A 60,948-nucleotide genomic window follows, 5' to 3' on the forward strand; every position below is an offset into this window, starting at 1 on the left:
ATTTGAGCACCAAGTCCCCCGCCACTTTAAAATGTAAAGACATGTTGGCAAAGATATTTATTTTACAAATTTTAAACTGTATGTCGACTGGAAAAAAGTAGAAATCTGCAAAAAATAAATTAAGTAAGTTTTAAAAATAACATTTACAGAACAGATATGGTACAGTATAACTCCCATCACTATATCATAAGACAGACATTTACATAGTAAGCATCTGCCCCTAAAACAGCCTGCCTGTGCCACCTCTACCCCTGAAACCGCTTGCCTGAGCTACCTCTGCCCCCCCAAACCGCCTACCTGTCCGATTTGTGTCCCTAAACACTCACTCATTCAGCCTCCCGCACCCCTTTTCATCTCCTGCAATTTTTACTGGCCCGAGGGCTGGCCAAGCAGCACTCGGGTAGCACAGAAGTCTATGCGGCCCAACGGCCACCTTACACACAGGCCCATAACTTACAGCTGTGGCGTCCGCACACTATGTGAGGAAATTCTCTTTTCCCTCCCAGGGGAAGCAGGGATCTGGGCGGGAAAAGAGTTTCTTCGCACAGTGTGCGAGCTTCACAGCGGTAAGCTGTGGGCCCATGTTAGGCGGCTTTGATGAGCTCCCTAAGTAGGCTGTCCAACTGACATCAACTAGGTCGACTTGAAAATTGGAAAACAATTACAGGTGAACTGTTGACTTGAGATTTAGGTTCCCACCACTGCATGCAAGGAACATTAAGGCATATTACCCTTGTCAAGTAACAAGACTTCATTTAGTTAAGTAGCCTTCAGAAAGATCTGACCATGGGTATCCGAAGTGTGGTCGCAAGAGGGGGCACTGCCTCCTCCCTGGAAATTCAGAGGCCCATGGGAGCAGCTGCAAGGAAGGGAGAAACAATAGGCTGTTTAGCATTTACTGTAGATTGAAGGCTTGGGGGGCTACACTAAGTCTTCAGTACAAACACTAACATTTGGTGACTACATCCTCAATAATATTTAGCCAGCCATACAACAAAATACAGTAAACACCATCGGGCTTGTAGACTGCGGTAGTTATGGCTAATCTTTACCACGCTAGCTACTGTAAATTAAAGTTCTCACGCTACACAGGTACATGCTGGTCTGTTAGCTACCACTAACGTGATCATATTATTTTTCCTATTAATGGGTTACTAACATTTTCTTCCCTCCAAGAAAACCCCCTCTACCAAGACAACAAATGTAGGCAACTGCTTACCTAACTTCTCCTTGGATGTTTTGGCCAGTACAAAGTCATTATGGTTTGTTATGTAAGCTCCTTTGAGCAGGGCTGTTGTTTCTGTAAGTCAAATTGTTATGTTAAATACTACTTGTTATGTCCTGTCTACCCATTGTACAGTGGTACCAAATTTGATGGCGCTATATAAAACAATAAATAATAATAATAAACACATGATGAAGTGTAATTTTAACAATTTGAATAAACACTTTTTTACTAACCTTTGTCAGGGCTTGTGTAAGAAGGTCGGTTAGGAGCTCAGTTGCAGGGGATAACAGAGGCTCTGTGTGTTCCCCACAATGCATATTGAGAGGTAGGAAGGTACAGAGAGTCAATAAGAAACATTTCTATTATTAATATTAAACAGTCTGTGTGACAGAATGACCTGTCATACAGGGCCCCAAGGTACTCAAAGATGGCTCCAGCTTGGCTGCCAAACAGGATGGCTGCCAGGGGGGATATTCAGTAGCTAAAGTGGATTAAAGGTTGGGTTGTCTACATGTACCTGTTTATCAATGTTGATTTATGTTAATGAAGTTCTGTGGTTATATGAGTCTATGTTTTACAAGAATAAACTGTTCATTCCTGTTGTACTCAGTTCAAGGTAGTTGTGTCTACTTATTGGGTACACATAGCAGGGTTCCAAGGTGCGCATGCTGACTGGTGCTGGAAGTGATTTCGGGGACAACAGGAGGATACATGTGGGTGATCTCTGGGAGTTAATACAGCTCTCTTGGTGAACCCATCTAGTTTGTATTGAAGTCAACTGACAAGACATGTAAATAGAACACAGGGCTGGTCCTGACTGGCAATACGGCTGGAAAGCCCTCAGATGGGGCAAACGGCTGGAAAGCCCTTTGACAGGGCACACGGCTGGAAAGCCCTTTCACAGGGCACATGGCTGGAAAGCCCTCGGACACAGCACACGGCTGGAAAACCCTTGCACACGGCTGGAAAGCCCTCGGACACGGCACAAGGCTGGAAAGCCCTTGGACACGGCACACGGCTGGAAAACCCTCAGACAGGTGTCCCAAATAGGACATGGGCACAGACTGACCACCTCCAAAATGTGGCTTTTCAGTCTCAAGCAACCCGACAAACCCAATGTATGGGTGGTATCACTGTACTATTTCCATGTAAGAACAAGATTTAAGTTGAGGTTAAAATAATGACGTATATATATCCTAAACTAGTGGTACAAACAAAGCTTTTGATACTGGGCACCGTTAAACCAAGAAAGTTGCATTGTACAGCTTTTTCTGATTAATACTTCCTTATGTCAAGTTGTCAATTATAATTGTAATAATTTAAAGTCTGTAAGAGAAAGAGAGAAATTGATTTTTCAAATAACAGAAATAAGAGAGAGGATGTTTTGAATTATGTAATTAAAATAATACCAGGCTGGTTCTAATTACAGCATTAAGTAGATTATCTCTTATGTCTTCTTTCCTACACAAATAAAAATAGAACTGAGTCTGTCTGTATAAATCAGAGTCTGGAAACCCCTATTATTAACTTTATGTTAAATGCAGAAGGGGAGATGACTGTTTTTTGGGGTTTTTTTTACAAAAAAACATGATAAACATTAATTGTATCTCTGTTTCTATGACCCACTGTAACTTTTATATTTTTTTTGTAAAAAAACAAACCCCATAAATAAGATTAAGTTATGGTTGGTACTATAGACGCACCTTAATATCACACATTATAATTTTTTGAGATATTGGCTGCAACAATATTCCTAAGGAATTTGTATGCTTAATAAATGTTATTTTCTACATAAGGATTTTATTTATTTTGTGGACACTAATCATTTTATATAATGCAGACAAAATATTATAATTGTAGTAACTTTTTTGTGTTTTCACAGTTGTGTCTACTTAGAACCTATGTGCATCACCTAATGTGACATTAGCTAGGTAAACTAAAATAGGCAAACACATTTAAAAGGTTGGGTAAATAAACATTTTGTAAGAATCTCTATGTTAGCATGCTTTTGCCTAGCACAATATTTATGCTATACGCTTAATTACAGGGACTTTTTGCTTAAAATGTGCTACAGCACGTTAATGTTAGATGGAACAGCACCTTTAACTAGAAAACTTACCCTGTCCCCTTGATAATGGTATACACATTGTATGTTACCACTGTCCCTATATCAACATGTAATTGAAGGGATTAAGACAGCTGTTTGAAGATGCCCTTGATGTCCAGTTGCTACCTGCCACTCAACTGTACATGAGGTATGAGAAGAGGTTGTAACATGACCTGTATCTCCCCAAGGCAATGGCTCCTAGCCACAAATTCAATGGCACAAAGCCTAGCAATGTGAAAGAGTATGAGATGGATAGGAGTTACTATAACACCCTCAGAATGAAGAATAAAAAAAAACAGCCTATAAGATAAAAACAATTACGAATAACAAATTATAATTATATTAATAATGGGGCTATATTTATGGAATCATTTATCTCATATCGTAGTGTTTCATGAGCAAGTAGTCCAATGACCATACTTGCATTATAGGAAGACAAGGTGATTTATAGAATGGACATTAGAATGGTGCATTGATATTGAGAGGCTCCAATTATAAGATGAGGTAGGACCATTTTAAGAAACCATTAAACCTGATAATTTAGAGAAAGTAATTTAAATACCATTAAAATAGAATTTAAATTAAAACAAATTCTGTTTTTATTTATTTATGTGTTTTGACAAATAATTTTGTCAAATTGGTATTTCTACATGTTTATCTGGATGTTGTCTGGATTATATTGTAGGCAGCAAAAGCTTAAAACTAATTTAGAAGTTTTGGTTCAGCAATAGCCCAGCAGTTAATATTATTTATTAAGAGTTCAGGGGCAATAATGACCCCGCATGCAGGAATTCGGCGGCATCAACAAAAATATTTTTACTTATCTTTCATTTGCTTCATTGACAGCCGGAAGGAAAGCTCCTTTGCTTCTAATCCCATTGTCACACTGACTTGCCCACAGTAATTATGAGCAGTAAGAGAAAGGACGCTCTCCATTTTTTGATAACCAAAATGAAACATTTCCAACTGCTTTTAAATATAGCCCTAAATTTTATTAGAGTGGTTGAAATGTTAATCCCGTTAGAGATAAGTAAGGTTTCTGTAACAAATGTAGAATATTTATTGCAGCAACGTGGATGATCAAAAACAGGTGGATTTGCAAAGGAAATAATCAGAATGTTCGCAGTGAGTGCAGTCATACCTCACTAATATGCAACACAAAAGCAAATAATTGGGCAGCATTTTTAGCTCAAATTACATTTCCTATGCTTTCTCCAAGGGCTTCTTAGTGCAGCCATGCCCTCTGACGTCATGGACTTACAGTGAAGGAAAAACAACTTGATCCCCTGCTGATTTTGTATGTTTGCCCACTGACAAAGACCTGATCAGTCTATAATTTTAATGGCAGGTTTATTTGAACAGTGAGAGAGACTGAATAACAACAAAAAATCCAGAATAACGCATTTCAAATAGTGCTTACACAGAGACATACTGTTTTGTCGGTTTTTATTAATCTTGAAAGAAATGGTAATATTCCATTATCGCTCTGTGATAGATCACCTTATTATCTTTTTATCTTACTGCAGTAAATTCAGCCAACTCAGGGATAAAGAAAATAGTCTTGGGTTTCTCATCTTTTCTTGCATCATTCATGTTAGGCTCCTGTGCACTGTTATTTTGCGCTCTCTTTATTAACAAAGCTGTGAGTTAGTGCAAATATGTACTTATCCTCATGATCGGGTCCAATGACACATGTAAGACAACACAACAATCTGAGTTCAATTTAATAGGTAGGGATAGCTCTTCAGAGTAACTCAAACTTGGAGAAGTTTGCAGTCAACTGAGACTCTTCGAGTATTATGTAGTAGGCAAGAATATTTTTTTCCTTTACCACATGTTATGGGCACTGTCATCTACACAAATTTGGCACTTGTTATAAAGCTGGTAATGGATGATCCACTTTTGGATATATATAATCGAAGAACCTTATTTATATACCGCTGGCATAATACATTATGGTTGTCTATGTTCTTTGAAAACAGGTTAATCCACCACAGCTTCATCGAGAGTTCAACAATGGCACTATATTGTTACCTAGTTGCCTAGAGCTAATGCTTACTGGCCTTTCGTTCATCTTTCTGAGCTATTTAGAAAAAAAAACAGCACTAGACAAGGTTGCCCACTGGTCCCATTGCTATATGCTTTATCGATAGAACTACTTGCTGCACTAATTAGAAATTCCAACAAGAAAAAATGTATAAACAAACTCTCAATCTCACAAAATTATTCTCTCTTGCTACTAGTTGTATTCTCTTTGATAAAATCATATAGCCAAATTTCAAACTACAATCTGTCTAAAACTCATCTTATTTCTGCATATTTTCCTTCTGATCAGATTTTGTAAATGAGTATCACTTGGAAAAATCAAACCCTTAATTATCTGGGTTTTAAAATAATGTTTGATGTTTTAAACATGATGTATCTTACTTAAACTTACTCTCTGATTTTAACATACAGATTGATAGGTGGAAGGGCCTGGAAGTCTCTTGGATTGGAAGAATAAACATTAAATGCATATTTGGTCCTTAAGGTTCTGTTTCTATTCCTGACCATTCACTTAAGGGGCCAAACACAATTTTTAACAAAAATGTCAATTTGCTCCTTAACTAGCATTGGCAAAACAAGAGATCTAGTATAACAATAAATACTCTTAAAAGGAATAGCAAACTACTGCATTTATTAAGATTTCAAAGCCATTTTTATTATACTGGTTGCATCCCTCATTCTTTAAATCTATGAATATACAATCTGTGGTTAGAAACAATCTTTTAAAGTCCATTAATAGAAGTAGGCAGATCATAGGAGCTACTAATTATATTACCATGTCTTCCAATAAGGCACTTCATTTTCATATACAGGATATCAACCTGACTGAAGGGAATTGTGAAATTGGGTGATATTATGTGTAACCAAAATATTGTTCCCTTTCAGGAACTCCAATCAAAGTATCTCCTCTCCACGAAAGAGTTCTTTATAAACTTCTTGAGAACAAAAACCATAAGTAAAAATACCGACTTCTTAGATAAATATCAGGGTTTGAAACTCATTTCAAGATTTATGTCACTACAACATAGTAACAATTCATCTGATTTGTGCCCGTCAATTAAGAAATATCAAACAGATATGGGTAAATCTCTTGCATCCGATGTATGGTATAGAATTGGGCTATATTTTTCCAAAAACCATTTGCTGTATAAATCTCCAAGAAATATTTTTGAAGCTTGCCCATCGTTGGTATATGGTTCCATACTGTATTAATACATTTCATTCTTCCACATGCAGGAGATATCTTTGTCGTTGGGAACTATAGATCACATTTGGTGGGACTAAACAAAAAGCTGGAAACTTAATCAAATCTACATTTAAGCAATAGATTGAACTTAGTCCACAACTGTTTTTCCTTTGATTAGATTTTCCACTGAGTAATAAGCAAATCTTTATTTATGTATCCATAAAAATATGCCTGGCAAGATATTGGCGAGAACTTGATACTCCTAACTGGGAAGAGATAATAGAGCAAATTAAATAAATACCAATGTGATATGGAAAGCTATTTCTTATAGTGTATATTAGAATATTGATGGCTATAATTGTATATGGTCTTCGTGGTTCGACTATCTGGATCTCATATGAAGTATTAGATAGTAGAAGACCCGTTCTACTACTATACTAGAAGTGACAACTGATATTCTCTTATTCCCATGGGAAATTTTGTCTATCACCCCTGAGTCAGCCTTGCTCCTATGTTATCTCATTTATTCATTTTTTTCTTCTTTTTTTGTATACGTCATGTATGTCCTAAGTCTGTTAAGTCTGGCTTAATGTAAAGCAAGAACAAAAAACATATTTACTTGAAAATGGCAATGAACTTAAATGTCTGTATAAAGTAATATAAAAAAGTATAATATATATATTGTGATGCTGTAAATGACAGATGATTTGTGATATGCAAGTCATGCATATGGGTCCCTGGGGTCCCTGGGGCTAGAGGTCTGCAGGATGTGGTCCAGGATCCATATGGAGTTTGCATCAGGCAGAGGTGCTGGGCATTAAAACCCATGGAGCCTGACGATCAGAGAGACCGTTATTGATAGAGGAAGTTCCCCAGTGCTCCTAGGGCAAGGAGAGGCCCTGAAAAAGAATATCCCTGAGTCAATAGAGGCAATACCTGCCTGGACCTTTGTGTGTTGTCTGGGGGAGGTTTTTCTAGAGCCTGGCTTAGCTGGGTCAGGCTGGGAGGTCTAGTTAGTGAGTGTTTAGGCTGGTCAGTCTGGGCCAGCATAGTATAGCTAGAGAGGGCTCCAATTAGGAGCTAAGTTTGTATCTTTTATGATTTTGTTGTGGGGTTTCATTTGAGCAGTTGAAAATAAAGCACTGCTACAAGTCGGTGTTCCTGTGCCTTATTGACCTATAGGACTGTGCTGAGGATCCCTAACTGTGACATTTATGGTCCTCATGTTGCAGGGTTTGTCACTATATATATATATATATATATATATATATATATATATAATGTTAATCCAATGTGTTTTGATGTAACTAAAGCCAGACTGTTGACCTCAGACATGCCCTCTAGCCTGTTTATATAACAAGCACAGTTCTAAGGAAATAAATATTTGTTGTAAAAGGAAAAAAACTTAAGATGGAGAAGGGAGCCAAACAAAGCTGTTTAATGATGACTTCCAGAAATAGTTCCATTTAAAGTAACAACACAGCCATAAAACAACTTAAACCTTCAACCAAATTATCATCAAGCTGTTTACAATTATCCAAGAGTCACAACATTTGTTCATCGACTTACAATCTGTCTAAGCAATGAAAGGAACAATGTTCCTGTTACAACATTGACGTCTGTGCTTGTCTGACTATGCTAGTATGTCAATATTGATAATAAAGTTTTTTTAAAAAAATGTCTGATTTTCAATCACATCAACATTTGTAAATCATATCATACCTCACTAATATGCAACACAACAGCAAATAATTGGGCAGCATTTTTAGCTCAAATTACATTTCCTATGCTTTCTCCAAGGGCTTCTTAGTGCAGCCATGCCCTCTGATGTCATGGACTTACAGTGAAGGAAAAACAACTTGATCCCCTGCTGATTTTGTATGTTTGCCCACTGACAAAGACCTGATCAGTCTATAATTTTAATGGTAGGTTTATTTGAACAGTGAGAGAGACTGAATAACAACAAAAAATCCAGAATAACGCATTTCAAATAAGTTATAAATTGATTTGTATTTTACTCTGTGAAATAATTATTTGATCCACTATCAATAACATGTCGGGCACCCAGGTGTCTTTTATACAGGTAACGAGCTCTTAAAGGGAGTGCTCCTAATCTCAGTTTGTTACCTGTATAAAAGACACCTGTCCACAGAAGCTATCTATCAGATTCTAAACTCTCCTCCATGGCCAAGACCAAAGAGCTGTCCAACGATGTCAGCAGTGGCATCTCCAGCTTTCATATTTAGGGGGGGCACATGGGGGATCAGGGACCAAAGTAGGGGTGGGCAACTATAAAACGCTACATATTCACTATATATGTGTGTGTTAGACATGCGTTTTTAAGCTACATAATATGTACTTATCTCTTTGAAGTAAAGACCTTGATTGAGATATGATTTAAAAAAAAAAAAAATATATATATATATATACATACATATAAATAAATATTAGCCCATGCTGCCAAAAAAAAAAAAGACATTTCAATTGGGGGGGCACACAGGGGGGCACATCTGGCCCCCCTGCCTATGTCACCGGATGTCAGGGACAAGATTTTAGACCTACACAAGACTAGAATGGGCTACAAGACCATCGCCAAGCAGCTTGGTGAGAAGGTGACAACAGTTGTGCGATTATTCGCAAATGGAAGAAACACAAAATAACTGTCAACTTCCCTCCGTCTGGGGCTCAATGGAAGATCTCACCTCATGGAGTTTCAATGATCATGAAAACGGTGAGGAATCAGCCCAGAACTACACGGGAGGATCTTGTCAATGATCTCAAGGCAGCTGGGACCATAGTTACCAAGAAAACAATTGGTAACACACTACGTCGTGAAGGACTGAAATCCTGCAGCGCCCGCAAGGTTCCCCTGCTCAAGAAAGCACAAGTACAGGCCCGTCTGAAGTTTGCCAATGAACATCTGAATGATTCAGAGGAGAACTGGATGAAAAGACAGGCAACCTGCAGTATTCCACTCTTAAAAGTTTATCATGCTTTCATTACAAAACCATATAAACCCACATTTATTTTTAAAAAGTACAAAAGCAAATGAAAAAGGAATAAATGACGAATTTGTCTAGCTGAGTAAAATATATATTATACCTCCCTTACTTATTATTATTCTATCACATTTCTGTTGAAATAGGGCTTTGAGACACCATGTTTTTACAGTCAATGTCTTTGGTAAAATAGGAATACAGTGTTCCCCTTTTTATTATTTCTGCTCGATAATCTCTTAAAGAAACCACACCTCAATTGAGTCTTTCCATCCCAACTACAGAAGATCTCACCCCTTTCCAACCATCCAGCTGTTAAGAATCCATATTCTTTACGCCCTCAAATATTTATATTATCGCTCTTTTGGTTTCCACAGAGGATACTTCTCTTCCAAAAAGGAAGGGCTTCTGCATCTGCAAATCCAACATATGTGTAAGGACTGTGCAATGGTAGTAAAACATAGAAACATTAATAAATAAAACCATATATAAATAATAGCATAGTTAACTTCAAGTTACACAGAATGAGAAGAGAGATCTGCTCACTGAAGCTTACAATCTAAAGGAAATTTTCAGGGATATTCCTGGACGCTCACCAAATCTAAGCTGTGTAGACTAAACAACACTAAATAGAGCATACTGCTTTGTATCATGAACCTCAGTAATGATCCGTCATCCTATTTTAATTTCCTTTCTTTCCTTCTTTCTTAAACATAATGTCATATAAACGTTCAAAAATGTCCCTTCTTCTTATGTCAATAATGCTACATCTATGCCAATATGATATTGAAACTCAAGTTTGGTGTTCCGAAAAAGACTGTTTTAACAACGTAAGCCCAGTAAACATTATAAAAACATGCTGAGCATGTTAATGACTTGTCAGCCATGAAATTGTTAATCTTAAATAATAATCCTAAATAAACTATCCCTATGCTTTTCAACTAAGCCCCTTGACTCACTCTCATCACAGCTGGTCCACAGGGACAATCTGTCCTACCTTTCAGGGGAGTCCTCCATCTACCTCTCGCGCTGCACCATCCCCTCCGTCTCAGCCTGATTGGCTGCAGGCCACATGAAAATACAGGGAGCATGCTGCTATGATATGAATTAAAGTGCATATGAAGGTTGAAGTGTCCCCTTAAGCAAATCCTAAATGAATTAGGACCATTTGTTGATTGTGTTTGTTGATAGCTTCTGTTGGTCCTTCAGACTATAATACTTCACATTGTGTGAACAAAACTTTGCAGAAAAATCCTATGCACCTATAAAAGATATTCTCTTTTTTTCCTCTCTGTCTCTTTTCTGTATTCCTCTCTTTCTTGCGTCCCTCTATCTTCTCTCTATACCCTTGTTTTCCTCTTTTTTTATACCTCTCCTTCTCTCTCTTCTTACTCCTTTTTTCATCTCTCTCTCTCTCTCTCTCTCTCTCTCTCTCTCTCTCTCGCTCTCTCACACACACACACGGAGTGATTGACAGAGATAGAAAATTAAAAAATGTAATTAAGTCATATAAACAATGTGTACACTTGCAGATAAAGGGTTAACTCCAGTTTTCGAGGTGCAATGTTGTATAGACTGTACTGCTTTTTTCTATTCACAGCCACCTTCCTCCCCCTCTAAGATGCCACATTGCCTACTCTGGCATTCACTTCCAGCGAGGCCATCCCTCTGGCATTTTATACAGGCTGGAACAGAGATAAGGCATGAAAGTCACAGCCAAAACACTTAGTGAGAGGATGGGATCAGCCAGTCAACAATTACCCATTTCCTTTCACTCTGCGGGCTGAACCCTGTAAATAAACAGTCTACTTTCCTGTCGTGATGAAGGCTTCGAGACATAAGCCAAACACGAAGTGGTCGCTTAACCCTTTTTTAATAGGCTGTTAAGCATTTTGTTTAAACAAGCTGATCTGGTTTAGATAAACATGTATTCTGTCATGCAAAAATATAATTAGAATTGTAGTAAGACTGTAAACTATTGGACAACTTTTACACATTGTGTTGGCAGTGCTATTCCTTTAACTGAAATCAGGGCCTTCTTTAGGTGTTCAGGCACTCTGCGCTGGCATCCCCTATGGCACCTTTCCTCCACGTCATTACCTCCAGAGTCATGTTGTCCCCTCCTTCACTGCGCCACACCTTTCTTTTCCTCCCCATGTTGTTCAGGTATAGATCAAATCAACAACACAAGGAAACATTGCATTTTGGGGGTATAGATCAACTGAATAAGACAAACCAACCTTGCATTTTAGAGGGATATTTATGAATAAAAAACACATGGGAACAGCATTGCAGGTATAGATCAACAAGAAAAGCACATACAAACTCAGCATTGAAAGCATAGATAAAATAAATAATGCACGCAAAAAAATTGCATACCCCGAAGGCCAGCCCTGGCACACAAATTGCACACATAGGTCTTGCCAAGCATCCAAAGAACTTGGCCAGCACCAAGACTGCACACATAGAACTTGCCCAGCATCCAGATAGCACCAACAGGACTTGCCCCAACACCCAATTTGCAAACACATAGATGCTTGCCCTTAGACATATTATCCCTAACTTACAAACACTTTTTCACCTACATTGTTTTCCTTCTTTCTTATAATCCTTCTGTCCGCCTCTCCTCTTTCTTCAGTCGACCTGTTGAGAGAGCAAGCAGGGTGGTGGACACTGGTGAGAGAAAGGGCTGGTGAGGGGAAAATCTTTTGATATCCACTGTAAGTGCTTCTAAATGTACAGGTGGTACACCCCAAAGCCGTCCTTGACTTAAAATTAAGAGATCCCCAGACCCTGTGCTCTGGGATCTCCAGAATTGTACATAATGGCCTGAGCAGAGATCTGTAAAGCATTATTATCTCCCTCTTGCCTGCATTATTTTACATTTAGCAACATTAAACTGCAGCTGCCACTCTCTGGGCCAGTCTTCTAACTTACCTACAAATTTGCCATGTCATTTGTTCCACACAGAATGTCCACCCTGTTTCAGACCTTTGTATCATCTGCACAAATACATATCTTACCATTAAGACCCTGTTTACTATCATCTGTCTCCTGTCACTCAACCATGGTATTATCCATTCAACTATTTTGACATCCAAACCCAAAGCAATTTATATATGGAGAACAATATCAAGTACCTTGACAACTAGACAGGCTATGTCAACCGTTCCCGATAGTCAATTATTTTAGTTATCAATAAAATAGTTATATGTAATAGTTTTCATACTGTATCATTTTTGGGTACCTTACAGTATATGGACCTGTACAGATGTTCCTAAAATGTTTAGACTGGCTGAATGTTTTTGTTGGCTCCTGATTTCAATTTTGCAGGACACATGTCTTAGGGATGGATAGAATGTTATAATCTTATCTCTTTCTGTATATACTTGGTTTTCACTATACACAATCATTTCAAATTGCTTCCCACAAGGCACATGGCAACTTTCACTCAACTAGGTCATTAGTCTTAATATTGGGGCACTTTCTTTTGCTATGCAGTAATTCAATGAAAATCCGCAAATACTTAGGCCAGCATGGATCATGTAATGCTGCTGTATACTTTTAGCTACAGAGCGCCTTCAAATCAGCCTATCATAGAAAACAAAACAAAAAATATGTAGATGGTTTGGGAAATGATTTGTCTGGTATTTAATTGTCTAAAATCCCTCCCACGGTGACATTTATATATTTAGAAAGTCACAGAGAGAATGGGTAACATTATTATAATAAAAGCCACTCAGATTATACTGTATGTATCAACATGTAACTTGGCAGATTTTCCGTAGGGCTCCTTTGAGTGTCTATTACATTAGAGCATAGCCGGACCTCACAGAAAAATGAATGAACTATAGGATGACATAAGTGGAAAGAACTATGGTAAACAACCCACATTCATTATTTATATATGTATAATTAATATAGTCACTCACGCTCTCTCACATCATCAGTCATACTCTCTCTCTTAAGCTTATTTAGCTAACATATGTTTTACTTATGCTTAAAATACTCTGTGCTTAGTTCCTGGCTTCCATCTCATTATTGACCTGGCTCAGATGCGTAACTGTTGTTTTTGCTGAACTCCCTTTCCGATTCCTTTGTATTATCAAAACAACAATGATTTGAATCCTACACACACATATATACAAAATATATACACACACTCACTCTCCCTTGCACTCTTATTCACACTGTCTCAATGTCTTCCTACCGTCTCCACCGACTGCTTTCATGTCCCTGTCTTCATGTCTGCTTCTTCTTCTGCCTCTTCTGTCTTCTTTCTTCATCTGCGTTTACTGTTCTACTTTCTTTGTCTCCTTTTCTATGAACCTGGCCTTCCAGTGCACTTCCAAAAAAGGATAAGGTGTTTGCAGGCAAAGATGGCACTTGCAAGTGACAAGCTGTTTTGGGCAAAGATGGTACTTACTGCCACCTATGCACAAGCTTGATCGAGATGTGTTTACATACACTGTGTCAGGACTCGGGTAAACAAGTCCTGAAACAAGTCCAAGAGAAAACACAAACAGGATGGATATTTAGGGAACAGTCTATATTGGAGTATGCTGGTTGATCGGGTGATAGAAACAGGACTGGTTTACACAGCAGAATAAGACACAAACAGGTTACATATTGTTGGTTATACACGGGTTGAAAAATCTCTTGATAGGGCGATGTGGCTGGGAACACAGTTGAAGTCTTTTGAGGACTGTTAACGCGTCAGGAACACAGCTGGTACAGGCACCTCGGGCACACATAGGGGACAGGCACCTTGTAGCTGGACTCGCGGGGGGGACTGGCGACCCTCAGCCAAGGCACACGGCAGGAAGCCCTCAGACAGGGCCCAATCATAAAGCCAGATCAGGTATCCAGGAGAATGGTCAAACACAAGTTGGATCAGAACCAGAAGATTAGTATGAAGCTACTAGAAGACGTACAGGATACAGGGCCTACAATGCAAAGGCCCAGACTGGAGGACAGATCCGGTTTTACGGCCAGGGCTAACACCCAGGCAACATGGCTCAGCTGTCTGGAATAATAAGAAATGAATGCCCCACTACTGGCCACTAGTGGCTGCAGGTAGCTATGACGGTAAGTATAATTATCATATAATCAAAACCACACAAGTGTCTGCGCACCCAAATAATAAGTGAGTAAATTATATGTGCAACACAAAAATAATATGTACAAAAATACCCTTCCAGCGAGAGTTCCCACACACAGTATCCAAAAGGTTCATATATAAAAGGAAGAGAAAAGAAAAAAAATTATGGTGTAGTATATCAAAGTACGTTTTTAAAAAAACGCTATTAAGCAGATCGGACCCTTACAATTTAAAGGGCATAAATATGCCCATACATAGAGTGTGATGATCTCCTTAGGAGCTTCTTTATCCCACACTGGTACTTGTAGATAAAGAAGGTAGGCAGCGGAGGGGAGTAGGTATAAACTCTATAACTTTATAAACCAGTAGGCAGAGCGTCAAGTGCATGCACCAGAAAGCGATAAGCGAAACGCGTAGTGCGTGTTGACGACATCGGGAGGAGGAGTAGCATTACGGAAGTGGATCAGAGGACTAAGACGGCGTTTCTTTGTGGTAGCGCTGCTACGAAGTTTGAAGCCTGGACTCTGTGACATCCGAAACGGAGGACAACAAGTTTGCCTTTCTTTTATACATTAAAATTATCGTTTTTACCTACTCCCCTCCGCTGCCTACCTTCTTTATCTACAAGTACCAGTGTGGGATAAAGAAGCTCCTAAGGAGATCATCACACTCTATGTATGGGCATATTTATGCCCTTTAAATTGTAAGGGTCCGATCTGCTTAATAGCATTTTTTTAAAAACGTACTTTGATATACTACACCATAATTTTTTTTCTTTTCTCTTCCTTTTATATATGAACCTTTTGGATACTGTGTGTGGGAACTCTCGCTGGAAGGGTATTTTTGTACATATTATTTTTGTGTTGCACATATAATTTACTCACTTATTATTTGGGTGCGCAGACACTTGTGTGGTTTTGATTGTATTTAATTTGGAACATTTTGGGGAGTTTGTTCCTGTGTTTTTGCAGCACCACTTCACCAGAAGGTGTAACATTTATATTTAATTAGAATTTTGCGCGTCACTTTTTTTGTATTTTGATAATTATCATATAGTCCATGTTGATACGGCGGAATCCTGACACACTGTCTTAATAAGCAAGAATTGGGCTCCAGACCTTTCCCGTTTAATCTTGAGGGGAAACTTAGTGTTGAGTGGCTCTGCCCCTCTTTGGCTCCACCCCTGACCTATGACTATGGCTAGTGACGTGATAATCCTAATTGCTAACTTTGACACTACAGCTACTGTGGACTACAGTTCTCATTATGCTCAGCAAACCATTTAGTATAGAAGACATGTGTTGATATGTACGCTGGCACTGTCTTGTATGTATGGTGCAAATAGTGTGTGAATGTACAGTAACAGTGGTTGAAGCCTTGGTATAGTGTTACTGCTCATATAATGGGCTGGCCACGTGCTAATTCAACCAATTTGAGTGTCTGTGATCCTTCTAGTATGGTTGATGTGGATGACTGATCTTGGTGAAAATGGTTGAGTTTACACTTTTCATTATTTTATTTAAATATTATTTCTTAAACTAATAGATAAAACATTTCAAATAAAGCACAAAATATACAAGCAGGTACTCCGTATTCACGCATAATATACAGAGGAGGAGCTCAAAGAGTAAAAAGTAGAACCTAAAGAGGAGGGGGTCGACTTTACAGCAGAATGGATGGATCATAAACAAAAAGAGCTGTGGCCTGGGTAGGAACAGCTGGGGCAAATTAAGATTGGGGAGCATGTGAGTTTAGTCAGCCCAAGGGCAGCACCAAACATAAATATGCCACTGATTGAGCTAAATGCAACCAATATCTGTAGATAAGAGATGAAAATGTATTTGCTGATGGTGAGTATGGAATGGGTATCTGCAGTGGAAGCAATCCCTTAATAAACTTCTAAATAACAAGACACACAATACATTGAGATTAATAACATTTTTCTCTTCTGTTACATTGAGATAACACATTCACAAAAAAGCACAGCTCACTCAGTTCACTTGTCTCATCACAAAATATATTTTTTATCAAAAGGTTGAAAGTAATTTCCATTTCAAACCTTTAGCAAAATGCATTATGCATGGTTGGATTATACAATTGCAGGCGTTTAATTTCTGAGCCATCTAATTGGGTGTTTGTTTGACATGCAATAAATATACTTCTCCATTTGAGTGAGTTCTATAGGAAAATATTTGATGGGCTCAGTGGAATTTTAAAAGTTCAACTTTAAATTTTATTAAGCTCCATAAAGACTTACTGCTTATAGGTTCAATTAGCCAGGAGGGTGAAGGATCTCACGTTTTTTGGTATTAGTATTTAAGGCTATGTCAGTTACTTAAAAAAAAATGTTTTGGTTAAGGAACACAATATTAGCGCAGTTAGTTTATGCGAGTATTAATTTGGTTATAATAGTCCCAAGAGGAAAATCAGGGGGGAGCCATACAGCTAAGCTAATATGTTACAGGAAAGACTGGCTGAAGCATGATATGTGTATTACAAAGCCAGTAACCCGTATTCTTCATGCAAAACAAACATTTTGCTACGGCAGTAATGGGGGTGGTCTTTACTTCTCCCAGACACCTCAGTCAGCGGCAGTAATATGGTGGCCAGCACTTTTTCCTTGCATCCCCTTTCCATAGTCGGTGTTATGCCTCCATTAAAAGTCTGCAAAGTGCCCACAGTTTCGCCCTGCTCCCATGGGTTCAACACCTCTGGCTCCATGTGTCTGCGATGTGAGCTACATAGGGGAAGAAGCACTACAAGAGAGCTAGAGCTGTTTAGAATAAAGTATTATATATATTGTCACAACAAAGTGGAGAGCTGGAACATAAGGTAATATCCTGGAACCCAGTAGTAGGAACAGTGACCGCAGAGGAGTCCTGTGTGTAATGTGCATAAAACGTGTTAGCTGTTCTGCAGGGCCTAAGGGGTATGCCTCAACTTTCCAATGTGAATTGATCTTTCTACTTTGATTCATTGTTTCATGGTGTAGCTCATAGTCTGCTGTAGGAGGTTGTAAAAGGTCAAACACTTTTTTATGAAGATGAGTTACAGAGGTCCAGTATCTGCTTAAGGTTCTAACCAGGAGAAGGCTCTGCTTTTCATGTGACCTACTTATATTGTACTTTACTATTTGTGACGTGAAGGGTATTGTTAAAAGCTTTGTAAAGGGACCTGTTCTCAAGTAGGGCTATGTGCCTAATCCTATTGACAGTGTCACAGTATGGTAAATATGCTTAACTCAAGAACACAACAAAAGAAATATGATATCAAGGCAAGATTTTTCCATACATTTTGCATAGGAAAGAGAAAAAGTCAGCAAGCTGACCATGACAAGTGGCCACAAGCCTGACATTTAGAGCTCTCAAGTGATCCAAGCCAGTTTCTCTTCTGCATACTTAGTTGTGTGTGTGCGGAAGGAGGTCACGTGGACCCAATGCTACTGTCAGTATTACTTCTGGTTCTCATTTATCAGCATGATGCCAATATGAGCCCCGCAGGAGCTTGTTCCACTTCCGGTGAACTGAACTGAGGGACTGGTCTTCTCAGTTAGAATCCCAAGGAAATACTTTCAGCTTCTCCAAAATGAATGCTTGAAAAGTTACAATGTCATGACATTAAATGACATCGCATTTTGTTTCTCTTGTCACTTATCTAGTAGTAGCATTGGAATAAAATAGTAGATAACATGCTTTTTGAGTTTCCAGAGTCATGTGTTAAACATGCAATGCAATACATTCCAAAGGTCTGAAGTTCCATGGCAGGCCTTTGCTCCTGAAAGCTCACAATCTAATGTTTTACAGCTGAAACCAGGCGTGCTGTTTCTTAGCAAAGTTATAGTACAGTAATTTCACAGGCGAGGCTGATAACAGATCTCCCCAGTGGCTTTGTAGTGTCTGGATTTGCTGTCCTCTGACCCACAGCCATAACCAACGGCATAGTCCTTCCCCGCAGCTGTGATTACCCTGCCAGTGTCAGAACTAGTAAAAGTCCTTTGGGTGTGTAAGCTACTCAGCCAGCTCTCACAATACTTTCTCTTTTTTCTTCTGGAATCTGTAAGTAGAAAAATGATGTCAATATTAACTTTTACAGGGTGTGCTTTGAGGATGATTGTAAGAGTTAAGAGGTCAATTGCCCTTGACCCTAAAGTTCATGCAGCCTTGTGCTCCGTTTTTCTCTGGTTGGACACATTGCTTTTATTATAGTTAAGATGTAACATTTGGAGCTTCACATGGGTCATCTATTTTACACATTTGCCATTTATTTGCTTTTTTTATTTACATTTTTGACTCAAATTTGAGGTAGGCTCTCTTTTTATTTATGTTTTCTTAGTACCAGTCTTGGATTTTGCTGTATCCACTTTGTATTATACAAACAAAAAAAAAAAGTTATTTGTAGCTGCCAATCTTAAACCAGTCTATTCACTAAAGGTGGAAGTTTGTGGTCAAGTTCATGCAAGTTGAGATGAAGTTGATTTGCCACCTTGTTTGATCTCAACAGCAGTTCAAATAGTATCGGTTAGCAATTGCTCACATTAAGTTGTTTCGAGTAGATAAGGGTGTTTAAATGGACATCTAGGCAACACATCTGTAGTCCTGGAATTTAACGGGTCCATCTCTAAAAATCTCCACTTTTTTTAAATCACTTTACTAACCAGATCCCTACATTTTATTTCTGTATCCCTGTCTCCCTCACAACTAAAAATATACCAGGCTAATGCGTTCAATATGTATGAAATATACCATATGCTGAAGTTTGCAGACAATAGGTGCTCTGTTTTATAAAACTGCTCTCTCCACACCCCCTCTCTTCCACTCAATACGTTTTTTCCCTGCCTTCTTCCTGAGCCTGGGGCTTGGTGAGTGACACAGGGAGAGCGCAGACTGGGAGGTAGCCTGTGTGTATATGTGTGTGTTTGTCAAGCCAGCCAAATCATTCGGGATAGGTGGATGTATAGAAACAGCGTTGCCTTATCCAGGAGTCTTTCGAGAAGGTAAGTTTTGTGCACACAGCAGCTACTCCGCAAAGCACAGGCTATATGGCAAAAACTTGCTGGTGAATGCAAAGAATCAATGCACAGAGGAAGAAAGTGTCTGACACCCCAGCTGTTGTGGAGGAGAACTCACAGGGGATTGACTAAGCATCCTGGGAGTTGTAATAAACATAAAGTACATCTCCTTCCATATAATTTGCAGCAATTTCAATGTATTTGCAGTATTACGGGGGAGGAAAAATAGAAAACCTTCCTCTATCAAGTTCCATTGTACCGCTTTCCTTTTTTTCTTTTTTTACGGTACCGCAGGACCACAGCAGTTGATGTGTAAGCAATCCCCTGCTTGAATTAGGTTATGAACTTATGGAGCTACAGAAAGCAGAACTGGGAATATCAAAACAGGCTTTGCTTTGTTTTTTTTTTTTCCATTTCATAAAGATTAACCGGTTTACAGCTTTACTGTTTCAGTGTAAGTTTTATTATCTGCAGTGCTTCTGATAAGACATGCCTGATATAACACAGCGTTTAGAAGATGGTCCGATCTCTCACGTAATATTTATACACAACACTGTGAAAACAACACTAAACTTTAACAAGCAGGCACCAGTGCAGCTTACCATACAAGAAATGAGTCTATACGTTATTATACGGAATATTCTTGCTGGTGACAAACTTTTATAATTTGGACAGAACATGTATTTGCGTGCAAACTACGCATTATCGTGTGTGAACGGGTGAATGACTTCCTTCACCTTTCGTAATTATTTGCAGAATTGTATGAAATGAAAGCCATGTGTGATCAATGTGTTACTGTTATGTGTATATATGGTGCATATGTATAAATCAGATATAGTGTTAGGCATTGTTTATCCAGTGGCGTGCCACTATGTACACGTTTATGGACAGATGGCGTGGCTAAAGGTGTTAATGTGGGAAATACAGTCTATTTGTTGTCTTTATCTTAATGCTCTGGATTCCAGGCCGAAACAATGGCTAAGAAAACGTTATCTTCAATGATAACTTGTATTTACTTCAAAAGGTATTATGTATCATTGATTAGTGACTACATTGCGTGTTTATTTGGTTTTCCTAGACAGGAAACTCACGCAAGCCCATTATGGGATGCAATGCAATCTTACTCTATCACATTATTGCTATGAGGTTTAGACCCAAAAGGTGCTACTTATTGAGCAAAACCCGAGCATCTCCTCTGGCACTTGGATATTTACATCTTTCCCCCTGCTTCTGGGACTATGTTAGGCTCAGTGCAAGATATAGTGACTACTTTTTGGACTAAAGTACAATGAGTATCTCCTGTGTTGAATTCATATTAAGCTGCAGAAGAAATTTGGGAAACATTAGCAATTTGTCAATTCATATAACCTGAATTGGGCTCAGGATGTACTCAATTATCCCTGTGCTTTAGTTGGCTAACTTGCTTACTAAAAATATGATGGATAAGCAATAAGTTGCCTTTTTTATATGAGATATATGGTTCTTTGCTACTTTATACTCTTTAATATATGGGTTGAGGTAATGCACTCTTATGCTAGGATGGCTAGTGTAGAATAGCACAAAAGGTCCTTACATTTTCTTCAGAAGATGCATGTGATCTCTTTCTAAGTGGAACATTATACTGTATCCTACACTTGATGGAATTACTCTGAACGACTACATTAGTAGTATTCTCCTGCAGTATGTGGGATGACTAATTGGTTAATGTATTCCGTTTAACAAGTTGAAACCTCTCATATACTGCAAGGTAGTACTTTACAAGTGTTGGATAGCAACTTATGAAATTATATGTCCCAAGTTTCCCGTTTAGGGAGTGGTAGTCCCTCTTTGGGACCCAAATCACTCTGATTACCCCCCCCCCTTTTTAGAAGCTCAAATGTTTGACGGTTATACAAGTAGTACAGTGTTCCGCAGTCCAAAAGTCAGAAAAGTGTGTATATAAACACCAGGAAGTTTATGTATAAATCGTATTGTGTAAGTAAAGTACAGTCTTCTTGCAGAAGCCTTATTTAACAACACAAATAGATGTTAATAGGTCACACAGTCACATAAAATATGTTGTTAAAGCCTTGCCCATGATTTGAACCAGACACATGAAATGTGTCACTTTTTGGCAGTCTGAAACGTTGGACAATATGTGAAATGCATATCCGTCCTGGAAAAAAATGGCCGATGTGGCTACCCCTATTTCCAACGCTGGTGCACTAGACCTGTTAGCCGTGTTTGAAAGAGAATGTTTAGAGGCTCATCCGTGGATGAGAACGGGTAGTGAGTTTGGCTGACATCTTGTAAGCTTTCAGTATACTTATTTTCCTATTGCGATATGTGACCTGAAGCACTACCGGTCTACCTACTGCGGTCATGAGTATATAGCATTATATCACCCTTGCGAGTTTCTTTGTGGCTTACTTGCTTTTTTACTATAGATATGTAATTATTTCTCTTTTTATGTTTAAACTCCCTCAAGCGTCTGGTGTTTTAACTAGGTTCATAATCATGGCACTTATTGACCCACCCTCTTAAAGCGTTCTTTGTAGTGGGGGTTTTCCTTGTGTATTTGTCTTGCTTCCACATGTCCTAGAAGTAGGGCAAGCTGTTACACAAATGTCCATCCTTTATGGAAAGACATTACATATGCACCAATGGGCAACCGCCAGGTTGAAGTGGGGGAGCAGTCAAAAAGCAACATACTCTTTTCTTCTCCTGCTGCATTATTTCATCTTTTCAAACTCTAGTTATTTCTTAAACATCTTTTTTTATGTAATATACAAATTGCCCTTTTTGGTTCTCCATCACTTCAAATGCCCTGTGCTGGCATTACTGCTATGTACAAAACCCTACCCTGACCCTGCTGGCATACACACATGTTTATCTCATCAGTATCAGCTTAATGTAGCTGTTTGCTGGTTCAGTAATTTAAAATGTAAAATGTAATTTGCTTATCTGTGTTGTGGTATAGATGGTACAAGAGTCTAAATTAAATTTTATCAAGTGATAAAGTAATCCTTTATCTATATCTACAGAATGCTTTATAATTTAATAAAAGGAAGGCACACACACGGTATTCCAACCTAACTGGTAAGACCCGTATTTAGTTATGGAGACAATATATATTAATTATAGTTTATCTAGAACCAGGTGAAAATGAGACATCAAAGTGATCCATTGTGTACATTACAGAATCTCGTATGTACACTATATGACCAAATGTATCTGGACAACTGACCATCACACCTATATGTGCTTGTTGATCATCCCATTCTAAAACCATGGGCATTAAAAAGGAAATGGCCTCATGCTTTGCACCTTCAACAGCCTCCGCTCGTCTAAGAAGACTGTCTACAAGATTTCAGAGTGTGACTGTGGGAGTTTGTGGCCATTTAGCCAAAGGAGCATTTGTGAAGTCATTCACTGATGATGGGCGAATAGACCTGGCTCGCAATCGGCTCTCTAATTCATTCCAAAGGTGTTCAAAGTAATTAAAGACAAGGCTTTGTGCAGGGCAGATCTACCGGGGCAGAAATTTCAACTGACTTGTCATAAAGGTGACATCCTGACAGTGGCACTTTTAAAGTCACTAAACACTTCAGTGCAACCCATTCTGCTGTTAATGTTTGTCTATGGAGATAGCGTGCAGATGTGCATTATTTTATACCCCTGTGAGCAACGGCTATGGCTGAAAAACCTAAACTCAATAATTAGAAGTGGTGTACTTTTGGTCATACTGTATATGTCAGCCTTGTTTAACGGGTAAAAGCCTTCATATTTTTTGTTTGCTTAGATAACTAAAGACATTCTAGCATAAAAGTCATGTGTACCTAGAAACATGCTATTGTTTTATGCAACTCTTCTTTAGTAAGAAAGCAATATCTTCAAAAACACACTAGTTAATCAATATGAGGAAGTACCACGTGGCACTGAAATGAGGAGTGTCCAGCTGATTATCTATAACACCACTCTTTTTATCAGGTATCTTTATTAAGTATTACTAAATAAGAATATTACATGTATTACAGTAAAGGCATTTAAGCAAGCATGGCATAGGCATAAGGCCAAGCTAGATATAGGATAAGGGCAGGTACTAAAGGAAAGTACTCAGAGGTTGGGCAGACTGGATGGGCCTACTGGTTCTTATCTGCCGTCACTTTCTACGTTTCTATGTTTCTATAACTAGATGGAAAATTAAAGTGCTGGATCAATTCTAAAAGGTAGACACTCTCCCTCTTACATGGAATAAAGTAAAAATAATCATATAGTCATATACCATTTTAGCGTTTGTTACTACAAACTATGCTTCATTAGATCTTTAAGTGTTTCCTGTATTTTATCACATATAGTAGACTCCCAGTTCTCCATCTTTTCTCTATTATGCTCCATCAAGGGAACAAATAAGACCAATACTATTTAGGTTTCCTAAATCCTACATTTGAATGACAGTTCAGTACAGAAATAATCCTGTATAACAGAGTGACATATTATGATATATGTACGCTACAATGCTAAGTTGTGTTTACACCGTGGTCCTGTTGCTGATTGTTGTTAAGGCAGCCTTTGTAAGGATGGGAGGAGAAGGATAAGTTGGACAAGTCAGGAAATTCGCCGTGCATGCTGTAAGTGAACTTCAGTTTTTCATTTTCAAATATAATGCTTATGCTCAAATGTTTTATGAATGCCAAGTACAATGACTGACTCTAAACCCTTCCTTGAAGTGGTTACACCTTTACAAGTTTGGCAGTATACTGTACAAAGGGGCACTGTTTTATTATGCAATTTACAGCAGAGCAAAGCTCTTAAGATATTATGATGAGTTAATTAAGTCATTAGTGATTTAGTGGAATAGAATTGTCTGCATAGTGTGATATACAGCTACTGCACACACATATTTAATATATAAAATATCCCTGGAATTAGGAATTGATGCAAGGGCTGTGCGATTATGCATGGAATGGTCCTTCTATATATGTAGCCAATTATTAGTTTAAGGACAGGAGACATACACAATAGCTTATTACATTGGCATCAATAAACGTCTATCAGTGCAGAGTATGTTACACCGTGTAGGGAGCAGGTTAGGTAGGCTTGGGTTCATGAGAAATCATTAACATACAAAGGCATAGATTCAGGATAGGGAGTGTTTGGGTTCTACAATTTAGACAGTGACTCATGATTCAGCATTAATGAAGCGGCTGCTTGATTGGGCATGGAATATCATAAACATATATTGTGCCCAGGGTGCAGGACAGTGTGGATTGGGCAGAAGAAATTAGATCTAAGAAGTAGAGGCGCTTGTGAGCATGAATCATAGGAGGTTAAAAAAGGTAGAGCTTCAGTGACTTAAGAGCTCTTTAAATAAATCTGTCACAAGGATATGTGTCCTTCCCTCCTGTTTTTCTTTGGGGGTCAGGATCAGTGCTAGTGGGGGGTCCCCGGGAGCTGGCATTGCAGAACTTAGCTGTCTTGAGTTACAGCTAGTTTGGTTGGCAGTAGCACACGTACAAGACTCACCATGGGTTGGATCCCTGGAGAGTGGCAAGCAGTGTGCAGGGGATGTTACGACTAAGGGATCCCAGCCAGTCATCAGGATCACATCAGTTAGCAACCAGGGCCGTAGGAAGGGTGAGGTGAGAGAGGCACTCGCCTCGGGCGCAGATGCGAGGGGGCGCACAGCCGCCGATCAGCAGATGCAGCTTCCAGGACTGGTTGGGGGGCACAATTTTCCATTCTTGCCTCGGGCACAAAAGGAGCTAGCTATGGCTCTGGTTTGAACTGGCAAATTTGATCAGTTCATTCATATGTTTTACTACAGTTTCCTTGACTAGAAATTGTTACAGTGTACAATAACACTATGAACTTTTCTCTCCATGCTTTGGTGCATATGCCTTTATTTTAATAGAATGTAATGACCATATTAACATTATTAATATATACAAATCAGTGCAGCAACATAATTTCCAAAATCAGAAGCATATATTACAGATCCATGGGACATTCACCCATTCACTGACAAAGCAAATCTAATAACAAACAGCCACCCCCTCCACTTTATAATACGTGATAGTCCCCAGTATCAGGCAACTTCAAATGAGTAGACTCTCAGGCAGAGGATGTGGTATTAAACAATGATTTATTTACCTGATTTAAAATCGCATGAACAAAGCTTTTGAGAAGTAGCCACAATACATCATACCAATCGGCATGTAGGTGAAACCCCAGTACATGATGAGTTATGTTACCCCAGTCTGAGAATCTGTCTACAATGCAGGAAACATGAAGGGTGTAGTCTAAGAATGCTACCTATGTCCCAACCTGCAAGGATGAATTAGCTTCATAGCTACTTTCCAACCGTAAATTCATACAAGGTATTGCATGAACCCCAAACAAACCACAATACAATGTTCTCATAGCAGCTTCCCAGCCAAAGAGCCGCATCGGAGAATGTAGAAGCCAACTCTAACCACAATACAAAGGAATTGGTTTTATTACGTTCAGTAAATATGTTGTTGGCTTTCATCTTTAATCACTATTCCTACTACTGTAAGATAGAGCATTAAGGTTGTCTTTAAAATAAATATTAAAACAATTCTTTTTTTACAATTAATTTCCATTTTTTAGTACGTGGCACTTGTGCAAATATACTATACAAACTATGACTGTAGCAGACCTCTTATGAAGCAAGTGTCTGATAATACTCAAACTGGGACTTTATGCAATGTCATTTTGGTTGTTGTCCTTCTGTATAATAGAGGATGTTTTTTATAGATAATTCCCAAGTTTCTTGTTATCTCTGCAATTTTGCGAAGCACCTGCACACCATTAAGTATTGGATCCACTCACTTCCTCTTTCCTGGGACCATATATTTGTTTCATAGTTTTGTACTGTATTTATCTACATAATGCATAGTATAGTATTGGAATTCATTTGTGTTCTTACAGTCAATCTTGGCCTACTGTAGATTTTAACCTCATTGCATCTGCTTCTAACCGGGTCTCTTGGCTTCTGACCTTGGTTTGACCATTGAATGCTGCTCATTTTTTGGCATCCTTGAATTTTGACCTGGCTCAGCATGTCCTTCTATATACAAGAGTGTGTCTGGCCTCCAATATCCTGCTTATGATTTAACAGTTATCTTCTGTGACACAAGCCTACATGATTGGCTTTAGAGTGATGTTTTATAAAATAAATTATGCCTTCTAGTGAAACCTTCTGCTTTCCATTCAAACAGTAAAAGTAACAAAAAAAAAGTACCTCCATAACACTATTGATGACATTAAGGACATCTAAATGAGCTTGCACTGACAAACTTCCAAATTATTTACCTTTTACTAGCCAATTACAAATACTCTATGTAATGTAATGTAAGAAGTTGCAGAAATCAATTGGTTCTAATAATGCATTACTCCTCAGAATGTTTACACCAATTTCAGGGTTAAAGAGTAACTCCTTGGGGTCACATAGTGCGAAGCTGGTACCTTCATATTATACTTTTATTTTATTATAATTGATCATTTCCTCACTAATATATCACAGGTGACGTCCTTTAATTAAAAATATCTACATTCTGACAAGTCTGAGGATCCCTGGCGAGTGGCAAGCAGTGTGCAGGGGGAGTCATGCCGGAGGCTATGCCTATGTCTATGTCAGTAGTCTCAGGGACCCCAGACGGTCATCAAGATCACATCAGTTAGCAAGTTTAAACTAACAAGTTTGATCAATAGTTTTTATTACAATTGAGGTTCTTTAACCCCTTCATTACAAAGCCCATCATTAATATGTTTAAGGATGCCACATTGTCCTTAATGGGTTCATTTGAAATATCCTTACCCTCTGATAAGCCGTGCAATTTCTTATAACAATTGGTTTGCCAGCATTCTCACTACAACAGAATCTTTGTGACGGATTCTTCAATATTTTAAAGAGTTTGCAGGTATGTGTAGAACACCATTATCTGCATATCCAACAGAAGTTTGAGTTCTAGAAAAGAGTGACATAGAAGTAGAGAAGATGGACAGAAGAATTTTGGTCTCGGGGAAAAAATATTCCAGAGGGACATTTTGGAGCTAAGCATCATAAGACTCTACAAGCATAAACACAATATATCTGTGAAGCTACCGCAGCTGCATCTACGTTTGAAAAAGTTACACTTAATTGGCTTATAAGCTAATTTTCCAGATGAATCAAGCTTCCATGACAAGCAAAGGCAATATTCAGGTTGCTGGATATTAACCATTCAGTAAAAAACATTATCCCCCCCAAAAAAAGAATTTTTAAAATTCTTCCGGGCAGGAAGGAGTTAAGAAAATCCTTGGGTATCTAATTTCCCATTAGACAAGACTATTGAAATATGTGTGGAGGTGGAAACCTCTTCAAGAGTTATACCTACATAATAATAAATGTAACTACGTAGTTTGTAAGGCCACCCAGTTTGAGCTGTTAGAATGATTGCAATTTAAATGTTTATTTTATTAGTCAACAGATATGAGGATGTACCATTGCTACAAAAAGTAAAAAGAGATCAGAAGAAGCAATGTGATGGTCTTTCCAAAGACATTTACTTAATAGCTATGTTAATGGTGATAAGTTGTAATATTTGTGATTCCATAGATATTCCCAAGTAAAGCCTTAGCTTGGAGTTGCAGTTCCCATTGTACAATACAATTGTTAAATAAACTATTACAATTAGTACAAGTTGACCCAATAGCTGTGTTATTCTACAATCTACAGACAGTTCAGAGTGATAATTCCTTAAAACTCTTCTCTGAATATACAGACTCAACTACAAAGAAGACACTGAACACAAACAGTCCAACATGGCTGCCATTTTGATCTCCACATGCTGCAACCAAGAAAGCCTAAATAACAATAAGGCACATGTGAAGCCATTACAATATGAACCCAGCTAATTTAATTCCAAATTTATAAACAAACAGTAACGTTTAAACGGAAAAAAAAAATGTATAAAGTAAATTCAACACCCAAGAGGGCGTTCCATATATTTAATGCATCTAGCACAATGTAGTAACACCAAGCTTTGCATTAAGTATGTTGAATTAAATTAGTTATGCATGACACATATTACTCTGGATGAATGCCTTTTGTTTTTTTTTTCGTACTTTGTTGTTGTATAAGAAAAATGAAGAATTTGAATTTTATAATGGCTTTTCCATCTCCTTTACTGTAAATTCTGTGAAATACAGTTGTGTGCATGTGTTCCTCTTGCAAATCCTGTATTTATGTGCAAGCTCATGCTTGCCTGTGTTACCTTAAAGGGGTAAACGTGTGCTTTGTGCCTTGGGCTAAATAATTTGTGCTGGCAAACTTGGAAGCACACAACAGTGAGTGCGGTTTAAATGAGAACTTACAGACTGGAAAACATTATTTTCTTCTGACACTGAAGCCCAATATATTAAAGAAGCATTCTATTAAAAGAATAAAACAGATTCCCAAGAATCGCGTTAATGTTCCAGATGTCTCAACTAACAACATCTTGTTGATTGGTACTGATGTACATAATAGGAGGAGAATGCAGAATTGTGTGCAGATTGAACATGCAGTACTGTAGGTGTGATGTGCAGTGGCGGATTAACCATGGGGCAAATTATGGCAAGGGACCTCCATTTGCTGCTAGCTTGGTGCATTTCTGTAGTAGCCTGCGCTGCACAGGGTACTACAGTGGAGGGTGATGTAGGAGGTCAGATGGGGGCCCAAATTGTGCAGGGGCTCCTCTCCTGTAACATGGGTATTTGTTGCGACTTCAGGGACACACTCCATTGTGGGTGAATGATCAGTGATGGTAGAGTTAGCTTCTCATTTCCTGTGATGTGAAAATATCAGCATACCTGGGAGCTTCTAGGCTCAGGCTACCTGGAGCCTTCCCTTGCGGGACGCGTGAGTGGGAGATCCCCTGACATCAGTGGGATGTCCCGCCGCTGTCAGTGGGAGTTCCCGTCGATGTTGGGGGCGTTCCCGCTGACGGCAGCGGGAAACACCCCTATATAAAGGGATATGGGCGAGGAGCGGGGCGTGTCCAGACCCCGCGACCCGGAGGATTCGGGTCTTGATCCGGAGAACCGGAGAAGCGGTGCTTCACCCGGCAATCTCCAGGTCAAACCCGGAGAGTTCCCAGGTATGAATATCAGCCAGGAAGAAGCTGCTTTATTGGTCACAGTGCAAGGGTTAAAGTAACAAAAGTAAAGTAATTATCTGCAATTAATTAATACATTTTTGAGTACATCAGTTAGCTAGTATAATTTTCATGCAGTTTTGTTGAAACAAAAACTTGTTTTCCCTGCTACTCTCCCGGTTTTGTTTAGTTTTTTGTTACTTTACTGCCCCATAACCTCTTAAAACCTATATGCAGTTCCAAAAAACGTTGACAGCGTAAAACATCAAGTATGCACACTTATAACCAATGGTTCCTGGTGTAGGGGACTATCATTCACCCTCCACGCGTCGGAAGTCTCGCAGTATCATAAAAAAGGAAAGTGTTGATATTCTTTTCATAGATTGACATACCAGTCACTAGAGAGTTTTATAATAGCGCCGGTCTCCTACCAATGCATTCCTCACTGATTTGCCATGGGTGAAAAATTATGTTAGTGTTCATAGGGTTAATGAGTTACACATTTATTTGCCAGGGAAACAAAAAAAAAAACAAAACATTTGACACACATTTTTCATTCTGTGCAGACAGAAAAAAAGAAAATATAATAATCATAGAAATGTATCCCATGTGCCTAATGAACAGAATTTACCACCTGTTTAAATACAGATTTTAAAAAAAAATGTGCCTAGGGAAATGAAAGCATGTAAAAAATGGTTTAATACATATATCATCACTTTCGCTAATCAGAATATGTTATATTTAGCACAGTATGATTCTGCAATTGGTTAATTTAACATTCAAATTCTTTATTCATAGAAATTCACGAAATTACATAAAAATAGAATACTCCACTGCATGTTAAAGGTAGCGTACACCCACATTAATTGTCATACTATGCAATGGACAGTAATTAAGAGCTATTTTTGGGAGGGAAAGTGGGTGTGGTTAAAATTGGATCCAACTTATGTTCTATCAGATTCAGATAATTATCAAAGTACTGCCTAGACTTGTGCAAATGTACCATAAACATCTCGGACAAATTTCACTCTTTTCACTCTTTTTCACGATTTATCATACATTTATTCACTCTCTGCCTATTTTCTCCACCGACCGCTTGCATGCCTCTGTCTACTTTTCTGCATCTCTGTCTCTTCTTGTTCCTCTGTACGGTTGTCCTCGGTATTAGCTTCGTTTACCAGGTCTCAGAGAGCGCTTCCGCAAAATGGTGGAGCCTCTGTGCACACTGCCTCCGCCCTTGTGGAAGTACTCCAAGAAGTCAGAATATTGCAGAAGGATTCTCAGAGAAGGAGAGGCAATATTCTGGCCTCTTGGAGTACTTCTCCAAAAGGGTGGAGACACAATGCGGCCCCTCGGGACTGGCTCAACCCTAATTTCCTCCAATCGGGGGAGAGGGCGTGTGTGGAGGACACTCTACAAAAGGCCTGGTTAATGGAGCTGATACCGGGTAGAAGTGGAAAAAGGAAGAAGACAGAGGAACAAGAAGAGGCAAGAGAATAATCGAGGTGTGGGAAAAGGTATGTGGATACAGAAGCTGTCAGCAGGGAAGGTAGGGAGACATTGAGGGAGAGTGTGAGAGAATGTAACAGTGACAAGTGTGTGAGCATGAGTCAGTGCAAGAGAATGATTGAGAGTGAAAAAGCAATGAAATGCATAAGGAACTTTAGGGCACTTTGCGTTATTTTCGTCTGTTTTGTTAGGGGTTCCTGACTGTATTTGGACATTTGTACAAATTAACAAAATTGTTGAGTTTTGTTAAAATTTGTAGAATCCGACTGCACAAGAATAGTAATGCTACACAAACCGACGGTGTCGTTAGCATTTCTGTAGATATGGGCGGAATATTAATTGCTCGCTAACAAGCAATGTAATTCCTTATAACAGAATTAAATGTGAAATATTGAATAATTTTACAGATGTACACTTTTACACTTCTTACATTAGCTTTTTTATATGGGAGAAATGTGTATTTTAATATAGCTGCCTGGCACTGAATTTGCTATATTCCTACTTATTTGGACGATGCAAACATTTCAAAAAATGTTGAACAGGAGCCAGGGAGACTCTCTTTGTGTTGAAAGAAATATTTATGCCATATAGATTTTCAACTCTGCCAACCTAATTTTAAAAATCTGACCTGCCTGGATGATTTACAATAAACTAGAGCCAGATGTCGTCTGCTTGCAAACAGTTTAGGGCCTGTTAACGTGGGTTTTTTTTTTTTTCCTGAATTTGCACTGCGAAATGTGGTTTAATGTCTCAAGTACTAAATAGGCAGCACATGGAGCACTATGGATGAATGTTTATCTTTTAAAAAACTATTTAAAAAAAGAATTCACAATGGCTCAGTTGTAGTTTGTCGCTGCATAGTTTTTTTTTGCTTCCAACTGAACAATTTAATTATCTACTATGCAAGATGAACTCATCCTTCTCTTAGGTATATCTCATACGCAGTGGCCATTTCATAATGTCCACAAGCCTGCTGGTCCAAAAGTCTGCAAAACGGGGGACAATCCTGGGCGGATCAGCCCTTTCTGGACAATTTTGGACAGTCACGGGGGGGATTCAGCAGGGTCATGGAACTCGATGTTACATAACCCCGTGGTAAAAGCAAAAGTAAGAGAGTTGCAGAGAGAAACATTGAGTCAAGGGGTCGAGAAAGTGTAAGGGAGGGAGTAAGAGGGTTTGGCAGTATGTATGTATAATTGTATGTATGTGAGAGTAAGTATAAGTGTGTCTGTTAGCATGTATGTGTGGGAGCATAAAAGTGTATGTGTTAGCATGATGGTGTAAAGCTGTGTGTGTTAGCATGATGATGTAAGTGTGTGTTTAAGCATGAGAGGTTATGTGTGTTGTGTGAGTGTGTAGGTTTACGTAAATGTAAGAGTATGTGTGTTTAAATATTTGTGCCAGTGTGTATGTTAGTTATGAGAGGGGGCGAGGGGGCGGTGGGTCCTCTTCAACCCTCCTCTGATAATGTCAGTTATTAATATCAGTTATTTCACGTTCTCAAATCTCCTTTAAACTCCTAATTTAGTGAATATACCTCCTCAGTGTGATAAAAGCTGCTGAAGCATTCTGCCAAATTTTCCAAAGCCGCACCTGAGTTTAAATTTGTGAATTCATAAGAGATTGTGTGTGCTTTTATGTGTCCAATTTACTTTGGGATTTGCATTAGATGTATATTTTAACACCTGGTTACAACACTTATATTTTTATTTTAGGAAAAAGAAAAACAACACCTGAAATCAAGAGGAAGGAATGCACATTGTTCCAGAGAGCAAGCAGATTTTTCAATATTACACACACATGAACACCCCTGCTATAGTGAAAAACCTGTATTTGCAGCAGATTGGAACAAGTTTTCTCATCCTCTGGCTTTCCTACACTTCCTTTCCTTTCACCTGCCCCACACCCCCAGGGATTGTAAAAATAGGGAAATTGATTTATGTAAATATAGTGACTAATATGAAAAAATGGCCAAGCTTCTTCCGTTTTAATAATGGAAAAACCAAAGTAGCTTAATCAGATGCCAGATACAGATAAATCCAAACCATAAACGGAAAAGTCTAAACAACTCATAAGTTTAGTTTCCACTTTGTCACAGTGTGCTCTGTATGAAAATATAGTGTATGAAAACTTAAATTTGCAGAATAAGTAACATGGAAGTGCTGAATTCAAGTCTGTCTTCTCAGACCTCCTTTGGTGGTCCAGTATTGTCCCATGGACTTTCCTGTGGCTTCATGGATTCGGCAAATAATGTAAATATTGGACACGAATCTTGGACAACTGTACGTAAGATCCAAGATGATAGCTCAGACCTCAGAGACAAAGAAAGTGCTATCAAAAACTCAGATGAAAACAAGTTCAGTCAAGATAGTGAGGTTGTAACAGCCCATTGGACAATGGTTGAAGAAGAACCCGGGGAGTCAACACATGGGATTTTTGGTTTAACCAATAATGATGAAAATACAAATGCAGAAGGCACAACGTCAGCAAAAACATCTTTGGATTTGATTCCAGTTCCTGCAAAGGCTGAAGAAAGTGAAAGGAAGTATGTGTCAAGTGCCAAACTGACCTCAACCCTTCATCAATCAAGAAAGTCATGTAAGTCAACTCCTCCCAAATAATATCCTGCCATACCTCCAAATAACATATTTTCTCACATATTTTGAGAGTTTTCCAAATAAGCTCCCTTGGAAAATATAAAACCAAATAGCAGGCGAAAACTCCACTTACATCATCTTTTTGGGTTAAAATCACGGCTCTGTGTTAAAAATGTGCATCATCGTTGTTTTGAATGGGATTATATATCATTCAGTAAAAGGCCTAAACTATGACAAGGTTCATACATAGATGTTGTGAGAGGCATTAAAGAAAATGTAAAACTACAAAGTACATGATAGTCTTTGGCATTGTTACAGAGAGAAAAACAAATTATATTTTTCTTCCACAAAAGAGAATTTCTTCTTGTTTGAAGTGCTGCATCTCACATGCCCCTGTCAGCATTAGAAGCCTCTTTCTAGAATTACGCATTGAATTCCTTTTGCAAACGGCTATATATTTTGTCTTTTTCTTTCAGTGTTGACTCATTTATCTACAGTTAGTCACATGGCTAGGCCGTAAGGGGATTTTTAGGTAATTATCCAGGTTATCACGACTGAAATGGAATGTCTTAAATAAACACAGATATGTAATGTTTTGGCACTGACATCATTGGGGAATTTTAACCTTTTAGTTTCTACAGAGATGTACACCTACTATGGGATGCTAAACTTTCATTTCAAACTTTTCTTCAGCTTGTAGATGCAAAAAAAACAAATTTAGCCAGGGTTATGTTTGGCTGTAGAGCCATCAATGTCAAACTCATTGCACTTGGTATGATAACGTAATGTTATTCAGTAAAATATTATGGTATTTTGTATACTATAAAAAATAACATTTCAGACCATGTGTATATCTTTTAAATATTGGTCTGAGATTATACAGCTTTAACCTATAAAATTGGCAAATTGCTGCTTCCTACTTATGTAAATGTCCATCCTAGGGCTTAGGAAGAGATCCAGACTATATTTTGCATTGCAGGACCACCACCAGCACCACTACACAGATAAACAATTGATCATTTTGATGAATTGGTCCCACTAGAAAAAAGTCTAGCAGTAGCAGCCCCAAAATTGGACAGTTTTGATGAATTGATTCCCTAGGGAACTGAGCAGCCACTGGCAGACATATCTAGCCACATGGTATGTGACTGAATTTCCCCCAAAATTGGACAATTTTGATGATCTGATCCCTCAGAGTAAAGAAGGTGATGGAGGAGCAGCAGCAGTACTATGGCACAGGGCAGGCACCAGCAGACAGACATATCCCGCCACATGATATGGGACCGAATTTCCCAGAGAATTGGACAATTTTCATGAATTTGCCCCCTCAGAGTAAGGAAGGTGATAAACTAGCTGTTGCACTAGGGCATTGGGAGGTACTGGCAGACTGACATATCCAGCCAATCAAAATAGAAAAAGGCTCCAGGCACTCAAGGGTTCCATCAGGCAGATTTATTGAAGGAGAAAGCCAACAACGTTTCGACCTCACGATGAGGTCTTTATCAAGTTGAGGTCGACACGTTGTTGGCTTTCTCCTTCAATAAATCTGCCTGATGGAACCCTTGAGTGCCTGGAGCCTTTTTCTAATTTGATTTACTGGGGAGCTGGCCCTTCATGGCACAGCTAAGCACCTGTTCCTGTGGGGAGTGTGTGCAGATTCCTGATTTTGGTGACATATCCAGCCAGGCCTGGAGTGACCATCTGGCACAATGGGCAAATGCCAGATGGGTCACTAGCCATCGGTGTCACACACTCACCTGATCTCCCGCTCCCTTTCTTTCTCATTTCTTCTAGACCAAAAATAAACCTGCTGTTATCTGACAGTGCCTGCCCATCTTTGCTTTGGCAACTGAGAAACATTACAAGTGATGGCTGAGAGGTCACTGGTAGGAATTTTATTCTGTGTTCCAGAACACAGAATTACTTCTCATTTGATCCTTGCAAGGCACCAACACCTGTCCCCTCTGTGATACCTTGGTAGTAACTAAAATTGGGCTTTACATTGGTAGGTGACGTGGATTCGATTTTACCACTACTAGGGCCAAAATGTATGCCAGTACTGCTGCCACTGCATGCGGCAGGTAATACTTACCGGTAAGACTTAGATTGTAGTTGGTCAGTACTGCACAGAATAAAAATATATAATTTTGTCAAGAAAACCCAGGATTTGTACAAAACTGGCTTTTTGGTGGCTGCAGAGAGCATGCAATGGTAGAGCTGGCTTTGCTGGACACAAAAGTTGACTGAAAGACCACTTGAACATGTAACATGTGCACAACCCCCTGCTTTGGACGGTGTAACTATTAGTAATTATTAACAGCACAGAAATATGAGGCTTTGCTGGTAGTGTAAGTGTATTATTGAAACACAACCCAGGAATGGTATTTAAAAAAAATGAAAAATACTTACAGTACTTGTAGTATTGGAGATAAGCCTCAGTCTCTGGGGAGTTTAACACTGCCTTGTCTAATATTGTCAATGACTGACACTGTGGTGAGCTCTCATGTTTTCCTTGCTGCTACTGACAAGTTAAAATGCTGTCAACAATGTTTAGATAACTAAGCGTGTCCCTTGCTCTTGTAAAGGCAGATTGGCCAGAGAAGTAGAGTAAAGAAAAAAAAAAACATAGGCTGTTGGAACCATCATTCAGAGCCATAATCAATGAGACTGCCCCTCTACTTCATGCCACAATTGTTTGGCTACTTCTTTCTTTTAATCACTTTACCTCCTAGACACAGACCCTTTCCACCTTCCCTTCTGAAAGAGCACCAAAAGGGGTTGTAATGGTGCCAAATTAACAAACTAATTCATACAAATATTCTGAGATTTAACATTCATTTTCATTTGTTTCATTGCGGGTCCCTACTCGATTCTTAGGAATTCGCAAATAAACAAAGTGTGTTAAAAATTAAGGTTGTACCAATCCAAAAGCGTTTTGCCTAGCCCTGGTTTATTTTTGTAACATAAATAAAAATGTATATTGGCTAACAGTGGGAAGCAGTTGACACTTGGTTGCACTAAAGTCTAGCACGTAGACTTTGAACAAACAACCAGTGATGTCATGGAAGATTACATGGTCCATATAAGCAACAGTGCATTGACCTCTGTAGCTCAGGTTGCTGTGCCGTCATCTGTACAATCATATATAATTCAGGCAGACAGAGACTGCAATATAAGCTGATAATAGGTAAAGAGATGCACAGGGAAATTAATTGCTGTGACAATGCACTAAAAAGGGGAGAGGTTGTGTAAAGCATAGAATAAAGAGCTGCAATACAGAGAGCTATAATTATACAGAGGTAGGGGTGTCCCAGTGTTATGGTAATGGTTGACACTTGCCACTATTAGTGGTTTGCTACAACAGTATCTTTGTTAAGGGCTAATATGGTATTTATTCTAGAATCAGTTATTTTACAAATTTCCAAGGTGTGCAATGTAATACAGTTGCTCTCTGACAGCACAGAGTATTATTGCAGTAGTGGTGATATAAGTGTGAGGAGATACACTGTGTCTGGTAACTGAGGTATGGCCACGCCCTGTGAGAGTGATAGCTGACAGTGTTCTTGCAGTAGGGTGTAATGTGTGTGCAAAAGGGTATAATGCTTTTGTTAATTCAGTGAGTTTAGTGATTAGCACCTTTGTGCTGCATTAGCGCCTTGTGATTTGGTAATCCTGTGTCAATGAGATATTATAGATGTACTTTTCAACCACAGTTTACTAAAAGGTGAATCGTCACTTGATTCAAGGTGTCACTCACACTTGCTGGCCTGTATGCCATGGAAACTAAAGTTTAATGCAAGCGGTGAAAATCTTTAGCTGGGTTGCAGGGAGACCAACCTCTAATGTTTCAAGTGGTTGAAGTGGGACACCTTTGTTTTTACTGCATTTCTGAACCATGGTTCACTAAGATATATAGATATATAGGGACACTGGGAGCTTAAGATGTTGCCAGGTACAAGATATGACTAAGATAAAATATCCCATCACAGCATCACAGGCACATTACACCGTCTAGATATAAAATGGCAACTTGCTGTTGTTTGCATCTAGCAGGCAGATGAAAGCTACTTTATTACCGGTATATTTGTCTAAATAATCTTGATGGTGAGTATAGCTCCTAGAGAAGACACCAGAAACCCAAAAGAGAGGCAGTCCCACCAAGAGAGAGAGACACCTGAGAGTTATTCATGCAGTATTAGAGCAGAGAGGTGTAAAAGCTGTGTCATCGTAATTAAGTAGTCATACAAAGCTCCCTTAGACATACACAATGACCGTGAAATCACCTTATCGTTAATCTGATATTTCAGTAAGAGGATCCTGGCAGCTCGTAACATGTATGCTGCCAACATGTTACGTTTGCGAACAAGAGTCTGGGCATTGCATCTTTCTTTACAGACAGGAATCAGAGGTGTGCATAGGTGTGTCACTGCCACAGAATAGGAAAGCAGCTGCTGACAGGCGAGGGGTTTAGAAGAACACACAGTGAAGTGACAATTCAAAGCAGGATAGCACTAGGACCTGGGAAAATTCTAGACCTTGCAGCTCAGGGATAGGGGAGAGAAGAACCAGAACAACACAATAAAAAGGATAAGGGAGAGAAACAGAATTATCCAGAGATGGGGACATAAAAGACAATAAGACACAATATAACATCGGTTTATCTATTAAGCTTGATAGGACTGGAATGAGGAACCATTTTGGACAGGAGAGCACTTAAAAGTTTCTTAGTAAAAACAATTCTAAACATTTTAAAGGTTGTCTTATCAGCAGCGTATAAATAATGATGTCTAGGGGTCCGTCCCTTTGGTTTATAAGACGATAAGACCACTTGTAAAACTTTGCGCCTGAATTAGTTATTTAAAAAAAATAGCCTACAAAAAGCCATAGTTAAAAATGCAAATCGATAAATATGAGGTAATCAGGAGGAACATTGTGGTTTCTGTGGTGATTGCATCACATTAAGCATATCTTTAAAAAAAATATATATTTTCTCATGATAAGAACCCAAACAAAAAAAACAACCCAAAGAAAATAAAAAAATAAATAAAACAAAACATCAGGGAGAAAACGAGACTTTAAAGCAACTTATTAAAGAGAGAGTTATACAAGAAACAAGAGAGTTAAGCGTCCCTCGGTGAAATTAGTGAGGCAGACAGAAAGAGACAGAGTGTGCCTCAGCAGGCGCTTGGTTAGTGAAAGAGAGGAGCTATTTTGACAGACGCAGGCAGTTGCTGTGAGATATCCAATCCGTCTGCTCTTAGCAGAGGAGGGGAAGGCTGTTAAATTAAACAAACGTTTGTTCTGCCAGCGCAGACTGACTAGGGAGAAGATCACGCAGGACCAACAGGTGAGAGAGTGCTCTTTTGTGCAGATACAACAGGTGGGGTGTGAGAGAGGTAGATGCTGTACACAGGAGGTAGATGCTGTACACAAGCGGTAGATGCTATATACAACACATACATCAAGCTAAATAAAAGTACAGAATTTGAGACTGTATCAAGCCAGTGTTGCTACATCCAGCTGCGGATATGCTGTCTGTATTATATTAAGGAAAACCAAATTGCTAAATGGACACAGAGAAAGTTATATCATTGTAGACTTTCAGCCTATTTTTCCTCTTGAAATGTATTGTTCATTTAATAGTGATGTACCAATGTATGCTAAGTTGGAGAGCTTTCATTCCAGACAAAAACACATCTGGATTCTATACTGTTTTTAATTTTGTGATTACATTAACAAAGACTTGGTTTTCTTAGTCCATAAAAACAGATTCAATTCACATTCAATTCACACTAAACGCCCTCATGCTTAAAGTGCGACTTCCAGAAGTCCTTTACAGAATGTAATATTCTTTTAAACCATTCTTTATATTCCTCTGCTTCTCCTTGTGGTTTAGCTTTTTGTTAGCTTGTAGTTTTTTCTTCCCTTGTAAAATGATACCAGTGTGTGTCTATGTCTCATGCAATGGAAACTGGGCATAGTTCATGGCAGCTGGTGAGCAGTCAGTCACCGATATTCACTGGGTTATTTTTTTAATTCTTTTTAAATGATGATGGGGTCCTGGGCAAACCTCCCCTAGTGGGCTCTCCAAGCTCAGTAGCATATGCCGCCACCAGCCCATTCTTATACCACGACCCCATTGATACTCCCTACTTTACACAGTGTACTGAGATTGTTAATGTGCATAACAACAAGGGGCCCAAGGGACAAATGATGTGGGCCCCTAAGGGAAGCCTGGGCCCAGGCAACTGCTTCTTTTGCCTTGCGTAAAAGATGGCTCTGGTAATGCTGCTACCTATATATAATCGTTAACTCCTACAATTTGCTTTGTAGATATCTGTAATGCATGCATCACTTGCATCCTGCAGGCATGACTATATCCCTTGGTCTCTGTGATTGTCCTTGAGATGCTTTGGGTAAGATGCTTTAAAACTTCTGTTTTCGAGGGCCACAGAAAAACAGGTTTTCAGATCAGTTATTAGCAAATTGTTTAGACATGAACAGTGTAAACTGATACCCCGGGGGAATCTAATAATGATTTTAGCAGGGTCATTGCATGATGAACACCTGGTTGCTGTTAAGGTCAAGTTTGCAAGGGCCATAGCTGAAGGGCATCAGTGTCTGTCCCTGCAATCCATCATTTGTTTTTCTCTACATGCATCAGACTGCATTGCCAATAGGAGACCAAACAGGGTGAAGGGCCAGCACCAGGTGATTTGGAACCCTTTTTAGGAAATCCTATATCACTGACTACAAGGTCTAAGTTTTATACCCCTAGTGTCAGTTAGGGTGATACTTGGATGATATAATATTGCAGCACAAATTATTTCATAAGTGTTATGTCATAAAAACTATTTCCTGGCATGCAGACAAAATCTATATTTGTTTGATGGTCATGTGGGATATTATGGAATCCATGTCCTAAACATCTTATTGAAGCAATATGTAATGCAGAATGAAATGGTGTACCATAAAGTAATTTTCCTTAAAACATTTTTTTCATTCAGTATATTGCTGACATATTGTGCTTGTTTCCATGTGTTCTTTACTTATAGAAAGAAAACAATGAAAGCTAGGAAAACACTCCCATTAAATTCAGTAGGAGCACTTTCTGCACATGCGCTTGGTGGAGGGTCCCGTTAGACGATCTGGAACTAGTGTAAGCTAGATGGCAGAGAGTGTAGCACATGCACACACTGGCAAGAAAATGTGTTCATTTCAAAGACCCATAAGGGTGGGGAAATAGTGCAAATGCATTGGGGGGTTACGCCTGGAGAGTTAAGTTTAAGTTATGTAACTTTATAACATGAGTTACACTGGAAAAAGCGAAATAAGACCTGAAATATTTTACAAATATTTATGAGCATTTTTAAACATAATGTTGTAATTTCATTTTTAGTTCCTCTTGCCACTTCTGAACGTGGCCAGTTTTCATATAAATACCAAAATAAGTACATAGCTTGATCAGCTTCAAACTATGACCTCCTTTTAATGTTAGGTGGACGATACCCACTAGATAAAGCCATTTTGACCATCTATCTTCTAAAGGTGGCTTAAAAGTGGTCAAATAATAGCAAAGCTAGCTGAAATAGTTATACTTGTATGTATATTTCCATGTATGGAGTCAACAGGTGAATAAGCTCTTTCCAATTGACTTTATGTAGTGCATAAGATACAAAATACTTTATAATAGGAGGTATTATAGGTATGCAGACATTACAGATCGATGACCCGTACAGTTTACTAAATATACAAATGTCAGAAAGATTTGCCTCAAGGTTGTTGTGGTAAAAATGTTTTATTCATTGTAGTCTTTTTTTATTTAAAACTAATACACATATAACCCAAAAGTGGAAAATGCATCATCTGAGCATGCATTAAAAGGTATTTGGTGATTTTTTTCTACTTACATCAAACCGTTACCTGCACTGTCTACCACAGTGTCACTGTTCCATCAGCTGACAACATTAGCAGCTGGTCTCCAAGGGAGCGGAAAGTATGTTGTGGGCGAGCGTGAAAGGGACAGCTAGCATTCTGCTTGCTCAGCAAGCAATGATCCCAGAGTGACGCCACCTGGCAAACACAATGCAACATGGGCACATTTATAAAGGGTTCACAGTCAGTCTGGTTACCAAAAGAGAGCCTCTTCGTCTGGGTTGCTCAGCTCACATTGAAGGTGTGAGAATATTATCTCTTTAAAGTTCATGGAGAACGACTGGTTTCCGTTTTTCAAATGTGATGAACCTTTAATTATGACTATATGGCCTCTATTTAGATCAGTGAAACTTTTTATACACACATGTATTTGTGCATGTTTTTCATGCACTAGGAATTAACTTTGAAACATTACCATAGGCAGTCCTGACAGGTTATGTCTTGGCTATCCATTTAAATACCTTGTCCATGAACTGTTGACTGCGTTTGCCTGAACGATACAGTTATAGAGCAATGTGCACATATTAAAGGGATATAGACTGGAGCTTTCCATGGGTGGAATGCCACATGATGTCATGTTGCAGCCCATATATAACAACTGCTTCCTTAATTATTTTAAGGTCTATTAGTGCTATTTTGTGCTAGGGATACCAAGCTGTAAAACACAATAGATGTAGGAGAACTGTGAATCGCCCCATCTATTGATGCATTTGGCATCCATCAAGTTGACCCTCAGTTCCATATTTTAGACAGTAGTTGATGTTTCATCCATCATGAATAAGGTAATGCCAAGGCATTGTTTTTCTAGGACATAATGGGCAAAAAATGCATCAGAAACACTCCAAAATCTTGTGACAAGCCTCTCCAGAAGAGTGGATACTGTTATAGCTGCAAAGGGTGGACCAACTACATATTAATGTCTATGTATTTAGAATGCAATGTCAAACAACTCCCAGCTGATGTAATGGTCAGATGTCCCAATACTTTTGTCCATATAGTGTATGTAATAAAAAAACAGCACAGGAAAAATATTTTCATAGGGTTTAATGTCTGCACAATGAAAGGAATTATTTAATAAATCATGACTATATAAAAATAACATACTGTTGCTGTATTCATCAGTGAATATGGTTTTAGCTGCGGGAATGGTGTTTACTGAGGTTTCCTCTTTTGTAGGCTGGGTTATATTACTGATGAGGGAGTATGACTGTGAGAATTGATAAAACAAAACAGAAAACCAGTGGAGTTATGGGAAATCTTTCTTTTACTGCCACTCCTTTTCCTGCCTGCCAAAAGAAAGAGTAACAGCAGCATTTGGTGCATACTTTTGGGAAGCCACAAGTCTTGAAAGGAATTCACACTGCAGACTTCTGTTTCTTCAGTAAAGTTAACTCCTCTTGTGCATGAAAAACTTTCTGTATGTAAGAAATCAATCAAGACAAAGAATATTCTAACACTGTACTTTTGTGAGAAATGTCTAAGATGATTCCCGAATGTCTTAAAAGAAAACAGTTGTTGGAATATTAAAAAGTACTAGTTATTTTATGAGAAAAAAGATCATTTCTAAAACTGTGGATAACTAGATATTGATGAGGAGAACCAGTCCACATAAAGTAGATTTTGGGATTGAAGCTTTAGGTCTCAATGTTCTATGATAGACCATGTAATAAGTTAGAGACCTCCTCATCATTACAGTGCCTTCACATGGGTGACTATCTCTCATATCACCTAAGCCAGCTCACTGTTAATCCTCTTAATGTTTTCATGTATAAACACAAGAGGAGAACATACTTTGTTGAAAGATTTCTTCGAAATGACCACAATGTCTATGTTCATGTGAAATTCAAATACGCTACATTCGGCTCCTATATATCCCAAGGAAAAACAGACATCTCTTGAACACACATGACTTGCTTACCAAGGAAAGAAAGTGGGCCTAACCAGGGCAAGGCTAAACAACACCATCAGCCACAGATCAGATGTTGCCCTGTATGCCTGGCTATCAGCACTTGTACCTGGAGCCTCCAGGTCAAACCAAGAGACTTCACGGGTATAATACCAGTAAATAGAATAATTACTGTCCTTTTAGAGGATAATATTGGATCATGTATGTTTTACACCCTTTATTGTCACTTTAAGAAGATACTTTTCCAGAAATCAGTGTAACCACAGGATACAAGAATATGGAGTCAACTGCCAGCTTTAAATTCCTCATTGCTCTTTGAAACATATTATGATTTCTAATGTCTCCAAATAGTCTTTATCCACAAGAAAATTACAGTATGTGGATTACAAATTGACATTTTTGTAAAAGCCAATCTGTAGAATTGAAATGCACCCTTTTTCAGTATGTACAGGGGCCAATGAAAATACAAAGGGTTTAGCCAACAGAACGGAAATGTTAAAATAAAATAGTTATTTTCAAAAGACCCATAGAAGCTACTTATTTTGTGGTTCCTCGATGATGTATGCCCATCTGTTTGGTATGCCTTAGTCTTCTGGTTTTGCTATATTATAGGTTATTGGTTTAAACAGGAACACAGAATCAGATTTAAAAAAAGAAGAGATTTGGTAATCTGTGTTTAGTTGTATAGATCACTATACTAGGTCTTGTAGTAATCTTTTAACTGCTGGTTGTTCATTGTTACTTGGTAAATATGGTTCTGTAACTTTGAAGTAAAGAAGCTTTAGGTTTCTGAGATGAAGACAATGTTAGGAGCTAAACCAAAGGTATTCTAAGTCATCATAGAATAAATTTAAAGAGACCGTTAAGTGTCCCTGACATCCCCACTACTGAAGAATATTACAATGAACGAATACAAGCTTAACTAGCATCTATGAATAGAAGGGGGTACTAACACAGTTAGCACATATACATTAAAAAACCTCTCATCACTGGTATTTCGGTTTTAATCATCTAGTTGAGAACTGTTGGTTCTTGAAAACCATAACCCATCCAGAGATTTGTGGTTTCTGTTATTTCCTGGAGGTTAAACAATCAATCCTGTGTATAGTATGGCTCTAAAAGCCTGCTGTGCTTGCCTTTGTCACCTATGTATGAAACTGGGCATTATTGCTTCTGTTAACTTTTGTCAATGACTGCTTATGTTTGACCTAATAAGCCCAGTGTATAAAGGTCTACTCATCAAGGGTTTCTATGTAATTCTAAAAGCACTAAAACAGGGCACACCTGGCATTGCATGCATTAAAAAGTGTCCAAGGTTTTTCTCAGCCCTGGAACGATACAGATACCACTACACATTGCCAAGTCATTCTCCAGAGTTGAGTCCTCATTTAAAGTAACCTAGAGAAATACTGTGTCATTGCAGAACCCTGCAGAATTTGCAAAAACGAAATAAGTACCCTATGCATGCTACCCTACTGCGTAGTCAGCCATTCAGCCAGCAGATACCCTTGGAGCGGATCTGCACAAACCATTTACGTGTGATCACAGTGAGCTTTTTGTCATCTGTAGCAGCAAAAAGTCAACTGCTTACTTTGTACTTATCTGCTTCACCTCCTCAGGACTCCCCAAGTCTATCTTCAACAGTAATTTCCCTCCTTATCAGTACTTGTATCCACACAACCTGTATATATTTTTTTTAGCACAAGTAGGATTTTCTTTTGAAACAATATTAATGTAAGTGTGGCATTACATTGTATGATTCAAATTTTTACAAAATGCAACGAATGAAAAAAAAAATGTTTCACTGTTTTAATTGTATATAAATTGTATAAGCAAGTGTTAATGGGAAAAAGAACCATAATATATTCATTAACTTGTCCTCATTTGGAAAGCACCCTATATGCCAAGGATTATCATCTATTTTGCCAGTAATAGGACAAATATTACATGTACACATCATCAGGTTTTTTCAAAATTTCTCATGCTGGGAACTTCAATAGTGTTCACATATTTGGAAACCACACTATAAAACAATATATTGCTGCAAAGGAGACAACCCAGTGTATTCCATTAGGACCATTTCATCACCAGTCTCATTCAAAATAGCCATGACATACATATATGTCATGGGTCCTGCAGAACCGTTTTTGTGACCATCACTGGTCCTTAAAGGTTAAAGGAATAGTCTTCATGTTTCCTGGGCTATATTCAGGACATTTATGGATATAGCAACTTGAGCATAGGTTGAGCAATCAAAAGGACTATTTTACCTAAATCAAAGCAGTGATATCCAGAAATCTGGTTTGATGTATCTGTTTGTATTTAACATTTAACTATGTTGTAACTATAAAACAGGCTTAAAGCACAAGGTTCCAAGGTGCCAGAATTTAAAAAAGTTCACTTCCTTTAAAAATGCTTGCATGTTAAAAAATCATTTATAATGGCATACCACTAGGGTTAATTACTTTAATTATGCCATAAACATAAATTAAATTTAGCACTTTTATGAGTTGTATGCTACATTTTTATGATTCCTCAATGTGTTATTGTAATATCTTTAAGCCAGAGTGAAGAGCGTGAACTCTCTAAGAGTTTTTTTAAACTATTTTTGAAATATAAAGGATACTCTTTTAATGGTATATTATATCCATTTTAATCCACTTTATGTTTATTATACTAAATGTGTTGCAATACACAGTCTCATGAGCCCATAAAGTATTAATATCACCACATTCAGTGAGCAGCCCTAAGACAGTAGCCTCTCAAACTCATGATAGGGTACAAAATCAAGCCAGCAGATCCATGTTGTGGTATATTTCTGGGTATGGTCTGTGGTAATATGTATACATTCCTCCATAACCCTAACCTGTTGCATTATTGTAACCCACTCTCACAGAGGGAACCTTCCAGTAAATGGGAATCCGGCACTTAGCTGCATCAAGCAGGTACTTGGTCATTAAATGCCTGAGGGCAAGACCGATCCCTTAACATTATGGGGTGAAAGGGAGATCCCCAGTCTTCTTCTTGATCACCTGGTGAACCTTTTTTCCAAAACAGGTGAATTCATTCACACCCTCACCATACATGGAGAAATTACCTCAATTCCCCCCACATTCCCAACAGTTTGGATCAAGATCAGGATAAATCCTGCTTATGCGCCTTGGTGTCCAGAGAGTTAGGACATCCTATAGAGCACTTATATGTCAAACAGATTTTCTCCCACTGATGATTTCCCTCCCTCATGTCCTCCCAACTTCCAATAAAAGTAGCGGGGTGGCATAAGAGCCTGACTGTAGGAGCTGGTATGTCATTGAGATACCTTTCCTAGACAGATGGTTTCCCTGCCTAACTGTCATCAGAGAGTGGGGATACAGTTACCCCCCCTTCCTGATAGAGTTAAGTAGGGATAAATAAGGAGTGCCCAAGTACTTCCAGTAAGCTGTATAGTACTGCAAGGGGAGCACATCAGGGCCTGGGGCTTTCCCTGCCTGCGTTGCTTTCATTGCAAACTCTTGACGATGTATTTTTATACCACTACTATGGCTGTTTTTGCATCAATTTGCTAAAGGTCGAGTAAATGTTGGAATTCCCAGCAAGTTAGCAGGAGCTACCTCACATATTTATCACTTCTAACTTGCATTTACACTTGACATGTGATATCACTTTAAACTGATTTAAAGTGGCTTGTGACTTGCACATTTTTGTATGTACAGTAATACTTCACAATGAAATTGAACTTTCACAACCTTTTAGCTAATGTGTACAGGGTCATGTGCTGTATTTTGCTTTGTCTACCCCGTCTATAAATAACATGCAATTATACGCTATACCAAACATCAGCAAATGAACACCTATATTCTAAACAATATAAGTTTTTACCTTTATATTATTAGTTTTCAGTTCTTAGGACGGGTTTAACCTGTTCTAAAGTTAGTTCAATATTTGAACAACAGTTGAAAGGTTTTCATAGCTTTAAAGGGGACATACATACTCTAATAGCAATACCTTAAAAGATAGACAATATCGGTGAATAGGTCCAAGCTCATTTGTCCTCAAACTAGTATAAGAGGACCATGTCTAACAATATCTCTACTGTATATAATGATTAGTTTTTAAATCCTGGGCTACCAGAAATCATTTGGTAACTTGTCTGAAACCACAGCCCTTACTAACAGTTATTTAAAATAAGCCCAATGCTGCATATCTGGATGGACTGAGCAAATTGCGTATTGAAGCTGAACTCACAAAAAAGTCTGGTCACTGATTAAAAAGGGGGGCAGATTGCCTTCTTGGGTGGTCATGCCCCAGTGTTCTGCTGCTCAATGGGCCAGTTACAACCAATCCAGTTATATTGCTTTAAAAGGAGCCTTGTTGCTTTATCGCTGGAATATTATGTGATATCCTGGCACTCTACAACAATGATGTTGGCCGGTGATTGGGGAGCTGTCATGGGTCAAGTCTAGGGCAGCTCCCAAGGTAAATACGTCACTTAAGAGAGGTCACAGCTTCTTGGAATGTTGTCTGAGATACAGTTTGAAAGTTTTATTTAAATAATAAGTTTCAAAATATTATAAAGTGTTTGCATTTTTCTAAATATATATTTTAAGCATGTTTGTTCATTGTTCCATGTAAAATTTACATAACCATCAGAGTTATATTGAACAAATGTATGACTGGCCTGGTACTGGTATCAACCTCTGTGAAAAGTAGAGGCAGAGCTCTGTTGTTTATACATAGATGAATACTGAAGATGTGAACGTTTTTGATGCTTGTAGTCTTTAAAAAATATTTTATTAGTAAAATAATTAATTTCTTTCTCCTTTCTAACAGACATATCAAGGAGTGTAAGTCTCACAGAGAAAGAGCTAAAGGAAGCGCAATATATCAATGATAACAATGCTACCCAGGTGAGCCCCACCCAAGGTAGTTGCTCACGAGGGGCCCTGCTCTTTCATCGGCGGCGGCAGAAACTGAAAGCCCTCGAACAACAGAGTCTTGCAAAGCATGCTGATACATTGGGTATCCAACAGACTCACAGTGTTCCAGAGACAAAGAGTACTCAACATGATCTGAAGAAAACTAAAACTCAACTTGGCTCTGGACAATTAGCATTTGCAAACAGCATGGAAGAAACCTCTTCTGATGCTGGGTATGAGGAAATAGAAAACACATGGGGGGAAGAGCTAAGGGGTGTGGACTTCCCACCTGTAGATAAAAGAGCCCATTCTCCAAGTGCTTCAGAGGATGAACATCAAGGCCTTCTGAGTGCACATCTAAAAGAAACATTAGTAGTATCAACCACTAATGGTTTGCTTAATCAGATTTGTTTAGAGTCTGAGCCTGCTATCAAACATGAACCTAAGATTACACAGAATGGTAAACAGAACAAACAATACTGTGAAGTCCATCTCACTTTGTCGAAACCTAAATCTGTGAGTAACAGAACAGCTAGGCCCTTTGGAATTCAGCCATCTGCAAAAAAGAACCCATCTCCTTCAGAAAATAATCCTGTGAAAGACCTCCCTCCCCCTCCAACTTATGCGGAAACATTATCAAGCCCTCCACCAGTGACCCGCATTATATCACCCCCTGCCTATTCTGTTTTATATCCAACAAATGAAGAACATATTACTCCTGTGACACAAGTAGTTAATCGCAGCGTATCATTAACACCACAGAGAAAAACAGGAATTTTGGAGGAAATGGGAACATGTCGGGCATCAAAGAAATCTATGTTCACATTTATTGAGAAGCCTAGAATGACACCAAATCCCGATCTTTTGTCCATGGTGCAAACTGCAGATGAAAGGCGGAAAAACAAAGATCAGGTTGATGTACCAACTGACGAGGAACCTTTTGCTCTAGGTGCAGAAGCATCCAATTTCCAAAATAATAAAACAGTGAGAGGAACAGAAAGTACAGACAGAAATGACAATGTGCCTGACTGGTCAACTTCCCTGAAGTCTCCAGGTGTCAGAACAAAGCCACCACCTGCTCCGATCCAAACTCTGACGGAGGCTAAAGGGAAAGGGGCAGAATTATTTGCCAGAAGGCAATCCAGGATGGAACGATTTGTAGTTGAATCTCCATCATATGACTCTGTTAGGTCTCCTTCGCCAACTATGTCACTGCCACCATCTTGGAAGTATGTCTCAAATGCTCATTCGTCACCCACTCAGTTTGGTCGCCAAGTCAAAATCAACCAAAGATCATCTAGGCCTTCCTCTACTGCACCAATGACACACACTGGTTCAGAAAATGTTCATTCACAGAAAGACCTGGAGATTTCTAAAAGACAACCATACCAACTTCAGTCATCTCTGTTCATCTTCTCTCCAACTAAGGATCCTGTGAGCTCTCTTCCCAAAGCAGCCCCTCCCCCTAAGCCCATGGTGATGGAATCTCAACACTTAAGAAGACAATTGTCATGTCCCTCTCCCACCATATGTTCTCCAACTTATGTCCATTCTATGAGATCACCTTCTTCTACATTATCTCCTTCACCTACAGGTTTTGGAAGACAGATGCCAACCAGTCATGTATCACCGCTTTCACCAGTTCCTTTCACAAGTACTGGGGTGGCACCTTCAAGAACCAAAACTATAATACAAGCTCCACGGCCAACATTCTCTGCTAGGAGTGCCGGCTTGGAATCACAGGTGTGGAAGCCTTCTCCATATTACAAGTAATGTTGTCGACAATGTTAAAACCTGAGAGTGTCAGAAAGTAGTGGTATTGGCCAGTTGGGATCAATATCTACTACTATATAAAAAGTTAGGTTAAATGGTCATCCAACTCAATATAATGTCATTATTCAGTTTATAGTCAGACTTTAATGCCCAAATGTAGGAAACTGAATTATCCATGAGCATAGTTTATAAAGGAAGAATTGATCTCACAGATAATTAAAACCTTATATGAACTTGGACAATCATGTATTTAAAATCAGAAGGCATTCTTTCCGCTACTGCTTTACATCTGGGAGTTATTCGTCTTTCCTGCTGTATCCTACCATCTTCTCCTCCAAACTTATACTATGCATCTCTCTGGACACTTTCCATTGACTTACTACTTACTTAAATTTCTTTTTGGTTTGTCTTCTTTGCTAAATGTGATAGATGGATACAATGAAAAGCAAAAATTCCCTTGGTGGGTATCTCTGGTATTGTATACTCTTTGTCTACCTTTCTGTGTCCTTATCGTCTTTATTCCGATCTTGCTTCTTTATATTTGCAAAAAAAAGTTATACACCTACCACTAAATATAAAGCCACACACCTTAAAATGCCTTTAATATATAATCACAGACCACACACTTCTTTACCGTTTGAGAGTTCATGTTTGCATAGGTTGATCCTAAAAGCTGGTATTGCTGTAGGCTTTTAGGGCTGCATGCTCTTTTCAATTAACAATTGTAAATGTGACATAGTATCACAGTCCTACAGTTGCAAGACATTTGTACGGCCAAACCAAGTGAGACTCTTCTTCAAGAAGAGCTGGCTTGGCTTTGTATAATGCATAGTTAAATCAGTAGCGGTATCTCTTGAATGATGCAATACCTGGTTAACCCTCTTTATAGAAGAAACCTGTCAGTGCTGGCCCATCCTAATTCATAGGGGAATTTAGTGATTTAAAACTGCAACTTTAGTGAATAAACCCCACCATCTCATAGTTTAGCTATAAAAAACAACAAATGTAATCATCATAAGTTCTACCTTCATTGGCTTTGTCTCCTACTCGGCATGGTTTGTTGTAGCACTGATTAAGGATATGGGGACATAATGTCCCTCAATATTTGCCATTCTGATGAAAAGGGAACAAAGTTGAGAGGTGTGTGCCATCTTGGAGTGCAGAGGTTACCAGCGGCTTAATACCAGAGATTAGAGTTTGAGGGTGAATCTGTGACCATGTCCCAGTGGGCCAACCTACCACCGCACAAATCACGGTTCCTGTGTCTGGTGATCTATAAGGGGGGCATGTAGAGCTATGCAACCATCTCCACATACAATTTCAGACAGGACAGTGAAGAACAGGTACAGAGCTATCTTCTCTGATATTAATGCTTCCTCGCAACATCAACAAATGTATGCCAGGATATGTAGCTAATACCTTGCTAGGTGTCCAGACTTTGAGGTACAGGATGGCCCCTCTCCTAACTCTTTGGAAAGTTTGAGGGGAGATGGCAGCATTGGTGGGCGGCCTAGAGTTTTTAGTTCACTTGTAGACATCTTCTGTAATGGAGCCCGGGGTTTCCACTTACCCAGACAACGTCAAGATACATGATGGGCACCATCTCTCCGCCACTGTCATGATGGCTGGGGATGGGAGTTTGCGCATGCGTGAGCTGGCACTCACACTCCTGTATTGCCTGGACAACAAGGGTGTTCCTTGCTCCTGTGGGCTTTAAAGCCCAGCCTTTTTCTTGCCTCTATGTTGAGTTATTCTGCTGCCTTGTACACAGAGATAAAGCGATATAATCTTCATTTCCCACTCCTGTTACCTTCCCCATATCATGAAATTCCCTGGCTCTTGACCCTTGGCTTCCTGTTTTGTCCCTGCATCTCCGCTGCCTTGACCATGGATTGGACTGACCAAGATATCTGTTACGCCCTCGTATCTGGTTCTCTGCCACTGGGTTCCCACTACTGCTATCGGGAAGCTCCCCTTCCTGTTACACCTTCAGACTGTGTTATTGGTCATAACTTTGTATCCTACAGTCATTATCAATAGTTAGGGTCATTAGGTGGCCACTAGATTTAAAGTGCCAGGGCCGCCTCATCATGCCAATATACAGCAATATATAACAAAATAACTTCATGACTTCACATGACTCATACTTTTGTACTGTCTGTTCTTGTTAGATAAATGTACAGTCTGAGCTTATTGCTGACATTACTTTTAGTTTGACAATTTAATGGCAAGAAAGTAGTTTTTGCCTGTGGTAGCAGTTTGATTTTGATATTCACATGTGGTTATGTTACTTCTTCAGTGTATGAAATGTGCCTTCTGAAAAACACAATTTATAGGAAATATAATAGTGAAGGGCTGATTTCAGGATGAAGCATATTTGCCATTTGGGACCCATTAATCTTCCCAATTCCTTTATATCTGTTTTTAGCTTACAATTTGTCTCTGCTTTCACTGATGACTTCCCATTTTTGTTTTCATAAAAAACATTGTGATCCTGTACTTGTTTTATCAGCACATGTAAATAACTAAAGAGCATAATTTTATAAATGGCCCAGCTACAAATCATTATGCCCCCCATGTCCCTTCCAACTGAAACACCACTGGCAATTGTGAAGAACAGGGCTGGTTGGGGAGATCATAGATAGAAGAGAGATATAAATAGAGAGAAGGAGGGAATAATGAGGAGAGATTGTGAAATGGGGAGAGGCAGTTAGAAGGTGGGAATATTGAGAAATATGATGGATGGGAAGAAAAGGAAAACAATAATAAAAATTAGAGGTTGTGAAAATGAGGTGAAAGAATGAATAAGTGGAGAGAGTGGAGAGATATGAGAGGGAGGAGAGATGGTGACAAAGGGGAGAGATAGAGAAATGAGAGAGATAATGAGACATGAGAAGAAAGGAAAGGGAAGTGAAGAGATAATGAGAAGTGGGAGAGGTAACAAGAAAAGGGGAGATTACATGAGCAAAGGAAGAGATAGGCAGAAAGATGACGAGAGTTAAAGAGAAAAGGTGTGAAGCTAAAGAGAACAAAGAGAGAGAAAAGAAGGGATAATACAGAGAAAGGGAAGAGAAATAAAGGAGAAATAAAGAGAAAGAGGTGGTGAGATAAAAATAATAGGTGGGGAGCTGAATTGAACAAAGATAAATAAAAAGAAACGTGAACAATAAAGATAAAGGGGGGCGATAAAAATGAGAGCTAAAGGGAAAGAGGAGGAGAGATAAAGAGAGTCGGATCAAGGAGAAGGAGAAGAGCTAAAGAGAATGAGGAGAAATAAAGACAAAAGTGAACGATAAAGATAAATGGAAGAGATGAGATAAAGGGTGGGGAGATAAACAGAACAACAAGAGATAAAAGGAAAGGAAGAAATAAAGAGAAGGATAGACAGAAAGGAAAGAGAAAGAGGAGGAGACATTATGAGAAGGGGGATTAGAGATAGGGAGAGAAATACAGAGAAAGAAAAAAGATCAGAAAAGGAAACAAAAAAGAGAAAGCAGCTGGAGAGATAAAGAGAAAGTAGAAAGATAAATGGAGTGACTATAAAGGGGAGAGATGATGAGATGAGGAGGATTTATGAGAAAGGGTAGAGAGAGATTGTTTGTGTTTTAAAGGCGTTTGCATGTTTGAGTAAGTATGTCTGACTATGTCCTTTTGTACATATTATATCGTTAAAGTAGGATGACTAAAGCAGATAGATTTAGGCATATTTCACAGGTAAATTTATGAATATTTTGCAAATAATTGTGTGTGTATGTATGCATATATAGTGTTTTATAATTGCCCCCTTACTTGTGTCGTCCCCTCCCCATATGATTGCTGGAGACGCCACTGGATATGCTTCTATCAAGTGTAACATAAACTGTGCCTTTTGCCCTGTGCCTGCAAGTTAGTTATAGCAAATTAATTATATTCAATTTATTTACTTGCACCACCAATCAGGGTACCAATTTTATAATTATTATCAGGGTACCAATTCACTTATTTCCAACAGATTCTGATGTCCTGAAATCTGAAGATTTGGAAAATGCAATGAGGCTATACATAAAAGATATGCCTTCCAGCATAAATACTTAAATGTAACATTTCAATATTTGGAGACTAGAAGGGAGTCAGGATATAACATTCCATAGGGTGAGTGCAGCATGAATAAATATTAAATTTGTGACGTCAGCAAGTCGAGCAGAGGCCCAAGCATCATGCAGCATTTTCATAACATTATTGCGCAAGCATACATGTTGATGGGTGGTTCACCCATAAACACTCTGCAGATCAGATGTAGATTGGGAGGCTATTACCGGTATAACTAATTTCATAGTCATGACAAAAATGAAAAATAATTGACAGGACTGTTGCTTTAATCACTTGAAAGTGATATAATGTGTATTAACTTAATCAACTTCACCTTGCATTAATATGCAAATAGCTCAACTATCCTTCTCATTTTTTTATATTATTCTGTACAGAGTTTGAGGAGGTTCTATTTATGCACATGTATTATAAAAACACCAGCAATTGTTTAACTGTGAAGTCATGAGTCTTACCGCATTCCTTTGGTTGGTATGCAACACACAAAGAACAATTTTACATATCTCTGAACAAGCCAAGTTCCCACACCTAATGTCCGATTTTAAAGGAGATTATAAAATACTTTATAACAGTAGACAGGAAGGGACTGCTCTAGAACAGGGAAGTTATACATATAAATATCTATAATCACACAAATACCTGGCAAAAGATTTGTAAGATTTAAACAAATGAAATGCCTCACTATGTTTATTATAAACAAATAAATAACTTGCTAGTTTATTTCTTTTAATTTTAGTACAGAACAGAGTTGTACTAATTAAAAAAAAATTCTTTGTGGAGGCTTAGATGAGTTAAGCGGGGGTGGGGCAATGGTATAGGGCAGTTTTAATACAACGTGCATGGCTCCCAGGTACAGAAAACTCACGTAAAAAAGGAATTACAATACAAGTAACAGCATATACTACACCCCAAAGGAAAATGACTCAAAAATGTCAAAAGCTTTTTTTTATCATTATAAGGAATAAATATAAAAAATACACCACCTGCCAGAATGCATCATGCCTGCTGTACAGTTTGCTGAAGGAGAGAGAATGGTCTGGGGCTGGTTTTTATGGTTTGGGCTAGGCCCCTTAGTTACAGTGACGAGTAATGTTAATGCTACAGCATAAAAATGCATTTTAGACAATTGTATACTTCCAACTTTGTGGCATTAGTATGGGGAAGGTCATTTCCTGCTCCAGCATGACTGTGATCCTGTGAAGATAGAAAAGTCTATAAGTACATGGTTTGAGGAGTTTGGCGTGAAGGAACTTGAGTGGTCTGCACAGAGCCCTGACCTTAGCCCCACTGAACCCCCTTGGGGAAGAAATGAAATGTCCATTCTGAGCCAAGGCTTCTCATCCAACATCAGTGCCTGACCTCACAAAAGTTTTTTTGGCTGAATGGGAACAAATTCCCATAGATACATTCCAAAATATTGTAGAAACGTTCCCGCAAGAGAGAAGTCTATTATAGCCGCAAAGGTGGGTGGGGTAACCCCATATTAATGCCCATGTTTTGGTATGGGATATCCAACAAGCTCATATAGGTGTGATGGGCAGGTGACCACATACTTTTGGTCATATAGTGTAAATTCTGCCTTGGAATTTTCACATCCCAGGTGCTTTATTTTACATTTAGAAACATTAAACTGCAATTGCCACTCTCTCAACCATTTACACTCTCTTCTAATCACTTGCCAGTTAGCTTGGTTGAACAGGAACATCTATTCTGTTGCAGATCTCAATGTCATCTGCAAAAACAATAAAAAATTAAAAGTATGGGTCCCAAAACTGATCTCTCAGGTACCCCACTAGGCACAATGCCTTCCTCTGAATATACACCATTAACTACGATTTCTGGAACAACTCCCTTCAAAAGTGATTGGTTAAATAAGTTTGTCAGGACACTAATAATTCTGGATGTATCTCATTGTGTCCCATGGATTTGTATGTTTTTACTTTGAATAGTTGAAATAGAACTTCTTTCTCTGTAAACACTCATAGGTCTCTTCCCTTCACATTCCTTTGCAAAACTGAACAAAAATATTTATGTATTAGGCAGTTGAGTAGATCTTTATCATCATTTCTCCCTTAATTTGTCTTTATTCAAATTTTTGCTTGTTTACTTTTTCTTATTTCACTTATATATCTAAAAAAGGTTTCATCACCTGTTTTGATAACCTGGGAATTTTCTCCCCCATGTTTGTTTTGGTGTATCTAATGATGCGTTTTGTCTCCTGAAGCTTAGCTTTATATCTGCTGTAATCTTCCTCATTCCGAGTCTGCTTATAGTTCTTAATCCCATCCTTTTCTCCTTCAATATCTTCTTTTAGTCTACTACACCAGTGCCAGAGAGGAGGATCCAGGTCCCCTGCAGCGCTGCAGGGGATCCTCCTATCTGGCAGCCGGTGAACGTCTGCGCAATGCGCTCAGACAACCTCCGCTGCTGCTAGCTGGTGCTTCTGCTGGGGCTTCTATGCCGGAGCATGGGAAGGTCATGTAACGCCAGCGCTCCTTCATAGAAGCCCCGGCAGAAGTGCCGGCAGCAGCGGGGGTTGTCCACCTGCTGCCAGAGAGGAGGATCCAGGTCCCCAGCAGCGCTGCGGGGCATCTGGATCCTAACCCTGCTGCTTGCCCGAAGCAGGGCTAAATGGAAAAGAAAAAAAAACATCTGCCCGGTGCCTGGAACTGCATGTCCCGGACGTCAGGCAATATGAATTGCATATCCCTGCGATAAATCCCTGTTATAAGCTGCACCCCCACTTTAAAGAAAAAAGTACGGCCTATAAATGGGTAAATGATGCTATTACAAGTAAATGCTTATTAAGTATTTCTTGTTCACTAAATCTGTTATTTAACCCCTTAAGGACAATGGACGGTCCCTAAACCCATTGAAAACAATGCATTTTGAGCCCGTACATGTACAAGCTTTGTCATTAAGGGGTTAAAAACTACAGGAAAGTGTATACTGTTGTGAAAGTAAATTTTCCAAAATATGGACAGAGGAAATGCACAAGAAGTATTTAATTTACCCATTTCACCCAACACATGGTTAAAACCTTTCTGCGTCTACTCATAACTGTCAAAGAAGATTGATTGTATTGACTTTTGCCTTGTGGAAAAATTGCAAAATTTCTTATGAGTTTTAAAGTTGTGGAACAAAACAATAATTTTTCATAAGACATCCCAGGGTTCTCAGGCTAATTCTGCTCTTAGTGAATGTACCTATGTTTGCCTTATAATGTCAGAGAGGCTTAATATTAGTACAATACCGTGTCTGTGCAAAGGAACAGAACAGACCTAACAGATTGGCCACATTTATTAGGAGTGCTTCTTAGTTGGAATAGATAAATGTGCAACGAAAACTTGTGGTCTCTACAACTGGCCTCTTATTGAAGCCTATGATTATGCTATATTTCACGTATATTTACTGATGAATATGACATTTTTAATATTTATTCTACTTTAAGCTGCACAATCAAAGTAAATGGATTTGTTTTCTGTCCACAGACATCTGAGGTTGTTCCTGCATCACCAACCCAGAGGGCTCTACAGCACAGAGGATCACTGGATGGGTGGGGAAGCTCAGCTTTATCATTCTTGCCTGTTTACGAGGAAGAATCAGGGATACAGACTCCTCCCCAACCATGTTCCATGTCTCCTGCCTGGAGTGATCGATCACCCTCTCCATTTAAAGTGGAGAATGACCCAAAAGCTGGAAGGCAAATTAAAGCTTTACTTGCTCGTAATATTATTAATGCAGCCAAACGCAAGAGCACCTCTCCATGGGGTCTCACTAGTCCTCAATCCACCATCCCAAGTGGTGAAGTTTGGAACCAAAATGTTGGCCATAGAAACCCACTTCCTGAGACACCCAGAGCTAGACGGTCACCAACAGGTTCAGACATTTCTATGGAATCAGAAGATTCTGGAGCCAAGTCTCCAGGATTCAGGAGTTATTCATTTTCTCCTAAGGGTTGGTATGGAAGTCTGAGGCTCAAGAGAAATAGCCTACCTACGAATCAACCCTTTGCATATACCCCATAGCCAAGTATGTTTTTTTGGAGCCGATTGTGGAAATCAGATCAGGATCTGAATTTGTAATTGAGAAAAAAGAAAAGCATTTAATTTTAAAGGATCAATGCTAACTTCATGAAGTAAGACTTAACAAACATCTAAGAAACCAGAGAGACTAAAAAATCTGACACTTTAATCCAATAAAATATATACATTTGAATATTTGTGGATTTTTTAAAAACATAATAAAATGTTCTGATCAAAAATACAGTAAAACTCTTTAGAATTGTAGCTTTAATTGCACCCATATAGTAATATTGATATTACATTGTGGTTTTAAAAGACTGTTTATTAAAATGCTAAATATGGCAAGACCTGTACCTACCATAAATACGTACATTTTCAAAATAAGGCAAAAAGGCTTCTTACTTGCATCATAAACAAATTGAATGGCTTTCATACCGTCACGGCTTTCTAAAGTCCACCATATCCAGACTTCTGCTGTCTTTAAGTGATATAAACTGTCTACCATTGCTCTGCCAAAAGTGAGGATCTAACTTGGATCATCCTGATCAATATGGATCGAAAGGACCTCTGGGCAATTTGAAAGGACCTCCACAGCTGCCTTTGCACTGACTCTTATAAAAAACAAATATGTGTATTTTTACATTGGCTTTGGCATTGCACATTTATAAATGCACTACATTAAACGCTTTTTTGGCTTTCTGCTGCATGGAACCATTCACATACCTCTTTGACATAAGTATTATAAAATTCTACTCTTGTGCAGTCAAGATCTGTAAGTGAAGGAACATACCAAGTACTAGTAACAATCAAATAATGTGCTCGATTAAGGGAAACCATTTGGTAGAGATCCAGAAACTGTTTGAATGTAAATCTCATCAGCAATACAGTTGTATTTGTCATGTCCTCAGGCACATATATTATAGAGACCTTATACCCACTCAAATAAAGTTAGTACTTATTAATTAAGATTGATTTAGAGCAGAAAGCTACTAGGCTATGGATTTTGTTTAAAGATACAAACTTCTTCCCCTTCAACCCTGCTATTCACATGTGCTGTTTAGCATGCATCAGACCTTATTATACACAGTATATAAGAGGGCTAGCACGAAACCTAGACCTAGACGAGGCAGAGTGACAAAAAGTGGCATGGTATAGTGTAATGTAGCTAACATTTAATCTCACCCACATAACTCCTAATAACACTTTTAAAAACACAGACATGTAACAGCTCTGTGATCAACCCCCCTAGTTTTGGACATGCTCCACTCCATCTCATCTTCTACTCTTATTATTTATGGCCATGGAGACCATTTAAAGCTGGCCATCTGCATCTTGAATCAGAAAATCAGTGGTACAGTTTAGTCAATGTACCTCTTTTATTTTATTGAGAATAGAGAAACAAGAAACCTATGCAAATAAGGTACACAGACATTTAATTGGAAGTATCTTACATTTCAGGTGACACATCAATTAGATTGGTGCCAGGTGGGAGCTGCAATCCAGCCGCAGTTTAACTACCTTAGTACTAGTAGTCTACTATTTGGGTTAGTTTCATTGATCAGAGAGACGTGGAAGAAATGTTTATTGTATTTTAAGTAATATGTCATCTCAAATATTTTGTGGACAAATGACTGGCAAGATAAGTAGTGCATAGTAAATATTACGGTCACAAATATACAAGCTGCATTTTTACTAAGGCTTTGTCTTTTTATACTCCAAAAATAATGCAAATATTCCCTGCTGGTGATTTTATTGTTTCAGCGGTTATTCTGATATGTAAAAGTATCTACTTTTAGTTAAAAAAAATGTAACCAATAAAATAAATCTGTCTTGTATTACTATGTCCATGGATGTATCTTCTCTTTTAAAAGCATATTTTAATTATTTTTTGTGTAATATATTCAAGGAAAAAGTTAAGTATTAGTGGCAGATTGTGGATGAGGAATTGATAGTAAAATTGGTGGAATGGTGTGCTGGGACACAACTGCCCACAATTAAAAGTTTTAAATTCTCTTGGAATTCCACCAATCAGCTGCTAAACCAGTTGTATAAGTAGATGATGTTGGGCCCTTGTCACTATCACCCCCTTTTTAGTACTTGATGGCCTAGCGAGGGAGCAGATATACCTTGCATCTGTTGGACAGACTTCTTGTCTTCTGATTGCTGCCAGTCCAGCATCATATTTATGTACTGAGTACATTCTTCCCATACACTCCATTTTGGCCTTTCCCTTTTTTTTTTTTTTTTTTTTTTTGTTTCAATTTTACCCCATTTATCTTTCTCCCCTCCCATTTCCACTTTTTCACTTACCCTTCCGCCATGTACACCTCTCTCCCAGCCTTTTGGTACCTGGTATTACTTCAAATTTTCTCCATTAAGTCCTCTCGTCCTCTTCTTTCAAAAGAATG

At 38.6% G+C, this 60,948-nt stretch overlaps 1 protein-coding gene across 3 annotated transcripts; it reads left to right on the forward strand.

Annotated features, from left to right (window-relative positions):
- The first annotated feature begins 18,629 nt into the window (after nucleotides 1-18,629).
- Nucleotides 18,630-58,932, forward strand: SYNPO (synaptopodin). 3 transcript variants are annotated; one of them, XM_053462246.1, is made up of 4 exons: nucleotides 18,630-18,719; nucleotides 33,018-33,900; nucleotides 48,571-50,399; nucleotides 58,007-58,932. In XM_053462246.1, exons 2-4 carry the CDS (start codon nucleotides 33,456-33,458, stop codon nucleotides 58,541-58,543), a joined length of 2,811 nt encoding a protein of 936 aa, XP_053318221.1. In that variant the 5' UTR covers nucleotides 18,630-18,719; nucleotides 33,018-33,455; the 3' UTR covers nucleotides 58,544-58,932. The 3 variants fall into 3 exon arrangements, with proteins under 3 accessions (XP_053318221.1, XP_053318223.1, XP_053318222.1); XM_053462247.1 differs by lacking the exon at nucleotides 18,630-18,719 and adding an exon at nucleotides 19,531-19,657; XM_053462248.1 differs by lacking the exons at nucleotides 18,630-18,719; nucleotides 33,018-33,900 and adding an exon at nucleotides 19,511-19,657.
- Nucleotides 58,933-60,948: the final 2,016 nt, after the last annotated feature.

The sequence above is a fragment of the Spea bombifrons genome, chromosome 4 (genome assembly GCF_027358695.1).
Source record: "Spea bombifrons isolate aSpeBom1 chromosome 4, aSpeBom1.2.pri, whole genome shotgun sequence".
NCBI lineage: Eukaryota > Metazoa > Chordata > Amphibia > Anura > Pelobatidae > Spea > Spea bombifrons.

What these genes read in the sequence shown, in the direction of transcription:
- SYNPO (XM_053462246.1), top strand. Translation starts at nt 33,456, where the DNA reads ATGGAAGTGCTGAATTCAAGTCTGTCTTCTCAGACCTCCTTTGGTGGT. An exon ending in TCATCAATCAAGAAAGTCAT is followed by an intron (nt 33,901 to 48,570) that starts GTAAGTCAACTC and finishes CCTTTCTAACAG; the next exon opens with ACATATCAAGGAGTGTAAGT. An exon ending in GTGCCGGCTTGGAATCACAG is followed by an intron (nt 50,400 to 58,006) that starts GTGTGGAAGCCT and finishes TTCTGTCCACAG; the next exon opens with ACATCTGAGGTTGTTCCTGC.